This window comes from Bos indicus, chromosome 7, assembly GCF_029378745.1.
Source record: "Bos indicus isolate NIAB-ARS_2022 breed Sahiwal x Tharparkar chromosome 7, NIAB-ARS_B.indTharparkar_mat_pri_1.0, whole genome shotgun sequence".
Classification (NCBI taxonomy): Eukaryota; Metazoa; Chordata; class Mammalia; order Artiodactyla; family Bovidae; genus Bos; species Bos indicus.
Window position 1 is genome coordinate 36,916,401 of NC_091766.1, and position 72,046 is coordinate 36,988,446.

Genomic DNA, 72,046 nt, shown 5'->3' on the forward strand with positions numbered 1-72,046 from the left:
TTTACCACATTTGCAAGTGCGGTGATATTTATTCCTACTGAACTTGAAATTCTCTTGGATGGTAAAAGAGATCTTTAATTATGTATAGACACTGGACAACAGAACAGTGCATCCGTTTGTTTGTTTGTTTGTTTGTTTGTTTTTTAGTATTTCCCTAGCTCAGGAAAATGACAGGTTAAGTGTTCAATGTTCCTGAAGTCTTCATTTTCTTTCCATCAAGTTCTGGAGTAAGTAAAATTTTTATTCTAGCCTTTAAAAAATTCCACTATATGAGGTATATAGATTTACAGTTGGCCTGATGTTTTACCATTGGATTCAAGAGGATACTAGGAACTCACAAGTAAAGATTTCTCCAATTTTCCATGGCATCCAACTTTACATCTGGAATCAGCCAGAAAGGAATCACTGTACATGTGTGAAGTGCTGGTGAGCTTGCCCAAGACAGGTACACAGAGCCTTTCATAACTCTGTGATCCAAGCTCAATTACTCTCTCTCTGGACCCACCCACAAGGATGGAGTTAGCAAAGTCATATAACAACCAGAAAATCAAGGGTTTGAGAGGTGAGGCAATTTGACCAAAGTTTCATGACTCATAAATGGAGAAACTGGGACTAGAATTCACACTTTCCAGCTTGGTCCTTTTTGACTATTCCCACCATCTGGTTCCAATTTTCCAATGGCGTCTGGTGGCCATCGGTCTGTGTGAATGAGAGATTTCTTAACAAAGAACTTCCATGGTGCTGCTAGAGAGTTATTCTTTCAAAGAAGTTCCTTCTGAGAGGCTGAGCGCACCCCCAAGCCCCTTCCTCACCCAGCTTCAAACAGCATGTGCTCCAGTCATACAGGAATTACCTCTGATTTTCCTCTCCCCTGCCAACCCCAGGAGAGCAGTGTGACCACCCAGAGTGCCACATGAAAAAGGCGTCTTTGGACGATTATTTAAGACCAATGAGCAAAAGTGCCAGGTGCACCAACCAGCACACAAGTGCAGGAGATTGGAGTATGACCTGAGAATTAATTTGTGGCTTTGCTTTTCATGGGGTGTCTGTGACCTGAACAGACACATTTTCTGACCAGCCTGGCCCCCAGTCCTGAATACTTAGGCTGCATGTTATTCTAACTTCAGCTGATTGGAACTCCCTTCGGAGTACGAATCCTTTTTATTTTTCTTTTGAAGGAAGGTGGGTGGGGGAGAGAGGGAGCCCACTGTATAAATCGTATTCAACCCTAGAACTCCACCACCTGGAGCAGAATCTTTGTCAGGCCTGGCAGAGGATTCAAACTGGAAGCTGTCACAGCTGATGGACGCCTCCCCACAGAAGTGTTTTCTTGGGCAAGCTCTGAAGTCAGTAGTGCCCGCTACTAGGCAGCTCCACACAGACCACTTGGTCCCCTGTCCAAGACGGGCGCCCCTGCCAGAGGACACCCACCGCTTACCTGCCTGTGTGAGCAGTTGCCTGAGCCTGTTCCCCTGACCTCTTGTCTCACATGCCGAGGACAAGGCTTGAATATATTTTCTGACGAGGGTTGCAACACAGAGTGGCAAGTTTCAGATCCAGAGAAAATGGGCCATCTTCTCTTTGGGGTAACCCAGCCATAGAACGAGAGTGCAAAGGGGCATCTGCTAAGCAAGGCGGGTTACTGAAATACAATAAAAATATACAGACATGACAGTTTTGCTGAAAAGAGAAGAACCACAGTGAGTTTTTAGTCTTGCCAGCACTGCTCATTTGCAAACAAGCTGATCCTTTAGTATCCAACAGCATCAGAAAGGGGAGGTGCTTTTCCCTCTCTCCTCCCCGACCCCCCACGCCCAGCACAAAGGTAAATAGGATTGACAGCGCCATTGGCCAGGCAGGTAGATTTCTCTCCTAATCCCAAAAGCAGGGAGTGCATGACCTGGAGACTAGTTTTCTCCTTTATGGAAATGCTCTCTCCTTTACCTGCTTCCTGAAAAATAGTCTCTTTAGAGCATCCCTGTTCTTCTGCCCCATGCTCCCCGCTACATACACCCCCATCCCCGCATGGAGTTTCTACTGCTTCTGATCTCTTTTTGATTAGCTCATCCCTTTGCATGTTTGGATCTCTTGTCTGTCTACAGTCTTCTTAAATTGATGAAAAGGCAAAGGTAAAGCAATACATTCTTTTATTTTCTTCTCCTGCAGGTGGAAGATGAATTCTAAGTTTATTTTTATAGAAGGGGTTTACTTCCTCCTAGATTTCATTTTCATGATGCTAAGAAGGCAATTGTGCAAGAGTGAGCCTTGCAAGAACTACAATTGCAGCCATGCATCAGATGTGAGCAACTCTCTGGCTGTGTTCAGAGTTGGTGCATTTAACAAAGAGATGTATCTTTTCCTGGGCACCTCTTTTCTTTACTTTAAAATCTGAAACTTCAATAAGAGACAAGATTATTGTTATTTTACTATTAATTTATGTTTGCTTATTTATATCTGCTTTGTTCCAGGATAGATTTAAGGCAGCATCATGTATGAATATATGATCTATTTGCAGGAGAAGTCCCATTTAATTTTCTTATTAAATCCACTTGTTAATGATTGATATGTTAATGATTTGATTAATCCATGGGGTCTGATCCATTTCCATCATCATTTACATTTCATCAAGGCATGTTTTCAAGGAGACACTTGACGTCCTTCTTGAAATGCTCCATTTCTCGGCGTAGGGAACTTTTATTTTCCATAAGCAAAAAAACCCCTGAACCTTGGAAGTCTGACTGATGGGAAACTGAAATCTGAGTGTGATGAGGTTAAGTAATCTCACCAGGCATTCACGAACTCTGGAGGAGCCAACTTTTTCTTATATCTGTGTTTTTGCCATTAGGTACACTTCCCTACATGGGCTTCCCTGATAGCTCAGTTGGTAAAGAATCTGCCTGAAGTGCAGGAGACCCTAGTTTGATTCCTGGGTTGGGAAGATCTGCTGGAGAAGGATAGGCTACCCACTCCAGTATACTTGGGCTTCCCTTGTGGCTCAGCTGGTAAAGAATCCACCCACAATGCAGGAGACCTGGGTTTGATTCCTGAGTTGGGAAGATCCCCTGGAGAAAGGAAAGGCTAGCCACTCTAGTATTCTGGCCTGGAGAATTACATGGACTGTATAGTCCATGGGGTCACAAAGAGTCGGACACAACTGAGCAACTTTCACTTTCACTTTACACTTCTCTACAAGATACATAAGTTTAGACAATTTCTTAAAAAATCATATGATTGAACAATAGCCAAGTACCCCCAGCACACAGAGAAAATGCTCTGAAAGCCTCAGACCCCAGGCAAAGGGCCTGCTCGGCACTGGTGCACTGATGCGCCTGTGCATGTCCTTCTGCTGAACTGCACAGTCAGGACATGACCTGCTGGGCCTTCTTGGTAGGTACAAGTCAAGTTAAATTCATGTGAAATAGAGACGTCGGGCCACAGCTGTTTTATTTGAGATTATTTAACAGACCATCAGAAAATTTGGAATGCATGGTTAGAAAGTTGTTTTTGCTTTCATTTTCAATTCCCTTTCAGTGTTAATAGATTTTGAACCCCGCTTTCGCTCCTGCTAAGCTCCACTGTCACCCAAGAGTCAGCCTCAGGATGAGACTGGGCAAGCAGCAGCAGCCAGCGACAGTCCAGCGATCACGCGCCGCTCCCGCCGCACTGAGATTTACCTTTACCTTCACTTTCTATCAAGTGATGCTAGTGGAACGTGTGAAGTAGTCATACAAAGCTATCTTTAAAAATAAAGGTATTCTGGACTTCCTCGGTGGTCCAGTGGTTATACGACTCCACACTGCCACTGTGGGCGGCATGGGTTTGATTCCTGGTCTGGGAACTAATACCCTGCATGCCAAGAAGAGTGGTCAAAAGAAAAAAAAGTGCATTCAAGCATTTTTTAAATCAATTTAAAGAAAAAATTAATACATAATTCTGTAACTGATACATTAATGATTAAATTTGGGGTAAGAGGGGAAAAAGGGAACGAGCCTTCAGTGAAAGACAAGCAGCTGTTGTCCTGAGAAAAAATGTTGGTGTTCACCCCTGAAGAGCTGAGTCTGAGGCCACAGGAGGTGAGGAACGTGTAGTGACTGGTGTACCCACCGCTCAGCTGGATATGATAAAAATACTAACTTAATTCACAGCTTTTTGGTTAAGGATCAAGTGACAATTGGTAAAGGAAAGCCTGTTACAAATTGTAAAGTACTGTGTGTGTTATCGCTCAGTCGTATCTGACTCTTTGCAACGCTATGGACTGTAGCCTGTCAGGCTCCTCTGTTCATGGAATTCTCCAGGCAAGAATACTGGAGTAGGGTGCCATTCCCTTCTCTGGGGATCTCCCTGGCCCAGGAATCAAACCAGAGTCTCTCACACTGCAGGCAAGATTCTTTACCATTTGAGCCACCAGGGAAGCCCTGTAAAGCATTATCCCCATGTTAAGGGATGATCATAATAAACAAGTGATGAGAGAGGGATAAGAGAGGATAAAAGGAAGTTACATTGAGGGAGACTGGCTCATTAGCAAGAAAGAAAATTCTGCAGTGGCTGGAGCTACATGGGCCTGGTGCTTGGAAAGGCAGGAAGCACCCTGAGTTGTGATTCGTTCTGCACAAGGGTAGGGGAGTCAGGAATTTAAAAAAAAATCAAAACCAAACAAAAATTACTTCAGGAATTCCCTGGTGGTCCAATGGTGAGGACCCCATGCTTTCACTGCCGAGGGCATAGATTCGATCCCTGGTTGGGGAACTAAGATCCGATAAGCCACACACGTTGCAGCCAAAAGGAAACCAAAACAACAAAAATTGCTTCCATGTGAAGATGCACCAGGAGAGAAGAGGAGATAGAACTCAAGTCTGAGTGCAAATGTCCAAAGGGTAAATACGCCACACAAAATAGGCTTTGTGCCCGCTCGCTCCCCGCACGCCTGCTCTGGCCTGTCCACATGTGGTTGCACCTTGATAAGGCCTAGCACCACCAGCAGCCAGGCGGTTTGGGTCAATTCCACATCCAGCTGCCAAGTGAGCAGCTCAAGCTGTCCTAGATGGAAGGGGACAGAACAGCAGGGTGACCCTTGAGGCCACAACACTACTGGCTTCCCTAGGCACTTAGTGTTCAACAGCCAAAATGGTGCCCGACAGAGTGGGTGCCCGCAAACATGCGTTAAGTGAATAAGATGGGACTTTCCTGGAGGTACAGTGGATAAGAATCTGGCCGAAAGTGCAGGGGACCCAGGCTCGATCCCTGGTCCGGGAAGATTCCACATGCCACAGAGCAATTAAGCCCCCACTCCACAACTACTGAAACCCACATGCCTAGAGTCTGCGCTCCTCAATGAGACAAGCCACCGCCACGAGAAGGCTGTGTACCACAGCTAGAGAGTAGCCCTGACTCTCTGCAACCAGGGAAAGCCCGCATGAAACAGTGAAGACTCAGAGCAGTCACAAATTCAAAAATAAATAAAAATATGAGTGAGAGGAAGAGGAAAGGGAGGAGGAAAGGAGAGAGGAGCAGGGAAGGGAAGGGAGATAGGCGTCCAGTTTTCCAGGCAAAGAACTCAAGAGCTCAGGTATTGGAGTCAGGGGCTGAGCATTCCTCCCAGGCCTCCCTCTCCTCTCCCTAAAAGGGACAGCATCCTTTCTTTCACCTCACAGTCCACAGCAACTGAACTTCATTTCACCTTGACCACTGACTAGTGTGTGACACTGAGCACACACTCCCTAACTTCTCCACCTGTTCCCAGCTTCATAGAGTCATCTCCAATACTACATGAAATAAAGTATGTGTACGTGGTGGACAGGCCAGAACTGTAGCTCTCATTATTACTGCTGCTGTTGTTGGGATTACCTAGCCTCTACGAAAAGGCAGAGAAATTATTTTGATTCTGTTAAAAGTGTGACATGATATGAGTCTCCATTTCATAAAGAGATTCGTATACTTTGCTTCCTAATTAGACTGTATCTGCCATGTCTGTAATTTCTGTGTAATTAAATTGAAATTAAATGTCAATTTACTTTGAATTACAGGGTAATTCTATGTATACATGCCATGCAATCTGCATTTTGTTAGAAGATGACAACCAAAAATATCCTGACAGTCCCTCTGTAATTACACAGTGATCTGATTAAGATTAGCCTGACAAAAATACCTGCCAAGACCTGAAGGAGAAAAACAATGAGCAGGTAAAGGGATCGGCAGAGGTGAGGTGCAGGGGGGTATGGGAGAGTATGAGCTCATGCATGACTTCACCATTCCCCAGGGACCCATGAAATCCTGAATCAATGACAATCACTTCTGCAGGCAGTGGAGGTGATCTTTCAAAAGAAAAAAAAAAAATTCTTGATTACAGAACACGCTAACAGATACTGCTTCCTCTTTACTCCAACCCAGCTGTTTTAATTAGGTGGGTATCTGGAAATCTTGAATCCCTCTGCCTCAAAGACAGTGATAAATATAAAGAGAATATTCAAACATCACCCAGGAATTTCATTTTTCTGTCATATACAAAATGGCTTCCATCCTCTGATTTAAAAAAAAAAGACTGTATATTCTATTCTTTTATAATGAACCAGCATGTTGATATTTATGTCATTCCTGAACACCAATGGGAACAAGAAAAGATGAGGGAAGCAGGGCACCAGGGCAGGAGAACCTGGTCAGGAGCATGCAGTGGTGTTCCTGCAAGGGCCCCAGGCTCCAGTCTGCTGAGACGCTCACAGCGTGCAGCACAGAAATGCAAACACAGCCACCTGTGCTCCCCCCACCGGGGTCTCCTTCCCCCAGATCCAGTCCGTGCCCAAAGAAGTCTCATCCGCTCTGCCTCCCTTTCCTTGGCTTTGCCCCTGAATACCATCCTCACCCAGATGTGGCTTATCTCTGACAGTTCACCAAGCTCTACCCTGGCAGTCCTTTGAGATGAGGACTGGGTACTTCCCATTCATTCAGCAAAAGGCTCCTTTTCGACTTGGGAGGCCCCAGACATTCTCCTGGTTGAGTCTGAAGGACCCCTAGCATCAGTCCTCAGATATAGGGTGAGAGATTCATTCTCAGAGCTACAGGCCAGCAGTACCCCAGACAGAAAAGGCAGGTCACAGGACCCCGAGTCACCCCTACCCTGCAGCAGCAGGAACTATAAACAGCATGAAATCCAGAGTCCTGAGTTCCAGAACGGGCTCTACTTCTTACTAGCTATGACCCAGAGCCAAGTCATTTAACACTTATGAGCCTCAGTTCTCCCATATACAAATGGAAATTAACATAAATTGTCCTGACTATCGTAGAGGGTTGTAGGAAGAACAAATTAGCTAATGTAGATGAAAATTTTGGAAAGAGTAAAGACCTGTCCAGGCCTTTACTCCTCAGTCTCAGGCCCAACAGAGTGGCACAGGACTGCTTTAACTCACACTCTCCCAGCTTAAGTTCAGCGGGAAAAAGCACATTCCAGAAGCTCTCCTGCCAGTTCTAGGACTCATTCTGCTTTGGTCAGTTGTATCATGTGTACTCACAAACCACCGTGGCCACGGGGCTCTGGGGCACTGGCTCCAGTCCTGGCACTTCATCATCTGAGCTATAGAGATGGAGCAGGAAGAGGATGGCTCTCAGCGACTGGGAAAGAAAGAATGGAACCTCAGCAGGATGATCACACACACCCACTCAGAAGTCAGGGAACCTGTGGTTAGACAAGAGCTTAGAGCATGAAGTGAGCAGAAAAGCAAATGTGGAGAGCGCCCCAGGTAAGGATGACAGAGCAGGACTGACTGAAAACAGCAGGGAACACAAGGAAATGGATATAAGCCAATGTGTCCTGACTTGGTACCACTTTGCCACTCTGGAACTGGACACTTTTCTTCCAGAAAAAGCAGTAAGAGCAGCCACTGATTGATACAAAGAGTACCCAAGTGGTAGAATGAGCTCCCAAATCCAGGTTTCCTGCATTGCAGGCAGATTCTTTACCACATGAGCTGCCAGGGAAGCCCTTCCAATGTGGGGCTAGGAGTTTTGGAACTCAGCCTCTGGATTTCATGCCATTTGTAGTTCTTGCTGCTGCAAGGTGGGCATGACTCGGGGTCCCGTGACCCACCTTTTCTGTCTGGGGCACTGCTGGCCTGTAGCTCTGAGAATGGATCTCACCCCATTCTCTGCTTTCACATCCAGACACAGGACCCCGTCTCTGTATTGCTAACCCACTCCGAGCACTCGTGCGGCAGCACCATCAGAGTGTTTTTGAGGCCTTCCCATTTGCCACCTGACTCCTAGTAATACATCTCACTTCCCACCATCATGTTCCCTGGCTTCCCTTTAAATCAAACGCTAATGCCCATCCCTTGACTGGCCGTTATAAGGGCGGCATTTAGCCAGCTGTACACCAGCCTGCTGGCCAAGGACATCAGCAATGTGAAACGGATTCTGATACATCTGCCTGCAAACATTTTAAGGTCACTGTGCTTGTCACATGTGCTTCTTGTGTTCTGCATATTTCCGAATTTTGCATAATGGGCAATGTGGAAAAGTCAACATTTTTCTTGTCTGCCAAATTCCATGGAAGGTCTAAAACGTACAACATTTCTGTGGAAAGGAAATTGTTTAAGCTGAATATCTTTTCAAATGAAGCCGAACACTGCTCGAAATGTAAAGTTATCTATCATCTGTGATTGCCTTCTCTGTCTAGTTGGTCGCTTTGGAGTTAGAGAGAACCCAAGTGGATCTCTAGGACTTCAGCTCTGCTTATTATGAGGTTGGCAATTCCTTGAACGCGAATGTGAACTCGGCATGGTTCTCCTCATCCAGAAGGTCAACTCAGCTGTTCACAAATGACTAGAGCTACATATTTGTCCTTGGCTTCATATTTTCCTTTTTGCCTGGCTAATTTCTATCCTGACATGGAAATTTAAAATTCATAGGCTATATAAAGGGATGCATTGCAAAGAAATGACCCCCAAACCTCCTGCCCAGAGTCTGTCACGAGTAAATACATTGGTGCTCTTTCACACACATGAATGTAACATGTGTTACATTCTACACATAACTATACAAACAGCTTATGCACATATTTCACTTTTTCCAGAAAGGCAACATAGAATATCTTTATACTTGCTGTTGTCTGTTGTTCAGTTGCTGAGTTGTGTCTGACTCTTTGAGACCCCATGAACTGCAGCATGCCAGGATTCTCTATCCTCCATTACCTACCGGAAGTGGCTCAAACTCAAATCCGTTGAGTCTCTGATGCCATCTAACCATCTCATCCTCTGCCACCCCCTTCTCCTTTTGCCTTCAATCTTTCCCAGCATCAGGGTCTTTTCAAATGAGTCAGTTCTTCGCATCAGGTGTCCAAGTATTGGAGCTTCAGCTTCAGCATCAGTCCCTCCAATGAACATTCAGGACTGATTTCCTTTAGGATTGACTGGCTCGAACTCCTTACAGTCCAAGGGACTCTCAAGAGTCTTCTCCAACACCACAGTTCAAAAGAATCAATTCTTTGGCTCTCACCTTTCTTTAGAGTCCAACTCTCACATCCATACCTGACCACTGGAAAAACCATAGCTTTGACTATATGGACCTTGGTTGGCAAAGTGATGTCTCTGCTTTTTGACATGCTATCAAGGTTTGTCATAGCTTTTCTTCCAAGGAGCCAGCGTCTTTTAATTTTATGGCTGCAGTCATCACTGTGGTTATTTTGGAGCCCAGGAAAATAAAATCTGTCACTGTTTCCACTTTTTCCCCATCTATTTGCCATGAAGTGATGGGACCAGATGTCACGATCTTCATTTTTTGAATGTTGAGTTTTAAGCCAGCTTTTCTCTCTCCTTTTTCACACTAAAGAGGCTCTTTAGTTCCTCTCGCTTTCTGCCATTAGAGTGCTATCATCTGCATATCGGAGGTTGTTGATATTTCTCTCAGCAATCTTGATTCTAGCTTGTGCTTCATCCAGCCCAACATTCTGCATCATGTACTCTGCATATAAGTTAAATACGCAGGGTGACAATATACAGCCTTGATGTACTCCTTTCCCAATTTTGAACCATTCCATTGTTCCGTGTCCAGTTCTAATTGTTGCTTCTTGACCTGAATACAGTTTTCTCAGGAGACAGGTAAGATGTCTGGTACTCCCATCTCTTTTAAGAATTTTTCACAGTTTGTTGTGATACACTCAAAGTTTTTAGCATAGTCAATGAAGCAGAAGTAGATGTTTTTCTAGAACTCCCTTGCTTCCTCCATGATCCAACATATGTTGGCAATTTGATCTCCAGTTCCTCTGTCTATTCAAAACCCAGCTTGTACATCTGAAGTTCTCAGTTCACATACTGCTGAAGCCTAGCTTGAAGGATTTTGAGCATAACCTTATTAGCATGTGAAATGAGCACAATTGTCCAGTAGTTTGCACATTCTTTGGCATTGCCCTTCTTTGAGATTGAAATGAAAACTGGCCTTTTCCAGTCCTGTGGCCACTGCTGAGTTTTCTAAATTTGCTGACATAGTGAGTGCAGCACTTTAATAGCATCATTATCTTTTAGGATTTGAAATAGCTCAGCTGGAATTCCATCACCTCCACTAGCTTTATTCATAGTAAAGCTTCCTAAGGCTCACTTGACTTCAAACTCCAGATGTCTGGGTCTAGGTGAGTGATCACATCATTGTGGTTTTCTGGGTCATTAAGATCATTCTTGTATAGTTCTTCTGTGTATTCTTGCCACCTCTTCTTAATCTCTTCTTCTTCAGTTAGGTGCTTACTGTTTCTGTCCTTTACCATGTTCCTGCCGGGGCCAGCCCCAGCTGATCCAGGGAGTTTGAAGCGGGGACGGCATCGGCCAGGATCAGGATACAATAGCTTCAATTAGATATTAATTAGAGATATAAAGAATAATAGAATAAGGATAGCTCAGTAGGAAAATTCAGTGGAGAAAAGAGGCTGAGTAGCTTGGTTTACACGGGAGACCAATGAAACTTCAAGACAAGAAGCTTGCACCACTTACGTAGGCCACAGGTGTCCTACCATTCTCCCAAAGGAGGGGAGACACTGAGGCACTGAGGCCTCCCCGGTGGGATCTTAGAAGCCCAGGCATAATTACTAAGTATGGCGGGTTCCGCGCTCCAGATGGAGACTCAGCCAGAGTTTAGGAGAGAGAGCGCATGGGGAGACCAGTATTTCGAGAAACTGATCCCAATTCTGTATTTTCCATGGTCTACTTTTATACACTAAGATGTTATGCAAAAGTCACGCGGGGTCAGCAGTCCTGACTTTTATCAAAGTCAGGTGCTTCATACAAATGTATACAGAGGTCTTAGGGGTGTTACATCATCTTCTGGCCAGGGGGCCTGCTGACAATTTATGACCCTCTCCTTGTGACAGTGGTCAGTCAACCAGACATTTATTTCTCCAGGGATGATTATTCTTAAAACAGATGCCACCCAAATAAAGTTACATTCCTATAGGGTGAGGGTGTAGTGGGTTTTAATTAAGGAAAGAATTTACTTAGCCTAAGGTCTAACGTGATTAATATCAAAGGTTAATACTTATTTCTTCTATATATTCATTAATGTGTGTAAGGGCAGGGGATGTGGAGACTTAGCAACAAACATTGGCTCAACAAATGAAAAACCCTTCACCAATACAATTTCTAATCAGCCCACTATACTTATACTAATGGTTTTCTAACTTTTCTAAGGAACCTGTTTTTAGAAGGTTTAAAGCATCTCGTGCCTCTCACAGTTGGGAGGCTGTGAGCAATCACATGTGGCCGGACAAGCCTGTCAGGCAGGCTAGAGAACCTTCAGAGGAGTTTGTAGGTTAAAACACTCTTGTCACACCTAGGAATTATTATTAACTGGAGCTCTAAGTTAACTCCTTCTCCGAAAGAGGTGGTAGGGGACAGTTCCCCATAAAGTCAGAGGTGTAGGTGAGAGCACAAAGTAGTAAAGTAGGCAGGCTCTGGTTATGGGGGTAGATGCTCGAGGATTTCCAGGGGGACTCCTGAGGCTCGATCCCACCTTTGCGTATGTCAAGCCTCCTTCCTCATGACCTTTGCCACGGGCAGAGTGCCTCACGCCGGCTCCCTGCATTCATCCTTGCATAAAATGCTCCCTTGGTATCTCTAATTTTCTTGAAGCGATCTCTAGCCGTTCCCATTCTATTGGTTTCCTCAATTTCTTTGCATTGTTCACTTAGGAAGGCTTTCTTATATATCCTTGCTATTCTTTGGAACTCTGCATTCAGATAGGTATATATTTCCTTGTCTCCTTTGTCTTTCACTTCTCTTCTTTTCTCAGCTATTTGTAAGGCCTCCTCAGAAAACCACTTTGCCTTCTTGCATTTCTTCTTCTTAGGGCTAATTCTGGTCACTGCCTCCCATACAAAGTTACAAACCTCCACCTGTACATCTTCAGGTACTCTGTCTACGAGATTTAATTTCTACAATCTATTTGTCATCCTCACTGTATAATCATAAAGGATCTGATTTAGGTCAGACCTGAATGTCCTAGTGGTTTTCCCTACTTTTTTCAGTTTAAGACTGAATTTGCAATAAGGAGCTCATGATCTGAGGCACAGTCCACTCCAGGTCTTGTTTTTGCTGAGTGTATAGAGGTTCTCAGGCTTCAACTCCGGGAAATAGTGACGGACAGGGAAGAATGGCATGCTGCAGTTCACAAAGAGCTGCGAAGAGTCAGAAACAACTTAGCAAGTTAACAACAATAGAGCTTCTCCATCTTTGGCTGCAAAGAATATTATCAACTTGATTTTGCATTGACCATGACCATTGGTGATGTCAATGTGTAGAGCTGTCTCTTGGGTTCTTGGAAAAGGGTGTTTGCTATGACCAGTGTGTTCTCTTGACAAAACTCTGTTAGCCTTTGTCCTGCTTCATTTTGCACTCCAAGGCCAAATTTGACTGTTATTCCAGTTATCTCCTGACTTCCTACTGTTGCATTCCAATCCCCTATGATAAAAAAGACATCTTTTTTGGCATTAGTTGTCAATGGTCTTATAGGTCTTCCTAGAACCATTCAACCTCAGCTTCTTTGGCATCAGTGATTGGGTTGCATCAACTTGGATTACAGTAATGTTGAATGATTGGTCTTGAAAATGAACCAAGATTATTCTGTCATTTTTGAGATTGCATCTAAGTATCACATTTTGGACTCTGGTTGACTCTCAGGGCTACTCCATGTCTTCTAAGGGATTCTTTCCCACAGTAGTAGAGATAATGGTCATCTGAATTAAATTCACCCATTGTCATCCATTTTAGTTCAATGATTCCTAAGATGTCCATATTCAATCTTGCCATCTCCTGCTTGACCATATCCAGTTTACCTTGATTCATGGACCTAACATTCCTGGTTCCTATATGATACTGTTCTTTACAGCATCAGCCTTTACTTTTACCATCTGACGCATCCACAGCTGAGCATCATTCTTGCTGTGGCCCAGCCGCCTCATTCTTACTGGAGCTATTAGTAATGTCCCTCTGTTCTTCCCCAGTAGAATAGTGGACACCTTCCAACCTGAAAGGCTCATGTTCTGTGGTCATATCTTTTTTTTTTTTTTTTGTCTTTTCATACTGTCCATGGGGTTCTCCAGGAAATAATACTGGAGTTGGTTGCTGTTTCTTTTTCAGTGGCCCATTTTTTGTCAGAATTCTTCATGATGACCTGTCCATCTTGAATGACCCTGCATGGGATGGCTCATAGCTTCATTGAGTTATGCAAGCCCCATCACCATAGCCTTGTTATGGTGTTAACAAGGCTATGGTCCATGAAAGGGATATTTATATTATCTTATAATATATCTATAACTTGCTTTTGTTTTTTTAAAATTGAACACTATACCTTAGAATGCATTTCATACCACCTCTCATGGGATTCTTTTTTCAAGCTGTTATTAATAAACTGTATTTTGTGATTATAATGATGCTTTTAGATTAATTTCTAGTAGTAGAATTGCTTCATAATCTCCTATGTGCATTTTATTGTATTTTTAAAATTATATTAAATTCTAAAGATTGAATATATTCACACTGTACAAAAATTATATATATATATATATATATATATATATATATATAAAGTAAGTTTCCTGAGTACTAATATTTGAAAGCCATTCAGTTCTCATTCCTGAGGCAAACTCTGTTACCAGCTTCCTTTATATATGCTGAAAAATTCAGTCTTCTGCACGTTCCTTTTATCAACTACAAATTGGCACTTGCCATCTACATCTACAAGGATTAAAGCATGAGCTGCTACAGCTGCTGGTCAACACCCTCTGAAAGGAGTTCAGGGTGGAGAGCAGAAATGAGGCACTCTGGGCTCTGTGAAAACCTTGCAGAACAGGTCTTCAAATAGTTAGATACTATTAGGAACTGATTTTATGAGCCCAATTCTTGTATTTCATCATATCAAGGAAAACACTGAAATCCTTCATGGTAATGTCTGCTCCTCATAACTAACAGAAACCTTCTGCAAAAATCATGTATTTAACTGCACATACCCCACCCCCTTCACCAAAATCATGTTACTAACCTTCCCCCCTACCTCTTTGGAGCAGTTTCTTAGCACTATATGAGATGCTGTCTCCCAGGCTATAGTTCTCATTTTGCCTCAAATAAAATAACTAGCAACTCATGAGGCTGAGCATTTTTTTAAGTTGACATTTTTCTCATCTAACCATATATCTTGGCTATACAACTGTGTACCAGCATGTAGAGAGGCCTCATTCTTTTTTTTACAGTGAGTAGCATTCTCCAGAGCCATGTGTCATAATTTCATCTAGCTAGTCCTTCTGAAGGATTTGTAGATTATTTCCAGTTTTTTGTTAGTTCAAACAATGCTATAATAAATAATCTTCTACACACATCATTTGGCAAAAAAAAAATGTCCAAAGGAGGATATATTTCTAGAAATAAAAATGTTGAGTTAACAGGTAGTTGTATTTTAAAATTCAGTAACAATTGACAAATTGTCCGCTATAGAGGTCATACCGATGTATATTCCCAGCAGAAATTTATAGGAGTGACTATTGCCCCATACTCTCAATTTACCAAAATATACATAATGTATTAAGAAACGTTTTGACCTTTGCCAAACTGAGAAATTAAATGGTATTTCATTATGATATTAACCTAAGTATCACTTCCTAGAATAAGCATTTTTAATATGTTTTAAAAATTTTATGTTTCCTTTTCCATGCTCTAACTTTTTATGTTCTTTGTCTTTTTTTCCTATTGGTTTGGTGTCCTCATCCTTATTAATTTGTAGCAGATTTTTACTTACTAAGGAAAGCAGCTCTTTGTGTGAATTATAAGTTTCTATTTGACATTTGCTGTTGACTTTATTTTCTTGTGTCATGCAGAAAAACTGATTTTTATTTTTATTATTTTTTTAATTTTATTTTATTTTTAAACTTTACAATATTGTATTGGTTTTGCCAAATATTGAAATGAACCCGCCACAGGTATACATGTGTTCCCCATCCTGAACCCTCCTCCCTCCTCCCTCCCCATACCATCCCTCTGGGTCGTCCCAGTGCACCAGCCCCAAGCATCCAGTATCGTGCATCGAACCTGGACTGGCGACTTGTTTCATACATGATATTATACATGTTTCAATGTCATTCTCCCAGATCTTCCCACCCTCTTTTTATAGTTTAATTATCAGTCTAGCATGTTAAGGGTCTCATGTCATTCTTTATAATGTCTTCCCCATGTGGAGATTTTTGTTTTAATTTTTTAATATATTTTTCTGGTATTCAGGTTTTATAGATACTGATAAATTGTCTTGCAAGGGGATTATACCAACCACTGCTCCCAGGGGCACTATATGTTTTCTCTTTGAAGTGTCTGTTTATCTTTTGTAAATTGTCCTAAATCTAACACCTTTGAGAGAAAAGGTTGTCTTCTACTTAATAATGAAAAAGGAAATGGCAAACCACTCCAGTATTCTTGCCTGGGAAATCCCAGAGGAACCTGGCAGGCTATAGTCCATGGTGTCGCAAAAGAATCAGACAGGACTGAGATACTAAATAACAAAACAATTACATAATGTATCATGGTACCAAGCACAGGGCTGTACACGTGAAGGACAATCAATAGGGTTTTCTTTTTTACTGGGAATAATATGTGACCAAGAAAAGATGCTTGTGTCACATCTCTGATCATCTCTTCATGCAAACCAAGTGCTGCTGGAAGGATGGGTCACTGGGCATCTGCAGTGACATTTCTGAAGCGCAAATTAGAATCATGATCTACTGATTTTCAGATTTCAAAAATTTATACATAAAGATTCACAAAGCAAAATAGCAAAAGCCTTTTAATTGCATATTACTAATCTCCCCTATTGAGGTGATAAAAATGCATAAAATTGAGGATACTCCGTAAAGTCCAAAATACTACAAATTAGGAAACTTGAGAAATTTCACTGGTCCCTAAAGATTGGTTTCCTGGGAAAGTGGAGAAAGCAAAGAGAGAGATCACTACCTGCTTAAAAGTATGTTTAATAACCAAATAGGATGTCTATTTTTGTATAATAGAAGACCTGGTGTGTAATATATAGACTATTATTAAAATTATTAAAATTGGACCTAATGGCACAGAGAGGCTCTCAAAAAATAAATCTGTCTCCTGTGGTCTGCTCTCCCTGGGTTTCTATGTAAGCTCAATTTACTCCACTCAAATGTTTTTAAGAAGATAATTAAAATATAATTAAATATGGCACTTTGGCACAAGGTAAAAGCCTTCTGATGACTTGAACTTTCCCATCACAGGCAAAAAACTAGACAAGAAAAAACTAGAATTGCACAAATTGGTAGAAGAATCTGGAGGAAAATCCTATTTACATCTTTCTTAAGCTACAAGATTTCCCCCTTAAAAGAAAAAGCCCTGGCTTAGTCTTCCCTTCCTAAGATTCAGTGACAAAGTCTCTAAGGTGGGAGGGCTCATAGTTAAGGGACTTAGGACCTCATAAGATGTAGTGGACACTCATTTATTGTCCTTTGGCTCCTCAGCATGTTTGTTCTTCTGATAGCTACCTCTCGACATTTCTTGAGGGAATCACCTATCTCCAGTTTCTGCGTGTTTTGGGGATGTGCCTGATCCCAGCCCTAGAGAGATGGGTGTGTTTAGGCATAGCAAATCACTGTACTCTATTCCTTAGCCGTGAAGTTAGGTCAGGACTAGATATGTGATCCAAATTACACTTGCTGAGACTTTTACTGGACCTACTGGGAAACAGAAGTGCTCTTTCTGCTGGGATGGCTAAGTTGGGAGAAATAGTTTCCAGGGCCTCCTTGGGAATGAAATGAACTAAGAGGAAAGTAAGACTGAGTGACATAGGGGAACAGAGCCCTATTAATTAAAGCATGGTATGAATCCCTGGATCTAGCTATGCCAGACACAGGACAACAGATTAATTTCTGGGTTATTATAAGAACAAAAAAAAAAAAAATACATCCCTCCTTTTAAATTTTACTTTGAATTGCTGCTGCTGCTGCTGCTGCTAAGTTGCTTCATTCATGTCAGACTCTGTGCAACCCCATAGATGGCAGCCTACCAGGCTCCCCCGTCCCTGGGATTCTCCAGGCAAGAACACTGGAGTGGGTTGCCATTTCCTTCTCCAATGCATGAAAGTGAAAAGTGAAAGTGAAGTCACTCAGTCGTGTCTGACTCTTAGGGACCCCATGGACTGCAGCCTACCAGGCTCCTCCATCCATGGGATTTTCCAGGCAAGAGTACTGGAGTGGGGTGCCATTCCCTTCTCCATAGTTTGAATTGGGTTTCTATCAATTGCAACCAGTAGAGTTCTAACTAACACAGTGGAAGAATTGGGTGAATGAAAGTCTGATCATGAGGAAATCTATAAAAGAGTTCATAAACATGATCCCACATCAATCAAGCAAAACAACACAGTAAGGCCAAGAATATCTGATGTTTTATAGAATCAAATTTTGCATTAATGAGTAAATGACATTAATTTCCATTTGTAATCTCCCACCAGAAACTTTTTCTGGCTTTTCCTCCCTATAAGTTTCAGTAAGATGCCAATATCTTCATTTTCCCTTAGTGAAAGATAAATATGCATGCTTAGTCACTCCAGTTGTGTCTGACTCTCTGCGACCCCATGGACCATGGCTTGCCAGGCTCCTCTCTCCATAGGATTCTCCAGGTAAGAATACTGGAGTGGGTTGCCGTTTCCTTCTCCAGTGAGAAAGTATGAAGTGAGTGAAGTGCAGTCGCTCAGTCACGTCCAACTCTTTGCGACCCTGTGAACTGTAGCCTACCATGCTCCTCCATCCATGGGATTTCCCAGGCAAGAGTACTGGAGTGGGTTGCCATTTCCTTCTCCAAAATATACATCATAAAGCATTTTCTGTGACTCAAAGTGCAATCCATTCAGTCGAGAAAGAGGTACACAGCCATACATGAATATCCACATATGATAAAATTTTATTTCACATAGCCTCATCTTCACATCTTGGAGAAGGAAATGGCAACCCACTCCAGTGTTCTTGCCTGGAGAATCCCATGGACGGAGAAGCCTGGTAGGCTGCAGTCCATGGGGTCGCATAGAGTTGGACACGACTGAAGCGACTTGGCAGCAGCATCTTCACATAGGTTATAATGAGAGCTTTATGCTTGCTCACCTGAAGCACAGATGATTTAGAAAGACAATTTAAGAAAGGATTTAGTGACAATGAGAAGTACTGGGACTAGACTACTGGAAAAGCTTCCAGACTCACGTACTCTGAATCTGGGAATCTTTACTTTTTGCAGGGCGAGGGGGGTGCCTCACCGCATACAGGATTTTAGTTCCCTGGGTGGGTGAAAGTCGCTCAGTCGTGTCTGACTCTTTGCAACCCTGTGAACTATACAGTCCATGGAATTCTCCAGGCCAGAATACTGGAGTGAGTAGCCTTTCCCATCTCCAGGGGATCTTCCCAACCCAGGGATCGCATCCAGGTCTCCTGCACTGAAGGCAGATTGTTTACCAGCTGAGCCACAAAGGAAGCCCAAGAATACTGGAGTGGGTAGCTTATCCCTTCTCCAGGGGATCTTCTGACCCAGGAATCAAACTGGAGTCTCCTGCATTGCAGGTGGATTCTTTACCAACTGAGTTATCAGGGAAGCCCCCTTAGTTCCCCGACCAGGGATCAAACCCTTACTCCCTGCAGTGGAAGCATGGAGTCTAATCATTGGACCACCAGGCAAGTCCAGAATCTTTACTTTTTAAAACGAACTATGTTTGAAGGCAAGAAAAAATTCTAGACCAATAGTTCTCAAACATGTTGACATGATTTGGCAAACATGTGACATGTTGACACAGAAAACTGTGTGTATATCATCTCTCCCATGATCTTCCCAACCCAGGGATCAAACATTGCAGGCAGATTCTCTATCAACTGAGCCACCAGGAAAGCCCTTACATCCTCACAATCCTATGGCACCCTTAAATCTTCACAATAACCCATGGAGTAGGTTGCTACTAGGCAATGAAGTAGTTACAATTGCCATGTCTCTTACTAAAGATTAAAAATACAAAGAGTTTAAAGACTTTTTCAAGGTCACATAACAAGGCCAATCCAGGATTCCAAACCCAAGACTGTTCTGAATACAGATATGGCATAGATGCATAAAAACAATAACTGAACTTTACTAATAACATCAGTAGAGAACTGGATAGAATAAACTGCTTGCAAAAGGAAGCTGGGTGATGGAAATGGCATTCCTAAAAATAAAGACACGGAACCCCTCAGAAGCCAACTTTAGAAGAAAACAGAAGAGAACTATGGCCCACTTATATTAAAAGTTTACATAGAAGAGACTCTATATTTTCCATTAACAAGAAGACTTGTATCTCAATCTCTTCCTTTAATAGCTAGTTCAAATCCCAACAGACACTCTAGATGCTAATGTCTGGGCCCAGAGAGGAGCAACCTACATCATCAACAGCCATAGGGGTGGAAAGGGAGGGAGTAGATTTTTCCAGTGTATAAATTACATAAACCCTTTGTTTTTCTTCTATTTCCATTAACTCTATAAACAACATCAAAAATATATCTTTTTGGATGTATAGGATACAAAAAGATTAAAAAATCAACTAGAAATAGTAGCAACCTGTAGATTATGAAGAAAAGATTATGGTGAGAAAACAAAATTATAAGTGTTTATAAAAGACAGTTTAAGAAACTTCTCATACATATGTAAGAAAAAAATGACTATACAATCTCAGGGCCCTCCTCAGTTCTGATTTACTTCATCTTCCCTAGGACATGCTTACTGGGGAAGTTTTATTTTTGTCGTGTTAATAAAATCAGGAAAACTTCATGATGTTGCACTGGTTATTTATATCACAATTCTATGCCAGTGTCAGTGCATTTTGTTTAAGCAGATCTTTGGTCTTTCATCTCTGGCCATCAGAACCTCTAATGGGATTGGTAGACTGCCTGAGCATTTTTAATGGCACGCATCTGATACATCACTGGTTGCCAACATCCATATGCTTTTGCAAAATGTCCTGCTGATGGGTACAGAAAACCTAATGGAAAAAAATTGTTCTTTGATAATAAAACATCAATGCTTGACTTTCTGGCTTCATAAAGCTTTTTTTTTTTTCACATTAGGGATGGCAAATGGGACATACCATGTCTCTCACAGAGATATACACAATCGTCCTTCAAAAATTTCTGATAGTGGATTGATGCTTTGGGCAAGTCTTTCACATTTTTGTATTTACATTCCTCCTTATTTATGACAAGGAAGGTCTTTTGGTTCCCTAAAAAAATAGGAGCACTCATTTATTGACCCCTACTGGATGCCAATTACTGTGCACAGAGAATACATCCTGGTCTTCAAGGTTTAATCTAATGAGCAGTGAGGAACAGTAGGCAAAGAACTAAAAACCAGTACGAGCCTAAATAAGCAAATACTGTATACAAATCTGGAAAGAGGACAATGTAACCAACTGCTTTGGAGGCTGGGGGAAGACTTCCCAGAAGAGGCGATATTTTGAACTGCATATTGAAATAAAGGTAAGAGTCACTTGAGAAAACAAGGGGGAAAGACATTCCAAAACAGGGAGTGTGTGCAAAAACAAGACATGTTAAAGAACATGGTATTCCTGGGGTTCGGAAAGTACTTTAGCAAAGCTAAGCAACAAACGCCTGAAAGGGCATGTCAGGAATATATACTGTCAATACAGCCAGTGGTAGATTCCTTGTACTGCATACTGAGGAATTTGAACATGACCTTATAGGCAAGAGGAAGCTGTCTGTGAAAGGGTTTGAATTCAGTTCTAAGCTTAAGTGAGGGTTATGTTCAGTGTTACCTCATCTCATTGAGGTAGAAACAAAATAAAACCTTGGTTACTCTGTGCCATGAGAAACTTCATTGAGGTACAAAGGATTATTTTCCGACAGTAATGTTTGCTCAATATTGGAATGTGTTCCTGAGTGAGGTTGGCATATCACCTCAGGAGGTCTTTAAGAATAGACTAAATTATAATTTGCCTTAGAAGCTTTAGATGTGATTACCCATTAGGGGAAGGCAATTGACTCCAAGTCCCTTCTAGACTTACAGTTCCATTGTTCACAGAATATTGCAGTGAATAGAGCTCTGGGTTGACTAGCAATTTGTATGTGATCCTGTGGTTGCAGGTTGATTACAAGATTACAGAAGCTGAATGTTCGCTTGAGAAATACGCTTCGAATGAATACCATATGCAGAGGAAGCTACTGAGCTAGTCAAGACAGAGCAACCTGGTTTATGAAAGAAGTGAATTTTCCCCTTCCTTTCTCATAGGCTCATGATATAACCTCCGTGTAACTCCATCTGTCAGAAGGCTATCTGAATACAGAAGCAGGTCCCATCAGGGATGAGGAAACACAGTAATGAGCTATAGCAGAAATAAAGGAACTCATCCTAGATTTACTCAGTATGTGCGGGTGTCATGCGTCATTGCCCAGGAAATTAGTTAAAACTAGCTATTATTAAAGGTGCCCTCTGAGACTATTAATAATCCCTAGAAATTTTTTAGTTTTAGAGGTAAGCAAGAATACGCACATCATTATTTTAGCTGTTCTTCCCAAGAAAACCGAGGTAAACAAGGCTTTGCAAATGAGGACACTGAGGCTGAGAGAACTGCAGCAATCTGTCCACTCTACATAGCTACTAAGAAGGAAACCAGGGATTAACCACTCTCAGAAACACTTAATCTGAATCTCAGTTCCTGTAAGTCCTTCCAAAGCAAGGGAAAACAGTTTGGAGGGGATAGGAGAAAGGGAGAAAATGAAAAAACAATCTACATAAAATAATGCTAAATAAAATGATGCCTGAAAACCAGAATTTAGTTTTTTTATAGGCTCATGAATAATATCAAACTATATTATCAACTTGCAAATACCTACTTTTGGTAAACAGCCTTCAGACTAAGAAAAATCTCCTAAAGTACTGGTAAGATAATAGATTATGGATAGGCTAATAATAATAATAGCAAGACCTCTAATAAAGTTTGATGTGACATATCTCACTAGCAAAACAAAATAACACTGGATAGTTTAATTAAACTAGTACAACAACTGAATTTTATAGAAATTAAAATACCATTAATTCTAAGATGCACTATTACCCTCTGTTACTACAGAAGAAAGAAAATTGCCAATTAAACTGCAATATGATGCTCATTTTAAAACATGTTGTGAGTATTGTTCTTCAGCTGCTAAGTCATGTGAGTACCAGGATGCTCTTTGGAGAAAAGTATTCCACATTTTAAAATATACAGAGTATAGCAGTTAAATGTATTACACAGAGGTTTAACAATAACTGGAGACACTGAGGGGCCACATCAATTCAGGTATCAGAGTGATCTGTTCTGAGCTGGAGCTGGATTTTAGATGAATAGAGTATCACTCTCATAGTAATAAAGATGTCATGGTCCAGGGGCTTAGTTTAAGGTCAGAAACATAATCTTTAGAGGTAGAAGGCAGAGGATTTTGCTCTGAAAAAATCTTATACAAAGAGATAATAGTAGAGAAAAGGAAAAAAATATTGATGCAAAACATTCTAGGAACCATGGAGAATGGGTCCATCTAAAGATATATGGGGTAGCAATCTGACCTACAAAGTCAAACTGTAGAGAGAAGCTATCTCCTAAATTGAGTTTTGGACATGAAGAAGCCAAGACCTAGAAGCAGCAGGTGACCAAGGAATCCAGGTGGCCTGTGTATTTACCTAGCCTGTTAGTAAAGAAACTTTAATATAATAAATCCTAGAAGTAGCATTTTTCTGCCAAAATGTACAAATATTTTTAAATGTGATAAATACTACCAGATTGCCTTCCAAACTATAATAGTTTATAAGCATAAAAGTATACACAAATTATTTTCCTATAACCTCACTAACTCGGAATATTATCAGTTATTAGTAGTAGTAGTAATAGTGTTAGTCACTCAGTCATGTCCGATTCTTTGCAATCCCACGGACTGTAGCCTGCCAGGCTCCTCTGTCCATGGGATTCTCCAGGCAAGAATTCTGGCTGCTGCTACTGCTGCTAAGTCGCTTCAGTCGTGTCAGACTCTGTGCGACCCCATAGATGACAGCCCACTAGGCTCCCCTGTCCCTGGGATTCTCCAGGCAAGAACACTGGAGTGGGTTGCCATTTCCTTCTCCAATGCATGAAAGTGAAAAGTGAAAGTGAACAGTGAAAGTGAAGTCGCTCAGTCATGTCCGACTCTTTGTGACCCCATGGACTATAGCCTACCAGGCTGCTCCGTCCATGGGATTCTCCAGGCAAGAGTACTGGATTGGGGTGGAGCGGACTGCTATTCCCTTCTCCAGGATCAAACCTAGGTCTCCTGTGTTGCAGGTAGATTCTTTACCATTTGAGCTACAGGAAAGACCCTATCAGTTATTAAATGATTGCAAATAACAATAGATGAAATATGAAAAACTATCTCATTTTAATTCAAATTTAACGATTGGCAAGGTTTAGAATAGTCCCATTTATTTGTTGATCATCTAAATTAACTCTTCCAAACCATCTATTTATTCATTGGTTTTGTGTGGTTTCCTATTGGTCACTGTCTTTACTTCATTGGTTTATAAAAACTCTATATATATAACTAATGTGATGCTGTATATATGATTATATTATATCCATATGCAGGGCTTCACAGATGGTGGTGGTGATAAAGAACCCACCTGCCAATGCAAGAAACATAAGAGACATGGGTTTGATCCCTGGGTCAGGAAGATCCCTTGGAGGAGGGCATGACAACCAACTCCAGTATTCTTGCCTAGAGAATCCCATGGACAGAGGAGCCTGGAAGCCTACAGTCCAAAGGGTTGCAAAGAGTCAGATATAACTGAAGTAACTTAGCATGCATAAATGCATATGCATATTCATCAAAGAGTAACCTGTGATATATATAATACATTATATTAATAATAATACCTATAGTACTAAATAAGGAAATATATATTCTTTGATCTGTCATTTTTGTTTTTTTAACCATATCAAGATTTCAAAATTTTATTCAGTACTACACCGTAATCTTTTTTTTTATGACTTCTGAGTTCTGTGCCATATTTAAAAGGCCTTAGTTATTAAAGATAATAAAGTACTGTCTGTAGCACTGTTGCAGAGAGGAAGCCCGTTCTGACTCCATTGTTGGAGTTTGTTGGAAACTGTTTCTTTGACTTGCTTTTATTATTATTATAGTCATATTCAGTGGCTTACCTGGAGGACCCTGCCCCTTTGCTTGACTATAAAATAAGTGCCTTTGTTCAGCTCCTGGAGTTAGTTTGTCCCTACCCACCTGTGAATAGAAGAGATTAATACCCTTCCAAAGGCTGGACATTCCCTTGGAGATGTTTTGCAAGACTGAAGACCTTTTCACTTTACTTCCCCACTGCATCTCACTCTCTTTGCTGCCTTTGACTTTAGTTCCCTATTGCTTCTTTCTCTCTGATCTATAACAGAACCTGGCATCCAGACCCCCAGTAAAATGGTTATTTTGAGGCTCTAGCCTGCCATCTTCTCAGTCTGCCGGCTCCCCCATTAAAGTCTCTTCCTTGCCTCAACACCTCGTCTCTCGGATTCTTTGGCCTATCGTGCGGTGAGTAGAGTGAGCTTGGATTCAGTAACAGTGCTTTAATTGTTCCATTTTTTTATGGTCAGATCTTTAATAGAGCTTATTTTATATTTGATGCAGGTAGATATTTAAATTTTTATTTTCAAAGAGATCCAATTGTCCTAACACCGTTTATTATAAAATACACTGCTCATCCATAGATTTCAAATGCAATGTTTTTTTCCTATCTTAATAGACCCCTTTAACTCTTTCACTGATTTATTTGTTCAACATGGACCAATGCAACAATGTTTCAATTACATTATTATAAAATTCCAAACACCTAGAAAGTTAAATCTCTTAAGAAAGTCATTTTCAAAATATTACTGAGTAAAGCTGCACATGCATACGGCCTTTCAGGTAATCATTTTTTAAAAATTAGCGAGTCTCCTTCTACTGACTTCCTACCAAAACCATATTAAGGTTATAGTGAGATTTTCAGAAGCCTGATATATGAACTTGAGAAAGATGATATCTTGACTACATTTGTGTGTGTTAGTTGCTCAGTCATGTCTGACTCTGTGACCTCATGGACTGTAGCCCGCCAGGTTCCTCTGTCCATGGAATTCTCCAAGCAAGAATACTGGAGGGTGTTGCCATTTCCTTCTTCCCAACCCAGGGATCGAACCTGGGTCTCCTGTATTGCAGGCAAATTCTTTACCATCTGAGCCATCAGCTGCTAAGTCACTTCAGTTGTGTCCAACTCTGTGCGACCCCATAGACGTCAGCCCACCAGGCTCCCCTGTCCCTGGGATTCTCCAGGCAAGAACACTGGAGTGGGTTGCCATTTCCTTCTCCAATGCATAAAAGTGAAAAGTGAAAGTGAAGTCGCCCAGTCGTGTCCGACTCCTAGTGACCCCATGGACTGCAGCCCAGCAGGCCCCTCCGTCCATGGGATTTTCCAGGCAAGAGTACTGGAGTGGGGTGCCATTGCCTTTTCCGAGAGCCATCAGGGAAGCCCTTAATAAATGTATTTCCACTAAATTTTTAAAAACTTAATGTTAACTTATTGCTGATTTAACTGAACTATCTTATATATTTCCCTTGCTTTCAAACACTTCTGTGAATTCTATTATGCATTTGAATACAATTTCATTTAGATCTGTTTGACTTTCTATGCATGAGGTCATGTTTTCTATGTATAATGATAATTGCTTTTTCTATAAATAGATGTTATTTATCATATTACTGCATTACTAGAATCTTCAAAAAATGTGAATCAAATGACTATAGCATCTACCTTCTCCCCGAATTTAATGAAAATATATTTATTATTTAATTTATTCTTATTTATGTATCTAACACTGTCTTCCATATTCAGGAATTTGTCAGCTTTTCCTATCTGCTTTTGAGTTCCTACCATGAATAGGTGGTAAATTGATAGGCTGATTTGATAAGACTGGACTATTCTTGTATTCCTTGAATAAATCCCACTGGATTTCACTCTATTGGCTAAAAATAATTTAAAGCATCCTTGCACTCCTAGAATAAATCTCATTTGAGCATGAGAGATTTCTGTGCATCACTCTAAATGTACTGTTTAAGATTTCTGCACCTCTAATCATAAGTAAGACTAATTGTAGTTTGGGCGCCACCCTTGTTGTTGAACCCAGAAGTTCCCCATTCTACCATCGCTGTGGGAATCCATCAGCCTTTGCCCCTCTTAGTGGAGTCTCATGTCATGCATACTCAGCAAAGCCTTAAAGGAAACCCATACAGTTTTAGAGCTTTTGTTTCTCTGTAGGGCTTCACATCTGGAATTCTGCATTACAATTTCTGGTTGCTTCTATCTCCCCAAACTCCAATTTCCATCTCCACAACTCAGCAAGGCTTTGAATGGGTTTCTCCTCCCAGTGCCTATATCTGAAAATTGCCTCCTAGCATTAAGCCAAGAAGATCCACGGGCTTACTTCATCTGTTCCCTTCTCTCACAGACCATGGTGTGCACTGCCTGATGTCCAATAACTAAAAACAGACATTCCATATCTTTTGTACAGCTTTATGGAAGGTTAAAACTGGTTACTGTTCTTCCTCATAGGATGAAAGCAGAATTTCTGGTGACTTTTTGATGGTAGATATTTAAAACTCTCATTTCTTCAGTACTTAATTCTTTGATTTTTGTTTCTGTCATTTTCTCTTGAAGTAATTTGTTTCATTTTCTTACAAAGTGATCTAATTCATCTAGATTCTCAAACTTAAATAATTATTCTCTTCCACTGAAACCACTGCCAGAATCAGCAAATAACAATATGGAACACACAGTTAAACTTGAATTTCAGATAAACAATGAACAATAATGTATTAGGTTATTATATATATTGTATATACATTTTATCTGGAAAGCCTATCCATTAAACATCTTTGTTAAAAGTCTTTTTTTGGTTTTATGATTAAGCCCAGTGGTTTACTAGGTTTTTCGGTAGGCGTTTTTAAATATAGTAATTTCTGCCTCATATTTGTTCATTTCTTGCTCTCCTGCTTTCACTTGTGGTTTGCTATTCTTTTTCTAGTTTCCTAAGTGAAGTGCTTGATTCATTTGTACGAAAATAATTAAAAAGTTTAAAGTCATGAATTTTGCTCTGAATGCAGTTCTATTCACATTCATGGAGATTTCTCAATGACAAGGGCTCATTTGCATTAATTGCTGAAGCATTTATAACCTCAGTGTTTTATTTCCTCTTGATTTAAGAGCCATTTAGAAAAAAATTTTTCCAAATTTTAAGTGGGTTTTTATTATTTTGTTGGGCCACTGAAATCTAATATTTTGGTTTTGGTCAGAGTCTTCTATTTTGGGAAGAAAATGTTAAGAATCTTCACAGGACAAGAACATAATCAAATGTTATACATGCTTTATAAGCATAAGGAGAAAAAATCCTTCTATATAGGTATCTATATATATTCCCTCTTTATTGAGTTTAGAGAAACATAACAAAGTTGGTTAATCATTTCATTTAAATCTTTCAAATTTGTACTTATCTTCCACCCAGTTTACCTTGAATAGGGCAGTTGATAAAGAATCCACCTGCAATGCAGGAGACCCCAGTTCGATTCCTGGGTCAGGAGGATCCCCTGGAGAAGGGAAAGGCTACTCACTTGAGTATTCTGGCCAGGAGAATTCTATGGACTGTATAGTCCATGGGGTCACAAAATGTTGGACATGACTGAGCGGCTTTCACTTTACCTTAATCTTGAACAAGTTCTCAACAAACAGAAACCACACTAAACTTTTGCTCAAGACCTCCAAACACAGCAAGCTTTTCTCTCCATGATTTATGAAGCATTTTTAAACATGGCTGACCATCTATGAGAAAGTGTCCTTTTATAGGTATTAATTAGATACTGTATCATTGAAAGCCAGTTAATCTTCATTCAGAAGATAGTAAAGGCCAAAAACAAGAATGAGATTATGTAAAAAAAAGTGCCTTATACAACTCACTGAAGCCAAACTTGCCCATTCTTTCCCATAAAAAAACATGAGAGTTCACTGTATTCATCAATGGATTATATGAAGGGATATAAAGAAAGCTTACAAGAATTTTTGTAAGATTTTAAATCAACTTCCAAAGTGAAAGCCTGGAAAGGCAAAATCAGAGCTTGACCCTGTCCTAACAAGCTGGGGAGAAAAAACAACAAAGTACTAGAGGTCGGATTTGACTATTGCTAACTAGTCCATCATGAAATGAAAGCAAGGGCCACATCCACAGGTAATTATAAAAACTTCCACAGAGAGTTCAGTTCAGTTCAGTTCAGTTCAGTCACTGAGTCATGTCTGACTCTTTGCGACCCCATGAATCTCAGCACGCCAGGCCTCCCTGTCCATCACCAACTCCCGGAGTTCACCCAAACCCACATCCATCAAGTGAGTGATGCCATCCAGCCATCTCATCCTCTGTCGTCCCCTTTTCCTCCTGCCCCCAATCCCTCCCAACCCATCAAAAATCTTTTTGAAATAAAGAGATTGGAATTTCAAAAGGTGGAGCTGTTTTTAGTCTTTGGAGCTTTCCAGTGGATGGCAACCATCTTTTAGAATATTTCCTGAACTGCCTGGAGGGATATTATTAACACAATTGTATAAACAGAAGGAGGCAGAATTCTGCCATACACGAATGGAGCTTGTGCTTTCTTAACTCTCCAACTGTCTTAGGGAAATCAAACCTACCGTGCATCACTAACCTTCATCAACCCTATCATACAAGGTTCAGGTGTCTTTCCCTAGGAGTACAAGCAGGCCAGATTTTATTGCACTTTGCTTGACAACACAGGTACTGTATTTTTTTCACAGATACTGCATATTTTACAGTTTGAAGGTTTATGGCAGCCCTCCATCAAGCAAGTTTTTCAGCTCTATTTTTCAAAGAGTATTTGCTCACTTTGTGTCTCGGTGTTGCACTTTGGCAATCCTCACAATATTTCAGATTTTTACATGATTAGTATATTTGTTATGGTCATCTGTGATCAGTGATCTTTAATGTTTCTACTAGGACTTGCTGAAGGCATAGATGATGGTTAGCATATTTTAGCAGTTAAGTTTGTTAAACTATGCACATTTTTATACATAATGCTATTGCACACTCAACGGACTCCAATATAATGTAAACATAAGTTTTAAGGCACTGGAAAACCAAAAAATTCACATGACTCTCTACTTGAGAGATTCACTTTATTGCAATCCTCTGGAACCAAACGTATAAAATTTCCAAGGTAGGTCCATATAACATAGTGGTTAAAGCAAAAGCTAAGGAATTAGACCTCCTAGACTCACATTCTAGCTCTGCCACTTCACAGATAAACTAATGTCTCTAAGGCTCAGTTTTGTAATTTTAAAGTCAATAATAATGATCGAGCTTTCTTCCAAGAATTTGATGAAATGTTTCTTTTGAAGCCTTCATCACAAACCTGACAATAAATATTACATATTTTTAGGCAATATTTTGTAAGCATCATATTTTGCTTTAGTTCAATCTTTAAATAGAAATGGTTTTCACATGGCTTCTTTAAAGCCCTTCAACATCCTGGTGTTCAAGTGTTTCAAGAGCAATACTATCTGTGGTGGCCCCAGGACGAAAGAGCTGATGAAACCAAGGAGGGTCTTGGAATATAGGAACAGAAACACCAGACCCTTATCAACCTTCCATCCCATCCCCAATGTTGTTATTATTAATGAATTTCAGGTCCTTCTGACCAGTATAACCTGTCTCCCCTCCAACCCTATAGGGAGAAGGTATTTGCCTTACTCTTCTCCCCACCCAGTATACATGCCTCATCCAATCAGCAAATGACCTGCAAGACCCCTATCCCATTCCTGGTACCCTGGCTATAAAAGTGGACTAAGGACCCCTGTTCAATGTCGGTTCTCCCCTGAGCTGGCCTGCTGTTCTAACAGCATCTCCCACTCTAATAAACTTTATTTCCCTCTTATTCTGTCTCATGTCTGGAAATTCTTTTCCAACCCATGCATGGACCACAACACTATCCATGCCTTTCATAAGAAGCAACCTGGTCAACTATGAAGATGACCAGTGATGCCATGTTCCAATTGCTGCAACTGTATACTCTTTTAGAGAATTGATGAAAGGGCTTTACCTGAACCACTGACAAAGTCAATTCAACAACCTCGAGAATATAATACAAACAACTTTCCAAAATAAGACACTGGCAAAAATCTCTCTTCAACTGATCCCAGAAGAATTTGATAACTCACTGTACACTGGAAAAAGCTCTGCAATTGGACTGCACAGTCCATGAGAGACAGGATTCTGTCTTTTTCTCCATGCTGTATCCAGAAGTTCAAACAATACCTGGTCCATACTAAACATCACTCATACACACACACACACACACACACACACACACACACACAGAAAAAGAGGGAGGGAGGGAAAAAATCAACACATAACATGATATTCGTTGCAGGTGCAAAACATAACGATTTGATATTTGTATATACTGCCAGATGACCACCACAGTAAATCCAGTTTACATCCATCATCCATATATATTTTTAAACAAATTATTGAAAGGGATACTTACAGCGAAATTAAAGGAAACTCAATTTTTAATTCCTTAAAGTTTACAAAGAAATAACATTTTAAGATCATCCTTCAAAGCTAGCCCAGCAGTTGCAAACGGGAACATCAAGTCTGACATTCAGAAATTGTGTTCAGCTTACAGAGGAAGCAAAGGGGACTAGGGAATGTTACGGCGTGATGGAAAGCCCATAAGGTGGACAGCAGAGCACTCGGGTTTCACACTCAGCTTGCTTGCTGGCTGTCACTTCTTCCACCCCAGCCTCAGTTTCCTAGTTTGTAAAGCAAAAGTTGCCATGCATGTGTCACAGACAAGTTCAAATCAGACGATGGATTGAAAGGCTTTGAAACTTAGTACTGCACAGTACAAAGAGTGTTTAAAAATGTAAAGTACAAGACCTGTATTAATTACACCAAACACATAGAGAATAAGATAAATTATAAGGGGAAAATTGCAAGAAATACAAACATTCAGCAAAACTATTTTGCTAAAAAACTGTGTCTAGATAGCTGATGTTTACTGATGGATATTTGAAAAGAGGGTCTAATCATATACGCTGAATTCAATGCTGAGAAAAGCCACTTTGTTTCGTATACTTTTTCTTCTTCATATTTGCACAGGATTAAACTTATTAATTGTCTTTATTTATAGAATAAGAAATAGGTCCATTGCTTACATTGCTCCTTTCCTAACTTCCCAACAGAGCCCAGAAAATGTAGGAAACATGCTGATGAAAGAATTCAACAATCTCTGAAAACACATCTCCTATTCTATGCATAAACATAAAAGACGGCAAAAGCAAGAGGAAGATAAAGAGGACACATACACACTAATTCCTTCTAGCATGTCTCTGCAAAAAGCAACAAGGAAAGAATTTTAGTAAACTTTCACAACTGTTTAAACTGCTGGGCTAGCTAGTGACACGGTTGTTTTGTGAAGAAGTTGGGGTGACACTGAAATGCCAGTTGAAATGCCTTTCTTTCACTAGTTTGTTTGATGGAATGTTCTTTATAGTGATCCCACCACTTAGAAAAATCTTTGGCTTTATGGATAAATACTGAGAAAATAAGCTATGGACAATGTGAGTAAATGTTTAGACCAGGGATAGAATCTCTTGATCACAAATGTCTAAATGTTTTGTTCTTTTATATACATGTACAAACATGGCCATTAAGAAAACACAAGATCCATGATTTATATTTTGGGAAATAATGTTTCTGAGGGGCAGGAAAAAGTATTTTCTTAGTTTTAGACAGTGAAAGTTTTATGTATCATTTCCTTTTGGCTAGTGTCCACCACAGTTGAGCTAACCTTGTTAATTCGGTGTTTTTTTTTTAATCTATATTTTGTTTCCCTTCATTATCTTTCCTGGAATTATTATCTACACTGAATCATTTTCATCAGCACACAAATATCTTCTTGTTTCTTCCATTTCGAAAAGTACATGGACCCCATGAACTCTTCTAGCTATTACCTTATCTCTCTGCCTCTTTCTATGTCAAAACTTCATGAAAGAAGTGTCTATGCTTGGCTATGCTTCCTCACAGTCTCTCCCCAGCCCACTCCAAGATGGATCTGATCTCATCACTACACTGAAACCACTCTTGCAGAAGTCACCAAGAAGCTCCATCTTGCCAAACACCATGTTCAACTTTCAGTCTCATCTTACTTGACCTTTCAGCAATGAACACAACTGCTTGTTCCCTCCCTTTACAAATATGTTCTTCAGCTGGTTTCCAAGAAAACACTCCTGTTTTCTTCCAGTGTGATGAAACACTGCATTTTAGTTTCCTTTGCTGTAGTCTCCTGCTTCAAACACCTAAATATTGGAGTGTCCCAACATTTAAAGTCATCTCCTCTCCTCCCCACTTTTCTATGGTGAATCACTCAGAAGTCTTTTCATCAAATTCCGTGATGTTAATTTCAAATGATTCCCATATCATTCCCACATGTTAGCCCTGACCTCTCACCAATGCTCTAGACTTATACATACAACAGCCTTCTTAACATTTCCACTTTCATGTCTGGTAGATTTCCCAAGTCTAACATTTCCAAAAGAGAACTCTTTAGTTTCCCTCCCATTCCAGATTTTCTCTTCTCTCAGTTTTCTACATGTCAGTAACTGAAAATCCCAGTCACTCAAATGCTCAGGCTTTAAACACAAAAGGCATCCTCAGTAACTCCCATTAACCCAACCTTCAGCGAGTACTTGGAATTGACCTGCATCATGTGTCCTGACCTTGGTCCCTCTTCACTGCCTGCACTACTACAACCCATGTCAAGCAGCCATCATCACTCACCAGTCTTTCCTTCCCAGTGGTCTCTTTATTTTCACTTTTATCTCCTGAGGTCTTTCTTCATCCACTATCCTGAGTTATCTTTTAAAAACAGGAGTCTCATCATATACTCTCTTAATCATAATGTTCCAAACTCATCCTATCACTCAGAGTACAATCCAAATTAATCAGTTTACACTTGTTTAATCCCCTCACTACATTTAAGGTTATCGGTCAAATAACATCTCCTTACAGAGACCTTTCCTAGAAAAAAAAAAAAAAAAGCCATTCTCCTCCAACTTTATCACTATTTATTTTCTTCAGCAGCAAATTTATTTTTCTTTATAGTACTTATCAAATTGCCAACATCCACTGGATCATAGAGAAAGCAAGAGAATTCCAGAAAAACATCTACTCTGCTTCATTGACTATGCTAAAGCCTTTGACTGTGTGGATCACAAAAAACTGTGGAAAATTCTTCAAGAGATGGAAATACCAGACCACATTCCCTGCCTCCTGAGAAACCTGTATGCAGGTCAAGAAGCAAGAGTTAGAACCAGACATGGAACAATGGACTAGTTCTAAATCGGGAAAGGAGTATGTCAAGGCTGTATATTGATTGTCACTCTGTTTATTTAACTTATATGCAGAATATACCATGTGAAATGCCAGGCTGGAAGAAGCACAAGCTGGAATCAAGACTGCCAGGAGAAATATCAACCAACCTCAGATATACAGATGATACCACTCTAACGGCAGAAAGTGAAGAGGAACTAAAGAGCCTCTTAATGAGGGTGAAAGAGGAGAGTTAAAAGGCTGGCTTAAAACTCAACATTTGAAAAACTAAGATTATGAAGTCCTATCAGTTCAGTTCAGTCTCTCAGTCGTGTCCAACTCTTTGCAACCCCATGAACCGCACCACACCAGGCCTCCCTGTCCATCACCAACTCCTGGAATTCACCCACCCATGTCCATCAAGTCGGTGATGCCATCCAACCATCTCATCCTCTGTCATCCCCTTCTCCTCCTGCCCTCAATCTTTCCCAGCATCGGGGTCTTTTCCAATGAGTCAGCTCTTCACATCAGGTGGCCAAAGTATTGGAGTTTCAGCTTCAGCATTAGTCCTTCCAATGAACACCCAGGACTGATCTCCTTTAGGATGGACTGGTTGGAACTCCTTGCAGTCCAAGGGACTCTCAAGAGTCTTCTCCAACACCACAGTTCAAAAGCATCAATTCTTCAGTGCTCAGCTTTCTTTATAGTCCAACTCTCACATCCATACATGACCACTGGAAAAACCATAGCCTTGACTAGATGGACCTTTGTTGGCAAAGTAACATCTCCACTTTTTAATACGCTGTCTAGGTTGGTCATAACTTTCCTTCCACTTTATGGCAAATAGATGGGGAAAAAAAATGGATGCAATGTCAGATTTTATTTTATTGGGCTCCAAAATTACTGTGGACAGTGACTACAACCATGAAATTAAAAGACGCTTGCCCCTTGGAAGAAAAGCTATGACAAACATAGACAGCATATTAAAAAGCAGAGACATCACTTTGCCAACAAAGGTCCATGTAGTCAAAGCTACAGTTTTTCCAGTAAGTCATGTACGGATGTGAGAGTTGGACCATAAAGAAGGCTGAGCACCAAGGAATTGATGCTTTTGAATTGTGTGCGGGAGAAGACTCTTGAGAGTCTGCCAGACAGCAAGGAGATCCAACCAGTCCATCCTAAAGGAGATCAATCCTGAATGTTCACTGGAAGGACTGATGCTGAAGCTGAAACTCCAATACTTTGGCTACCTGATGCAAAGAGCTGACTCATCGGAAAACACCTGGATGCTGTGCAAGATTGAAGGCAGGACGAAAAGGGGGCAACAGTGGATAAGATGATTGGATAACATCATTGACTCAATGGACCTGATTTTGAGTAAACTCCAGGAGATAGTGAAGGACAGGGAAGCCTAGCGTTCTGCAGTCCATGGGGTTGCAAAGAGTCAGACATGACTGAGTGACTGAACAACAATAGTACTTATCATAAGGGGAGGGACTATTTGGGCAAGTAATAATTTGAGTATGTGGCTGTGGTTTAGCCAGTTACTGAGGTTACTGGCACTGCTTTTCATACACCTACATGATGGCTAGATAAGAATAAGAATTGGTAACATTTTCATTTGTCTATGTCCACATGGTCAGAAGCATAGGGGAGTGCTGATTAAAGACTAAAGTAAAATTTATTCCAGTCACCGAAGTTAAATACATGAAAATTTATCATTCTCAATATCCACATTTCCAATGAATATATGAAAAGGTGAAATCTCATTAATAACTTAGAAATGCAAATAAAGCTATAATGAGATTCTACTCCTCAGTCAAAATGGCTAGAACTAAAAAGACCCACAAAACCAAGTGTTTGTAAGGATGGAGAACAAAGGGAAATCTGATACACCGCTGATGAAAGTCTGCTGCTGCTGCTGCTAAGTCACTTCAGTCGTGTCCGACTCTGTACGACCCCATAGACAGCAGCCCACCAGGCTCTGCCATCCCTGGGATTCTCCAGGCAAGAAAACTGGAGCGGGTTGCCATTTCCTTCTCCAATTCATGAAAGGGAAAAGTAAAAGTGAAGTCACTCAGTCGTGTCCGACTCTGTGACCCCATGGACTGCAGCCTACAAGGCTCCTCCGTCCATGGGATTTTCCAGGCAAGAGTACTGGAGTGGGTGGAGGTGAAAGTCTGAATTGGTACAATTAAAATGGGAAACTGCTTAGCAGTGTCAATTAATATTTAAATTGATAAAAATATCTAGGTGCAATGATTCTGAGTTCTAGAACCAAGAGAAATGCAGCTATGTATATATCCAAAGACCAGCATAAGAAATGGTCACAGTACCAATATTTGTAATAGCAAAAAACCCTAGAAACAACCTGAATATTCATTAATAGTAGAAGAGGTAAGTAAATTGTGGTGTATTCATACAACATACTCCATTCACCAGTGTACATGATTAACTACAGCACCATTCAAAATATGAAAGCTGATTAAAAATAATAAAAAGTGCACAACTCTATTTTTATAAAATTTTAAAAACAGGCCATATTAATTCGTATTATTGGCAATCAGGAAAGGAACAGGAAAGGGAATGACTCAGGGCGGTGGGCGAGAGAGCAGCTTCCAGGGGCTAGTGATTATATATTTCTCAATTTCAAATGTAGTTGCACAGACGTGTTTAGTGATAATCCATTGCTATACCCTTAAAATTTATACTTTTTTAATATGTGTATTTATTTACATTAGAAATTTTGTTCAAAAATGGCTGTACACCTGGTTCATCTTTTCATTTTATTAGCCAACATACAACTCAGCATGAGAATTTCCCAAGTAGCTCAGTGGGGAAAAGAACCCACCGGCAATGCAAGAGACACAGATTTGATCCCTGGGTCAGAAAGATCCCCTGGAGAAGGAAATGGCAACCCACTCCAGTATTCTTGCCTGGAGATTCCATGGACAGAGGAGCCTGGCGGGCTACAGTCCATGGGGTTACAAAGAGTCAGACATGACTGAGCAACTACACAACAACAAAACTCAGCACATCCATTTTCCTGACCAAATGAACACAGGCTTAACCCAAAGAAGCATCAGAAGACAACAAACCACAGGAGTCAAATTTACAAGTGGTGGCAGTGTAGCAGTGTAGAAAAATAAAACAAAACTTCTTTAAATTGCATCACAGAAAGTTTTTTTGAATTGAAAAAAATATGCTTCTTCACTGAAAATAAACCTTGACTATTCATCAGGATATAATTAAATTTTAGGTATGCTGACATTTCTCAGTCAAATGTTGTTACTATTTAGTTGGTAGTTTCAATGTGTTTTTTGAAGCATATCTGTAATAAATTAGTATCTTATTTACTGCTTTGTTCCCAAGGCAAATAGTTACTTGGAATGTTATTTTCCTATTTGTGAGATATTGCTATTTTTAACATATATTAGACATCCTACACACCTTGCATATTCAGGTAAGGTGTACAGGAAAAAATAAGGGACAGTTTTCATGAAGTAGCTATGAAGAAATACACACACTATTGAATTTTCACCTGTTGGCAACCTAACTCCTCTGCATTTTCCCTTGTACATCATCAAGTCAAACATGAAAAGCAAATCCTTTTTGATAGAATTCCCTGTCCAATCTGATTATGAAGTACCCAATTTTATATATATTCTGCTATCTACCACATCCATTTAAAAAATTGGCATAGAGTTAACTTTATCCTCTTTAAGTTAGCATTAAAATTTGTTTTATGTATTTGTCAACTACAAATTGGTGCTTGCCATCTACCTCTCCCTTCTGGCTCAAGCTGGTAAAGAATCCACCTGCAATGTGGGAGACCTGGGTTCAATCCCTGAGAAAATTGCCTTGAGAAGGGAAAGGCTACCCACTCCAGTATTCTGGCCTGGAGAATTCCATGGACTGTATAGTCTCTGCTCTCTGCTTTGCTAAGTCGCTTCAGTCGTGTCCGACTCTGTGCGACCCCACAGACAGCAGCCCACCAGGCTCCCCCATCCCTGGGATTCTCCAGGCAAGAACACTGGAGTGGGTTGCCATTTCCTTCTCCAATGCATGAAAGTGAAAAGTGAAAGTGAAGTCGTTCAATCGTATCAGACTCTTAGCGACCCCATGGATTGCAGCCTACCAGGCTCCTCCATCCATGGGATTTTCCAGGCAAGAGTACTGGAGTGGGGTGCCATTGCCTTCTCCGGTCTACTGCTACAAGGATTAAATCATGTGCCTGCTGAGGCTGCTGATTTTCAACACCTCCTAAAAGGAGTTCAGGGTAAAGAGCAGAAGTGAGGCACTCTGTCGTGCTCAGGAGGTGGGTGGGGAACTGGAAGAACAGGTCTTCAGATAGTTAGACATTTTCAGGAGTCCATTTTATGAGTCCAATTCTTATATCTTCTCATATCTAGAAAAGCACTAAAATCCTTTATAGTGATGACTGTTCTTACAACTGGCAGAAACCTCCCGTGAACAAAAAACAAATCTGTGCTTGATTGCATGTACTCTCCCTTCACTAAAAGCATATATACTGACTTTCCCTCCTGCCTCTTTGAAGTAGTTTCTCAGAGCTATCTGAAATGCTGACTCCCAGGCTGTAAGTCTTCATTTTACCAAAATAAAACTTAACTTGCAACTCTCACATTGTGCTTTTTTTTTAAGTTGACATATATAACTTAAATGCCATTATACTTCACATACACCCTTAGGTGAACAAAGAGGGTGTGTGTATGTGTGTGTGTAAAATAAATTGTAGTATATTTACCCAATATAATGCTATTGCCAAGTATAAGTAAATGAACTACCACTATATCCAAAGGCTAGATGAATCTCAAACACAATTAAGTAAACACAGTAAAAGAAACTGACACAGAGTGCACAGTATGTGATTCACTTTTACAACATTTTAAAAACAATATTATTTTATGTTTTCGGTAATCAAGAGAGGAAGAGGAATACAAGGAAATAATATTTATGTTTTTATTCGAAGCAACTAATTCCCCTGATTTTTCTTCAGCCCAATTTGTACTCTTCTCTGTAACTGAAATTGTCTCCTGGCTTGATTGGCAAAGGTTCTCCAGGAATGTGGGACAGAAGAGAATGGGAGTAGAGCATGAACTCAGGCCCAGAGTAGAAAGCGTAGTTCATTCCTGGAGTACTTATTTGCATTCAGCTTAGAGGCCAGGCTGTCAGCATTCCAACAGAAACAATTCCATGCCCCTGCCCCTCCTCCCCCCAAGTCCAGTCTTATCCTGGAATCCTCTCTGAATTACTCCTTTCCCTTCCTGCTGCCCTTACTCTGCACCAGGGAGAGCTGCATAGTTTTGATGGGACAGGTGATTTCATTACTGCATTTAGTTTGTAAAAGGCTTTGCAGTATGTGGGGTTGAAAAGCACTTTGGAAATATATGTGATTATTGTTGCATTAGAAGTAAACCCAGGATAAGAAAAAAATCCATTAACAAGTGTTTCTGCTAAACGTTTTCTCAGGTGGCCATTCAAAATACATTTGAAGATGCAAAACAGAGGAGGCCCAATTACATCTTCCCCATAAGAAACACTTGAAGCATCCAACAAGTGCTAATCACAGAAAGCCATCAGAGAACTGCAATTTCTAACACAAGCCAAAAAGCAAATTCCTTCCTCACAGGCAACAGCCTAAGACTTACTTAAAACACACCATTTTAGAGACTTCCATTTTAGAGACCTTTGCCTGGGTAAATAAGTTGCCTATATTTACCCAAGTAAAGGTCATAATAACCACTTGATCTTACAGTGGGCACCAGCCTAGGAGATTTGAAAAGACTGGAGTTTTATATCACTCTTTTAAACATAACATTAGGTCAAAGGCTTCCCTGGTGGCTCAGACGGTAAAGCGTCTGCCTACAATGCAGGAGACCCGGGTTCGATTCCTGGGTCAGGAAGATCCTCTGGAGAAGGCAATGGCACCCCACTCCAGTACTCTTGCCTGGAAAACCCCATGGACGGAGGAGCCTGGTAGGCTACAGTCTATGGGGTTGCAAAGAGTCGGACACGACTGAGCGACTTTACCTCACTTTTCCCTTTAGGTCAAAGCCCAGGGTTGAGATGATAGTAGAAAATGCGGTGTCCATTTTAACATTAACCAGATTTCTTATTTTGTTAAAAATTCTTTCGATTTTCTAAATAATATATAATCTCAGCCTTTGCATATGGCTGAAGTTTCACTTTTCAGCTAAAAAGTGAGATGACATCTATAAGCCACTTAAGCCACTGAGCACATAATATGCACCCAATGAATGTTACTTTTCTTTCCTTTTCCTTGAGGGCTTATCTTGTTCTCTCAAATTCTTTTAATCCAGTTTGAAAAAGAAAAACAGAAATAACAACAAGAAGTGCCATTCAGTTGGTGTTTAGTGTATATCGTCATCATGGAAACCAATGTACATTACACATGCTCTAATTTGTACAACTCTGTGGCACAGATCCTATGATTATCCTCATGTTACATATGAGCTTAGGGAAATTGCCCACAAATTTAGATAGCAAGTTTTAAAAAGGTGGATTACCTCCTCTCCCAAACTAGTCAAAAAGGAACATCCAGAGATTTCTGTGGACACACTGTAACAAATTTGCAAGACTGAAGACTGATGGTTCTAAACCACACACTCTTTTCTTCAAATTTTTATTTTATATTGAAGTATAGTTGATTTATAATGTTGTATTAGTTTCAGATTACAACAGTGATTCACATATATATTATATATATTCTTTTTCAGCTTCTTTTCCCATGTGTTAAGATTATATAATAATGATATATATTATATAATATATATACATATCCTTTTTCAGATTATTTCCCCATATAGGTTAATATTTCCTGTGGTCATGTATGGATGTGAGAGTTGGACTGTGAAGAAGGCTGAGCACCGAAGAATTGATGCTTTTGAACTGTGGTGTTGGAGAAGACTCTTGGGAGTCCCTTGGACTGCAAGGAGATCCAACCAGCCCATTTTGAAGGAGATCAGCCCTGGGTGTTCTTCGGAAGGAATGATGCTAAAGCTGAAACTCCAGTACTTTGGTCATCTCATGCAGAGTTGACTCATTGGAAAAGACTCTGATGCTGGGAGGGATTGGGGGCAGGAGGAGAAGGGGACGACAGAGGATGAGATGGCTGGATGGCATCACTGACTCGATGGACGTGAGTCTGAGTGAACTCCGGGAGTTGGTGATGGACAGGGAGGTCTGGCGTGCTGGGATTCATGGGGTCGCAAAGAGTCGGACACGACTGAGTGACTGATCTGATCTGATCTGATCTGATTATATAATAATGATTATATAATATATATATACATGTTCTTTTTCAGATTCTTTTCCTGAAAGAAAATAGGTTATCACAGAGTATTGAGTAGAGTTCCCTCCACTATACAGCAGATTCTTGTTGATACCTATTTTATATATACTAATGTTTATATGTCAATCCCACCCTCTTAATTAAAACTGTGCACTGTTTGTGTGCTTTATATAAATTCTAGAAGAGTCAACTTGTTAAAGAAGACTGTTTAGTGTTTCACTGCTTACAGAATTCATCTTTCAGGACTCTGTGTTTGTGGTAGATAGCTAGATGCACAGAGAAAGGGTTTGGAAAACTTCTTATGGCTTTTCAGAGCAAATTGTTTATTCTACTTTCTTAAGGGCAAATGCATAGCCTTAATTTATGTAAGCCTTGAGATGCAGCCATATAAATATGCACCATATGCCTTGGATAGCAGATCATTCGGGACACTGTCGAGGCCAAGTGGAATCATATCAACAAGTCCTTCAGAGTTCAGTTCTTCTCATCCTTGAAAATGAGTTTAAATCACCTTATTAGCGAATACTGCTCTGTGATTCCTGATTGCTCTGCCAAGCAGTGACTACACTGTGTTTCATTAATTACTTCCAGCTATTTATTACATTTTCTTTTAGAGCAAGGTGATTTTATTTGTGGGATCATTTTTCATCATGGAAGAGAATGTCAGTCTCCAAAATAGGTCACATTAATTCTTCACTAATTATACCTTCACTCCTGTTATGGCCCTTGTTGGAAGAGCCATACCCCAATCTGAAAGTGAAATCAAAGTGTTAGTTGCTCAGTCTTGCCGGACTCCTTATGATCCCATTGACTGGGACCACTCAGGCTCCTCTGTGCATTAGGGATTCTCCAAGCAAGAATAGTGGAGTTCAGTTCAGTCACGCAGTCGAGTCTGACTCTTTGTGATCCCATGAACCGCAGCACGCCAGGCCTCTCTGTCCATCACCAACTCCCAGAGTTTACCCAAACTCATGTCCATCGAGTCATTGATGCCATCCAACCACCTCATCCTCTGTTGCCCCCTTCTCCTCCTGCCCTCAATCTTTCCTAGCATCAGGGTCTTTTCCAATAAGTCAGCTCTTTGCATCAGGTGGCCAAAGTATTGGAGTTTCAGCTTGAACATCAGTCCTTCCAATGAATACCCAGGACTGATCTCCTTCAGAATGGACTGGTTGGATCTCCTTTCAGTCTAAGGGACTCTCAAGAGTCTTCTGCAACACCACAGTTCAAAAGCATCAATTCTTCTGAGCTCAGCTGTCTTTATAGTCCAACTCTCACATCCATACATGACCACTGGAAAAACCATAGCCTTGACTACAGGGACCTTTGTTGATAAAGTAATGTCTCTGCTTTTGAATATGCTGTCTAGGTTGGTCATAACTTTCCTTCCAAGGAGTAAGCATCATTTAATTTCATGGCTGCAGTCACCATCTGCAGTGACTTTGAAGCCCAAGAAAATAAATTCTCTTACTATTTCCATTGTTTCCCCATCTATTTCCATGAAGTAATGGGACCAGATGCCATGATCTTCGTTTTCTGAATGTTGAGCTTTAAGCCAACTTTTTCACTCTCCACTTTCACTTTCATCAAGAGGCTCTTTAGTTTTTCTTCACTTTCTGCCATAAGGGTGGTGTCATCTGCATATCTGAGGTTATTGATATTTCTCCCAGCAATCTTGATTCCAGCTTGTATGTCTTGCAATCCAGCGTTTCTCATGATGTACTCTGCATAGAAGTTAAATAAGCACGGTGACAATATACAGCCTTGACGTACTCCTTTTCCTATTTGGAACCAGTCTGTTGTTCCCTGTCCAGTTCTAACTGTTGCTTCCTGACCTGCATATTGGTTTCTCAAGATGCAGGTCAGGTAGTCTGGTATTCCCAGCTCTTTCAGAAATTTTCCACAGTTTACTGTGATCCACACAGTCAAAGACTTTGGCATAGTCAATAAAGAAATAGACGTTTTTCTGAAACTCTCTTGCTTTTTTGATGATACATCGGATGTTGGCAATTTGATCTCTGGTTCCTCTGCCTTTTCTAAAACCAGCTTAAACATCTGGAAGCTCACAGTTCACGTATTGCTGAAGCCTGGCTTGGAGAATTTTGAGCATTACTTTACTAGCATGTGAGATGAGTGCAATTGTGCGGTAGTTTGAGCATTCTTTGGCATTGCCTTTCTTTGGGATTGGAATGAAAATTGACCTTTTCCAGTTCTGTGGCCACTGCTGAGTTTTCCAAATTGGCTGGCATATTGAGTGCAGCACTTTCATAGCATCATCTTTCAGGATTTGAAATAGCTCCACTGGAATTCCACCACCTCCACTAGCTTTGTTCATAGTGATGCTTTCTAAGGCCCACCTAACTTCACATTCCAGGATGTCTGGCTCTATGTGAGTGATCACACCATCATGATTATCTGGGTTGTGAAGATCTTTTTTTGTACAGTTCTGTGTATTCTTGCCACCTCTTCTTAATATCTTCTGCTTCTGTTAGGTCCCTACCATTTCTGTCCTTTACTGAGCCCATCTTTGCATTAAATGTTCCCTTGGTATCTCTGATTTTCTTGAAGAGATCTCTAGTTTTTCCTATTCTATTGTTTTCCTCTATTTCTTTGCATTGATCGCTGAGGAAGGCTTTCTTATCTCTCCTTGCTATTCTTTGGAACTCTGCATTCAAATGGGAATATCTTTCCTTTTCTCCTTTGCTTTTTGCTTCTCTTTTTTCACGGCTATTTGTAAGGCCTCCTCAGGGAGCCATTTGCTTTTTTGCATTTCTTTTTCTTGGGGATGTTCTTGATCTCTATCTCCTGTACAATGTCTCGAACCTCCGTCCACAGTTCATCAGGCAGTCTGTCTATCAGATCTAGTCCCTTAAATCTATTTCTCACTTCCACTGTATAGTCATAAGGAATTTGATTTATCATACCTGAATGGTCTAGTGGTTTTCCCCACTTTCTTCAATTTAAGTCTGAATTTGGCAATAAGGAGTTCATGATCTGAGCCACAGTCAGCTCCCCGTCTTGTTTTTGCTGGAGTGGGTAGCCATTCTCTTTTCCAGGGGATCTTCCTGACCCAGGGACCAAACCCAGGTCTCCTGCATTGTAGGCAGAGCCTTTACCATCTGAGCCACCAGGGCTTCGGAAGTCACCAGGGAAGCCACACCCCAATCTACTTAAATTCTAATCATGGTCCAAGGTCTACTCAGGTTTTGCCTCAGGGCAGCCTTCGCTTGCCTGCTTTCTGGATTACAAACGCCTCACCTTTCGCGTGGCTCCCTCTCGAGGCCTCTGTTGGCCTTCTGGGTACAATGGCTCTGAAAACACTGTTGATGACCTGTCATTAGTGGTCTGTCGTACACAGTCCAGCACTGAGTCATTTGTTGTTTTATACTGTTCACCTCTAAGTCGTAAGTGTTGGTCTGGAATATTTAACTAAATTACTAGTCCCTTGGGTACAAACCATCTTTATGATCTACTAACACACAACTAAAAACGCAGTAAATACTGGGGGAATAGAACCCTTGAATTGTTGAAGGCGCCATTACACACACACACACACACACACAGAGTTATGAAGCCTAAAGAAAATGACTTATGCAAAGTTTGTTAAATAGCAACCTCTTAGCAAAAAAGCACTTACCGAGTGCCCACACATGCTCAATTTTCAGTTAACTAAAGACATCTTAGTTTGAAACACAGCCAAGTGACAAAAATGTAAAAGATGAATCATAGTGTTAGGGAGAGTGTGGGGAGAAGACACTTCCATAAACTATGAAGAATTAAAAAAAAACACAATGTAACCTTTTAGAGGGAAATTTGGCAGTCCAAAGTGAATCTACAGTCATCTTTTCCTTAGATCTTTTAATTTTTTAACTCAAACTGTTTCCATAATAAATAGACCTATATTACTTTCTAACATTTATATTGTTTTTTGCATTTATTAAACATGATGAATCTAATGATCAGAGATAAAATGTCTCAAAAATAAACCCCAATAGTACAAATAGGTCTTACACTAATAAGTAAGGCTTTAGACAAAATAAAAATGGTACAGAGTGGCTGCTGAACTTTTGTACATGGGTTTTCTTTCTTTCTTTTTTTTTTGGCCACACAGCAAGGCAAGTGGAATCTTAGTTCTCTAACCAGTGATCAGACCTGTGCCACCACCCCCGCCCTCCCAGCTCCCTGCAGTGGAAACACAGAGCCCGAACCACTGGATTGCCAGGGGAGTTCCAAAGCGTTTTCTTTCATTGGCCTGCATTAGAGCTCTCATATTGAAAATATTGAGACACTACAGCAGATTAAGAGTACAGATGCTGGAATCAGACTACTTAAGTTCAAGTGGCAGCTGTGTCACTTACCAGCTATATGACCACGGACAGGTGACGTAACCATTCTATGCTTCAATTTCTTATCTGTAAAGTGGAGGAAATAGTAGTAACAACTGAGGACTGTGGTGAGGATTAAATGTGTTCATAAATATACCACTTGGAGTAGTGCTGTGAAGTGTTCTGCAAGGGTTCATTTTATTATTACTATCACTACTTACTGAACTCCCATTAGATGCTTGGGGCTGAGCATGCAGTGGTAAAAAACTCATGAAGCTTTTTCCTAATGGATGAAATTATATAGGTTGTTGAGTAAATGAACAAATACATATATTCTTAAAATCATAACTATCCTAATAGTAAAACTGTGTCTGACATGAGAATTAACAAAGGAGGTCCCAGTTGTACATTACAGATTGGCAGTCATGAAGGATTATCCAAGGACTGGTGGAAAGAAAAATCTTCCAGGCATAAATGACTCAGATATGGAAAGGCACATCCAATAAATGGAAAATACCAGGATGGCCCAAGACCAGTGAGTGATGGAAAGAGTGTCAGATGAAGTTGGAGAGGTTGGCAGAGTCGAACATAGAGCCACATGAACCACGTCAGAGATTTGGGACATTGTCTAAATTCACATGAAAGTCAATGAAGAGTTTTCGGCAGGGAAATGACATGATCAAATTTACATCTTAATAAAAATACTCTTGGCTGGAAAATTATGTTGAGTTCTTGCACATGTGCCCAAAAACATATGTACAAGAAAATTTCTATACTTGGAGTAATTCAACCACACAATCTCTTTTTTATTTATTAGAACACTATGAATTGCATATCACATATGAATGTATGTCATACTATACATGCTTGTATATATTATACATTTGTACAAATGTATGACAGGGCACTTCATGGGAAATAGATGGGGAAACGGTGGAAACAGTGTCAGACTTTATTTTTCTGGGCTCCAAAATCACTGCAGATGGTGACTGCAGCCATGAAATTAAAAGACGCTTACTCCTTGGAAGGAAAGTTATGACCAACCTAGATAGCATATTCAAAAGCAGAGACATTACTTTGCCAACAAAGGTTTGTCTAGTCAAGGCTATGGTTTTTCCTGTGGTCATGTATGGATGTGAGAGTTGGACTGTGAAGAAGGCTGAGCGCCGAAGAATTGATGCTTTTGAACTGTGGTGTTGGAGAAGACTCTTGAGAGTCCCTTGGACTGCAAGGAGATCCAACCAGTCCATTCTCAAGGAGATCAGCCCTGGGATTTCTTTGGAAGGAATGATGCTAAAGCTGAAACTCCAGTACTTTGGCCACCTCATGCAAAGAGTTGACTCATTGGAAAAGACTCTGATGCTGGGAGGGATTGGGGGCAAGAGGAGAAGGGGACGACAGAGGATGAGATGGCTGGATGGCATCACTGACTCGATGGACGTGAGTCTGAGTGAACTCCGGGAGTTGGTGATGGACAGGGAGGCCTGGCGTGCTGCGATTCATGGGGTCACAGAGAGTCGGACACAACTGAGCGACTGATCTGATCTGATCTGATGACAGGGCAGGTTTGTACTGCACATGGTAGAAGCTGTTCTGGACCAAATCCACTGTGGGAACATTTTCCCCACACCTCAAACAGGAAATTCTTGGAAACCAGCATGTGTCAGAGAATCTAACTATTTACCCAAAGATAGCACCAGATTCCACAAGTGAAGAGTTCACACCTACAAGACCGCACCCATCTCCACCACTTCAGACACTGGTCAAACTTCCGGTTTATCTCCTGTCCTTCTGGGTGACCAGCTATAGATGAGTTCCCAATACACCTTTCTTGGGTTCAATTAATTTTGCAGAGCAGCTCACAGAATTCAGAGAAATATGTTACTTACTAGCTTACCTGTTTCTTATAGAAGGATATAATTCAGGAACAGCCAGAAGTAAGAGATGCATGGGGTAATGCATGGGGAGAGGCCCATCCATGCTTTCCATCCAGGTATGCTACTCTCCCCAAACCTCCACATGTTCACCAACCCAGAAAGTCTCTGAACTCTCCCCTTTGTGGGTTTTTAATGAAGGTTTCACTACATAGCCAGCGCTTTCATCAACTGTACCTATTGGCGACCCGTCTCAAACTCTAGCCCCTCTTCCCCCTCCAGAGGTCGGCATTGGGTACTTAAAGTTCTAACTCTCTAAATCACAGGACTGGTTCTCTGGGCAACTAGCCCCCATTCCTAAGTACTTTCTGGAAAGTCAACTCATTAACATAGCAAAAAACCTCTTTAAGGGTCTCCTCAGGTAGGAAATTCCCAGGATTTTAGGAGCTCTGTGCCAGAAACAGGGAGGAAGACTAAATATTTATTATAAATCACATTTGCAACATGTGGTAAACCAACTACTATTACTTAATGAATTTATGTTCATTTCACTTCTAGGGGCCAACACTTTACCTGTTGGCTTCAGAATTAAGAGATGCAACTACACTGTTAAATGATGCTCACTGTGCATTGTTTGTAAAGAAAAAATATATCTATGATTATCCATATTTGGGAGATTGGTAAAACTGTAACTACTAAGCAGCTATAAAATGAATAATGTAGATGTGTATAGACCAAACTGGAATAGTGTTAAAAATATCAAGGGGGGGAAATAAGCTCTAGGAACATAAAATTAGCAATCAGATTTTTGTGAAATAAAAATTATATGTGGATAAATGTATAAAAATATAAACATCTATTTATCCCAATATAAAAGTATACATAGCAAACTAGTAACACCACTTACTCCTTAGGGTTAGGGGACCAGTGAGCACTTATTTTTTACTTTAGATGTTTCTGATTGTTTGAATTCTTTATAATGAATATCTGTCCATTTTCACTCAAAAGAAAGTGATAAAGACATAAAAATTAATAAAATAAAGCTTGATTTTAAATCTTTTGAACAGAAGTAATTTATAGCATAATATAGGACTGAAGTGAGACATAGGTTGTGAAGTGAAAAGACTAATCAAAGCTATTTATAATTTTTCAAATTGTGGCATGTAATTAGGGTATTTCCTGTTAGCTACTGGTAGGCAGAATTAAGGGACTGCAGTCATTATTGATCGCGTAATGTAACGCTGTCCAACTGCTGGATGAGCTGGGGGTAGGGGCTGTGTCCTACAACGGCTGCCTCTCCCTTCTTTTGGTAATCCTCTGCCAGCTTCAACGTGTTTGTTTGTTTGTTTTGAGGGTAAATGGATATTAATAGACTCTGATCAGACTGAATGTAAGAAATGGCAAGTCTACAAAACAGTATTCCTGAGTTGTGTATCCTTTACCTGTTCACAGGTGTCTGAAGAAAATCTTGGAACTTCTTAGCATCTGTTGTAATTAGAGGGAATAGCTAATTATATCTTAGTATCAAGATGGAATCAACAGAGACAAGAAAAGTTAAAGCCATCTAATTCAGCATGATTCATTCCTATGACTTAGCTGAATGATGGGTCCCAAAATACCAGCCTTGCCATTTAACAGTTTGAAGGTATTACTCAGAAATTGTACCAACAAAAAACTTTGGTATCATTTCAATGAATCCACCACATTATAGGCCATTATGCACTCCAGAACACTGATTCTGAGGCTATTTAATAGGTATCACATGTTTTTAAAACGGGTGGGGGTGAGTTGCTGATTAAATAAACTTCAAAAATGCTGAGTAATATGAAGTTAAGGAGATTTTAAACTGCGTTTCTCAGAGCCATTATTACAGTAATGTGAATTATGAACCTTTAAGATATTGATATAACAAGTAGTAATGTCCAATTCCAAATTAATTTTCTAGAAAATCCTTCCATTGGTACTATATTAGGAGCATATTAAGAGACAATTATTGTTTTGGAACCATGGACATAGCCCCATGATCACACCTATATTTGGTGCTTTATGCCGTGAAACAAGTTTGGTTGCCTTCAGGCTTTACTCATTTAAAAGGGTTGTATAACCCATTAAAATGAAACTTTGCCATGTTGTCATTTCCCCTAAAGAACATTTTTCTTTCTTCAATCTATTATAAAGGTACAGAATATATTTAAGTTTAAACTTCAGAGAAAGCCAAGGGATACTGAATTCTTTTGATCTCCCTCCCATTTTTTATCCTGAAGTTTTATGACCAACCTAGACAGCATATTAAAAAGCAAAGACATTACTTTGCCAACCAAGGTCCGTCTAGTCAAGGCTATGGGTTTTCCGTTGGTCGGGTATGGATGTGAGCATTGGACTATAAAGAAAGCTGAGCACCGAAGAATTGATGCTTTTAAACTGTGGTGTTGGAGAAGACTCTTGAGAATCCCTTTGACTGCAAGGAGATCCAACCAGTTATCCTAAAGGAGATCAGTCCTGGGTGTTCATTGGAAGGACTGATGTTGAAGCTGAAACTGCAATACTTTGGCCACTTGATGCAAAGCGCTGACTCATTTGAAAAGACCCTGATGCTGGGAAAGATTGAGGGCAGGAGGAGAAGGGGACGACAGAGGATGAGATGGTTGGATGACATCACCGACTCAATGGACATGGGTTTGGGTGGACTCCGGGAGTTGTTGATGGACAGGGAGGCCTGTCGTGCTGCGGTTCATGGGGTCACAAAGAGTCAGACATGACGGAGCAACTGAACTGAATTTACAATAAAAAATGCACATGCATGAAGCTTGATCTTGGCCACAGCAAATACCGTTAATAACCTGAAGATACAGAAAAACAGGCCTGGGTCTTCAGTTTCAAAGAGGATTAGTATTCCTTAACCATTAATTCATCACTAGCAGATTTCTTAGCTAAAATTTTATTCACTTGTTAAAATATAAACTTACACTAGTATCTGGGTAATGGATGTTGAATTCACAATAAAAATCAAGAAAACACTGTAGAAAACAATTTGGCAACACCTACTCAAAAGTCTTAAAAATGTTTCTTTCCATTCATTTACATTTGAGTCTACTTTTAGAAAACCGGTCACCAATATAGATATAAAGATGGTCATAGACACATTTGGAGAAGGCAATGGCACCCCACTCCAGTACGCTTGCCTGGAAAATCCCATGGGTGGAAGAGCCTGGTAGGCTGCAGTCCATGGGGTCGTGAAGAGTCAGACACGACTGAGCGACTTCACTTTCCCTTTTCACTTTCATGCATTGGAGAAGGAAATGGCAACCCACTCCAGTGTTCTTGCCTGGAGAATCCCAGGGATGGGGGAGCCTGGTGGGCTGCCATCTATGGGGTCGCACAGAGTCGGACACGACTGAAGCAACTTAGCAGCAGCAGTAGCAGCATAGACACATTATTCATAATGGTCACAAAAAATGATACACTCATGCAAGGGAACCATATTTAGAACTTTAAAATGATACCTCTGCACATAACAAAAAAGCATAAATGTCCATTGACAGATGAATGGATAAAGGTGTGGTACATATATACAGTGGAATCTTACTCAGCCATGAAAATAAATGAAATTATGCCATTTGCAGCAATATGGATGGATCTGGAGATTATCACACTAAGTGAAGTCAGACAGGAAGACAAATATCATATAATATCACTTACAAGTGAAATCTAAAAAAAAAAGATATAAATGAACTTACTTACAAAACAGAAATATACTCACATACATATTAATAGAAAACAACTTATGGTTACCAAAGGGAAAAGGAGCAGGAGAGGGATAAATTAGGATTTGGGGATTAACAGCTATACACTACTCCATATAAAACAGATAAACAACAAGGACCTGCTGTATAGCACAGGGAACTATATTCAATATCTTGTAATAATCTATAATGGAAAAGAATCTTAAAAAGAATATATATACATATATATGTGTGTGTGTGTGTGTGTGTATAATCAAATCATTTTGCTATACACCTGAAACATTACAAATCAACTCAGTTAAGTCATTCAGTCATGTCCAACTCTGTGACCCCATGGACTGCAGCACACCAGGCTTCCCTGTCCATCACCAACTCCCGGAGCCTACTCAAACTCATGTCCATCGAGTGGGAGATGCCATCCAACCATCTCATCCTCTGTCATCCCCTTCTCCTCCCGCCTTCAATCTTTCCCAGCATCAGGGTCTTTTCAAATGAGTCAGTTTTACCATCAAGTGGCCAAAGTATTGGAGTTTCAGCTTGAACATCAGTCCTTCCAATGAATATTCAGAACTAATTTCCTTTAGGATGGACTGGTTGGATCTCCTTGCAGTCCAAGGGACTCTCAAGAGTCTTCTCCAACACCACAGTTCAAAAGTATCAATTCTTTGATGCTCAGCTTTCTTTATAGTCCAACTCTCACATCCATACATGACTACTAGAAAAATCATAGCTTTAACTGGTCGGACCTTTGTTGGCAAAGTAATGTCTCTACTTTTTAACATGCTATCTAGATTGGTCATAGCTTTTCTTCCAAGGAGTAAGCATCTTTTAATTTCATGGCTGCAATCACCATCTGGAGTGATTTTGGAGCCCCAAAACATAAAGTCAGCCACTTTTTCCATTGTTTCCCCATCTATTTGTCATGAAGTGATGGGACCAGATGCCATGATCTTAGTTTTCTGAATGCTGAGTTTTAAGCCAGCTTTTTCACTCTCCTCTCTCACTTTCATTAAGGGGCTCTTTAGTTCTTCACTTTCTGTCATAAGGGTGGTGTCATCTGCATATGTGAGGTTACTGATATTTCTCCCGGCAATTTTGATTCCAGCTTGTGCTTGATCCAGCCTGGCATTTTGCATGATGTACTTTGCATATAAGTTAAATAGGCAAGGTGACAATATACAGCCTTGACATACTCCTTTCCCGATTTGGAACCAGTCTGTTGTTCCATGTCCAGTTCTAACTACACTTCTATTAAAAAAAAAAAGTAAAGGATTAAGAAATAAGTCTAATTATATTAAATGTGAAAAAAAATGATGCTATAGAAAACTGTTAACATGGGGAAATGTATGTGTCTCATGCATGCATCTTAAAAAAGCAGAAATATGTACTTAATTACATAGATATATACATACTGGCTTAAACTTGTATTTGCATAGATTATCCTGAATGGTACATAAACTGAAAATGGCAGTTGAGTCTGGGGTGGAGAACTGGGAAACTGAAGGATAAATGAGGACAGAGAATGATCCTTTCTCTCGATCCTTTCTCTCTATCCTTTCTCTCTTTTGTACTGTTTGAATCATTTAGGACAAATAAAGTAAAATAGGTAGGAAGACAGAAGGAAGAGAGAGAGAAATCAAAGAATGGAGGAATGGAGTGATGGGTGCAGGGCCTCTGTGATGGTATAAATTGTGAGACAAATAATATGTCTTATATCCTGAATTGTGTAGCCCCAAGTAACCAACTCATGATCCTAATAGTTGAAGGTCATCAAGCTTGATAATTATTATTCAAATTCACTATAGTTTTATTTTAAACTTTGCTTACTTGATCTGTCAGCTTCTAAACAACATATATTTCACTCCTACTTGCAGTGATTTCTGACTTAGGTAACTTGACTTTGGTGTTCATAAAGTATACTTGTTGTTGGTTTGGACCTTTTTCAACATTATGTACATTGCTTTTCTCTTTAATTAATCTTGACCTTGAATTCTATTTTGTCTAATATTAATATATTACAGTAAGTTTTGTTATCATTATTGGTTTTTATTAGTATTTGCTTAGAATATCTTTACTCATCCATATATTTTCACCAACTAAGGTCACTTCATGTGTCTCATAAGGAACACAGCTGGATCTTCATTTTTCTCACCCATAGTTTTGTTTTTCACAGAGTTACTTAAACCATTTACATTTATTTCTCATACTTTGAATTTGTTCCAATCATTATTTTTGTGTGTATTATATTTATTGTCCATTATTATTTCTTCTTATTTTACTATTTGATAAATTCATTAGGTTGTTTATATTTGTTTTACACATCGTGTTTATTCCATGTTCTTCCTTTAATTATTTAGAAGTGATATTTCCTATCTCTTCTATTTGAGTAGTTTCACTCAAATTTCTACCACGTATATTCAAAATTTATGTAAAACTTACATTTACCTATTGAAGCCTACTTCTAATCCACACTTACAACCTCCTATCCTCTCCCTTTTCCCCTGAGCATCCACATGTAGAAATTATATGAGATTTTAGTTCCAAATTTTATCACACTTTAAATAATTAAGATTCAATTATAAGTTATGCTTTTTTTACTCAGTACTGCTTCCATATTTTTCTTGAGTTTATTTTTAACAATGCTAAAGTATATTCTCTATTATTTCACAATAGTATTCACAAGTAGCATATTTTGAAGTGTTTTGTTGTTTAAAATGCCCTACTTTACCTTCATATTTGAATGACAGGCTGATAGGGTGCAGAATAGTATTTTCACACAGACCTCTGAAAATACTAATTATACATATAATTACATCCCTTCAGATATTCCTTATTTCTAAATGAGATGCCTGTTTTTCATGATGGTCCTCCTTTCATGTGTCATGATTTGGGATTGTGAGGTCATCATCTTATTACCTGTTTCCCATTAGCCTGTCTATAATCACAGCCTCTCTCCAAACCATCATCACCCTAGAGTCCTGGCACAGGGGCCATCATCCTTTGTGGTGTCATCAACCACCCTGGGCATCACCCCACCTCCCAGAGGAGCAGCTATTATGTAAAAGAGGGAAGGAGGCCTCTCACCTCAAAGATTCGTTCACGCCCCTCTTCTCTCCCCACCCACCACCTCTAGCTCCAGCTCCCTCAGGGCCCCTGTCAAGTCCTTCCACACCTTCCCCTGCACCAATTATAAGGAGTGTCCCTGGTGGCTCAGACAGTAAAAAATCTGCTTGTAATTCGGGAGACCTGAGTTGGGAAGATCTCCTGGAGAAGGTAATGGCAACCCACTCCAGTATTCTTGCCTGGAGAGTTCCATGGACAGAGAGGAGCCTGGAGGGCTACAGTTCATGTGGTTGCAAAGAGCTGGACAGTTTGGGGCTGTGGATTCCTTTTTCAATCTGATCTCACCTAAATTCTAACTTTCAGAGATTCCTCATAATTCCTGACCCACTAATACTACCCTTTTTAAACACATTTAAACGTTATATCTGTTCATTCTAAGGGGTGGCATGGAAGAGAATATGAGTCTGCACAATCCATCCCTTTGGCCTAATTCCCACCATTACTAACACTGTTTTAAGTTACACACCCTCCATATCTTCATGCTAAATCTAAATAAATTAGGTCTGTATTGCACACTCTCACAAACAGTAAAGTACACTATTTCAGTGACATGCTTGCATTAGGCAAACTTTCTTAATCTTTCTACCCAAGAAGTAATAATTCCCTGAATTTATTTTTACCTTTTGGAAAGGAGATTTAGATCCCCTGATAAGAAATCGCTGCTTCTTGGTTTGGTGACCCTTTGAGGCATCACTGCTTCTTTCCTTCTCCTGTTCTGTCTTATCAAACTCTACAAGTCTGCACAGGCTGATCGTGGGATTTTGAGGTATGTTTTAAGACTTTTTTCCTTTTCTCAAAATCCAAACCATAGAATTTGCATTAAGATGAAATTACATAGACCCTATGTCAGGGCGCAGAACCACACACCCAGGGTCAGAGAGACCTGACTACACAAATGAAGTCCACTCCATTTGCTGCCACATGCACACAACCAAGACGAGTGTGTGCATCTCACATGTATCAGCCTTTCCGTCTAAGGAACGTTCCTAAGTCACGAAGTTACTAAGAATTCCTCGATTCTGTGCAGAGATCTGGAGACCAGTGCCTAGGCTGAATCTGTTTTGGGTCTCTGTGACATGTTTGTTTGTGACTGCTAAGTACTGACTGCTACATATCTCACCCACTGTAATATGAGTGAACAAACAAAAAATGTTTCAATGAGTGAATACATAGCAAAAGGCAATCTAGTGGATGTGATTAAGAGCTGAGACTCATGTTGAATTCAGAGTTTTCTACTTATCAAATGTGTGGTCTTAGCTAAATTATGTATCCTCTCTGCCTTGGTTTCTGTATCTATAAAATGGAGACAACAACAGTACCAGATTTTGAGTGTGCAAAGCCTAGAATGGTAGTTGGCACACAGCAAGCCCCGTTTAAGTATTTGCTCATATGACTAATATCACCAGCAACTGCTGTTACCATGTTCACTAGAATGGGCTAATCTGTGGCTCTATTTTTGGAAGGAGGGCATCTCTCTTGGCACTTTTCTGATTTCCCACCTGGAGATGATAGGAATGGGCATCTCCGCAGGGCAGACCCTAGAAGGGTCACAAAGTTGACAAGTCACCGTCAAAATATTGGGCTGATGCCCAGGCACCCTCTGGAGAAGTGTGACTCTGTGTCCTTCAGAGCTCTTAAGAAAGTCCAGAACAACTCCCTGCAGCTCAGCAAACTCATCAACCCACATCTGCTTTGGGAGCCAAGTGGCCCAGAAGTGCAGAGCTGCTGCATCTCACATGCTCTCCAGGCACAACTCAAAGAGCCAGTCCCGGGGCTCAGACAGCCGGCTTCTGCCTGATCACATGCAGTGTCAGGTCCTGCAATTTTAGGCTCAGTAAACGGCAATCAGCCATGAGCCCGATCAAGTCATACTTTGCTTTAGACAGAGAGTAATTCTGAATCAGTTTCGGGGGTCCAGGGTGACTAGGAGCACCCTCACTCCAGGCCCTGCCAAGAAGCCCCTTTTCAGGTTCTCGTCTTTGTGCAGTCAGTATCCCCTGGATGCAGAATGCTAGCTTAAGTGCCCAGGAAGGGTGGGGAGGGACTATTAGAAAGGAGTGAAAGAAGGTGCTGTCCTTGGGTCACAGAAAAGAATAGAACCTGCTTATGGTTCTTGGTTAGTTAGAAGTGAATCGAGAGACCAGATGGATGAATCTTTTTTCCTTTCTTCTTCTTTAACTTTTTATTTTACATTGGAGCATAGTTGATTAACAATATCATGTTAGTTTCCGATGTACAGCAAAGTGACCGGTTACGTGTATACGTGTACCTATTCTTTTTCAAATTGTTTTCCCATTTAGGTTGTTACATAATATCGAGCAGAGTATCCTGTGCTATACAGTAGGTCCTTGCTGGTTATCTATTTTACATCTAGCAGTGTGTACTGGTCAATCCCAAACTCCCAATCTATCCCTCTCCCATCGACCCTTGCCCCTGTAACCAGAAGTTTGTTCTCTAAGTCTGTCACAGGCTTCCTTTCTTTTCACACAGACTGGATAGATTATAGTTTGAGCAAGTATATCCGTGGCTTTCCCTCTGCATCTTCCATTGTCACTTCTGTCTCATAGGCTCATAGGAGGATGCATTTGTTTGCATTTCTCATTAATGCAATAGTTCTATTTACTAAATCCTAGAAAGCAATTGTCTAGTTTGAAGACATGGCCCCTGCCTTGCTTTCCTGAAGATGTTCTCTCAAGGCACGGTCTCTCAAGCCTTGTACACACACACACACAGCTCTCTCATTTCTTCATCAGGAAACACGCAGTCCTAACCAAACCAGGTCAGGCAGCAAAAGCAACTATCAGGAAAACGCTTTTTGTCAGAGCATGCCAGTACCAGGTGAAGATATGTGGGTGCCCCAGAGACTAATACTCGGCTTTCTCAGCCCATGCACAGTCATTAAATTATTAACAAAAGCACATCTGCTGAATGGATTAAGAGGAGAGAAGAACGCCCGTGGCTGCTTTCCCCTTCTCCACTGTCCTGAGCAATTCACCTTCCAGCCTCAAACTTGTATTCACAACTTAGCAGAACAGAAGTCCCACAATTAACCAAATCTGTGCTCTTCAGAAGGCAAATTAGTAACTTTAGGACCTGCTGGTGGTCTCAGGTTCATTACCCTTCTCCACACAGAGTGCTACACCAAATTATTTCAACAATTCAATCCAAACAATTCTTCTCCTAAAGAAACTCTGGTCAGTGTGAATTTCCCCCTCTCATTAAACTTCCGAGGATGCTTTAGTGGCTCTATAGATCAACACCCCAGACCACCCTGGGCAGTACAGAATGAGGACCACGTAGAAAACAGGAGCGAAGGTGGGAGGGCCGCTGTGTTCTCAGCCTCAGGACAGGCTAATTGGTAAGAGAGGCAGGACAAGGGGACCCATCCTGTGAGCATGAGGCCATTTTTTTTTTAAACAAAACCTTTAAGAGTCTAGAGAACTAAAGGGACCCAGAATGTACAGTCATGGTGAAGTGGCAGCTTCAGTCATATGGAGCATCATTCAGAATTTATGGGAATTGAGTTTCCGGTTTCCATTCTGATTTTCTCCCTTTGCAAGCTCCTTAATATGACACTTGAATTGGTCTCAGGGAAGAGTCCTGGAAAAGGACTCATTGTAAAAGACCCTGATGCTGGCAAAGATTGAGGGCAGGAGGAGAAGGGGATGACACAGGATGAGATGGTTGGATGGCATCATCGACTCAGTGGAGGGATATGAGCAAGCTCCAGGAGATGGTGAAGGACAGGGAAGCCCGACATGCTGTGGTCCATGGGGTCACAAAGAGTCAGACAAGGCTGAGTAACTGAACAACAGCAACAAAAATGCCTGGACTCCCCCTCCTCAAGAAGTGCTGTCCAAGAGAAACAAGTAAACCACATCATGCACTTTTAAGTCTCCTAATAAGCACATTTTTAAAAGTAAAAAGAACCAGGTGAAATTAAATTTGGTAGCTTAGTAACCCAATATATCCAAAATAGCATCATTTCAACCTATAAACAATATCTATTATTTTTTTCATACTGTATATTGGAAAATGCGGTTATTAAAGCTCCCTGCTTCCAGGGAGTTTTCAGTCTGAAGAGACAGTGAAAGTATGAAGACCATGTATATGTGAGGTGGTTATCTGAAGGTTTATTCCAGAAAAAAAGAGGTGGGATAGTTGAGTGATTTAGGGTCAAGGAGGCTCTGAAGTCAGACACGGAACCTTGGCTCTGCGTCTTAGGGGTGTGACTTAGAACAATTTGCCTAACTTCTCCAAGCTTCAGTTTCTTCACCTCATAGGGTTATTTTGAGGCCTGGCTCTAATTAGCGACAGGAAAAGATCAGCTCCAACGACATAAATTATATAAAATCTTTACTATCATTGATATTTTAATTAAGAATTTGGCATATTCTCTTATCTCTAAATCCTTGAAAAAGATCCAATGGCTGACAAAGTCCTAGGATGAGAGAGAGAGATAACTAACTAGTTATCTCTAACTAACTAAACAAGAGGGGAAAGAGAAGATGGAAATGAGAAACAAGCCCAGCAGAAGGAGAACAGGAATTCTCTGTAGACACAGACCCAGACACCAGATTTGTCGTGTTTTATGTCTAAAATTGGGCTTGGCACTGTAAAGAACCTGCCTGCCGATCCAGGAGACATAAGAGACATGGATTCAATCCCTGGGTCGGGAAGATTCCCTGGAGGAGGGCATGGCAACCCACTCCAGTATTCTTGCTTGGAGAATCCCATGCAGAGGAGCCTGGTGGGCTACAGTCCATGGATCACAAAGAGTCGGACACGACTGAAGCAACTTAGCACACATGTCTCAAGACACTGAAGCAACAAAGAATTCAGGGTTTAACGAATGGAGGTATTTCCTGACTACCATATGGCTGGTACATAGGCAGCAAAATGGCCAGATCAGCTCAGAGCACAATTCCATGGTTTATGGAAACAAAAAGGAAGAAAGGGAACAAGGGGAGCGGAAGTTTGTGGGTACCCCAGAGGGTACTTCACCATCCAAGCCCACCCATCCTAGGGAATCAGAGCAGTTCTCCTAATACATTTCCTCTTCCCTGTCTGGATTTCTGGGCCACAGTCTGTTTTCAATACTAAATGACAAAAAGATGGTATGAATTAGGACATCAATGGAGGGAAACATCCAAGTCTCTGAGGTTGTGGGAACTTAATCTAATCTCCTATCTTATCTCCCCAAGCCTCTTCTATGGTACAAGATCTTTTACTCTGTACTTGGCCGTTTGTCCAGGTAAGCTCTTCCGATGACAAGGCTGCTTACAACTCTACAGTCTAGAGAGGTACCCCCAGTATGGAGCCACAGCATGCCTGTGCTCTGAGCTCCAGGTCACTCTGCCTTTGTTTGTCTTCTGGACATGCGTAATATCACCTCTACAAGCTGATCTTCCAACACACAAAAGTAACCATCACATCTCCCCTTGACTTTTTTTTTTTTTTTTTGATGCCAAACTAAATGACTCTTTTTATTTCCTTCCACTTATTAGTCAAGGTTTCCAGGCCTCTCCTTTGGCCTTCGCAGAATCTGTTACTTTTTTAACAGTTTTCTTTTAAACTACAAGGCACGGCGTGGAGCGCACCCTCCGTACAGTAGACTATTGTTTGCGACACTCGGCCCGGCAGCCCCATTGCTCAACCGCCTGACCGCGCTCCCGGCTGATCAACCCTCCTTCTTCCTCTCCCACAGGACATGCTGTCTAGTCTCCTTCCACGATGGTTCTCACGTCTTCCCCGACCTCACCCGCCCCCTCCTCACCCCTGCCTCAACCCAGGGCCTCATTACCCTCACCTGGATTACTGCAATGCTCTCCGGTGGCTTTACTACCTTTACCCTCTCACCTTTGCAATCCATCTTTCATCCTGTTCACCCTTTCTGATCCATAAACAAGTTCACATCACATGCTTACAGAGACACAACCCTTCTGACTTCAGAATATGTCTTTAACTCTGCGGTCTAGCCTTCAAAGCTCTCAGTGATCTGGCTTTAAGCCATCTGCATTGTCCTCTTCACCCTTCTGGCCATGCCGGGGCCCCTTGCCCTTTTCCTCAGCCTCAAATATTCATATTTCCTCCCTGGTTATACAGAGTTTTTGGTCATCCTTCAAAGTCCAAAGTAAATGTCATTTCTCCACGATTCCTTCCGTGTTCTCCTCCTTAGAAACCCTACAGCACATCAGCTGTACTTCCTGCTGAATCATTCATGTACTATTTCTTTTGCTCTTTTTTGTTCTTTTTAACCAGATAGGGTTCCTGTGCTCCAGGAGGTTCGATCTAACAAGAGAAACAAACAAGCAAAGAGCAAACAGAATCCTGATGTTCTAAAGGGAGACGGTCTGGGGATCTGGGGTGTGAGTTGTTGTTATTTAGTTTCTAAGTCATATCTGACTTTTTGCGACCCCTGAACTGCAGCATGCCAGCTTTCCCTGTCCCAGGGGTTTAACCAAACAGACTTTGGGATCAAGGAATGCTTCACAGAGAAAAAGACATTGAAACTGAGTTGTGACGTAAGTGAGAGCTCCAGGCAGAGGGAGTTATCTGTGAAAAAGCCACATGACAAGTGAGATCATGGGTCATTTAGAAAAGTGAATATTTAACTTTGTGTCTCTTTGTAGCCTGAGGATGGAGTGTGGTAGGGATGAAGCTGAGAAATTGACTGAGGTCAGCTCAGATAGGGCCTTGAAGGTTATATACAGTAGCGTCTGGGAGTCATTTCAAGGTTTAAGCAGGCAGTTGACTTTCAGAGATTCTGAACTTAGAAATACCATTTAGCAAACACATTGGAGAATAGTTCACAGCTAGTTTGGAAGGGAGTCAGAGAGATGCTGGAGAAGTCTCTTTTGAGAGTCCCTTAAACAGCAAGGAGATCAAACCTGTTAATCCTAAAGGAAAACAACCCTGAATATTCACTGGAAGAACTGATGCTGAAGCTCCAATACTCTGGCTCAACCTGATGCAAAGAGCTGACTTATTGTAAAAGACCCTGATGCTGGGAAAGATTGAGGGCAGGAGAAGGGGATGACAGAGGATGAAATGGTTGGATGGCTTCATCAACTCAATGGACAAAAATTTGAGCAAGCTCCAGGAGATGGTGAAGGACAGGGAGACCTGGTGTGCTGTTGTCCATGGGGTCACAAAGAATCAGACATGACTGAGTGACTGAACAACAACAGGGAGACCTATTATGATGATGGAAGAAAACCTAGATATGGCAATGGGCCTAAAGATATGGCAGTGGGTCCAAAGATTGGGCAACAGACTCAACATCTACTAGGCAGAAACTGTACATGGTGGACTTGAATGTGAACAGAAAGGAAGAAGGATAAATGCTGTATCTCTGTTTAGCTCTTATTCTATTTTGTCTTATTTTTTGTATAAACCACTCCCAAAGAGGCATTACTACCCTCAGCAAAGTTTAAAGTCCCTGATAACAGGCTGACCCTGATAAACAGGCACAGTCTTTCAAATCAGCTACAGACACTTCATGCTGCCTCCAGTGGTATCTGCCTGTACCTAAGTACAGTCTAAATTAGCTTTTGCCGAATTTGCCGAAACACCGAATTTTCGGTAGGCAAGCTTAATTTATGATGTCATATAGGACACAACTTTTGCAAAGGAATACTTCTACAGGAAGATCACTTTGAGAAAGACCTACTGTTGGGTCATTCCATGTTCATCCATCCACTTTTCATTTCACAATTGTCTATTGAGTATCTCTCACAAACAGGACAACAAGCTTACTGCCTGAAGCTTATTCTATCAGGGGAGGGAAAAGACATGGAAACAAATAAAATTAAAATATAAATACATATAGGTATAGTTGCCAAGGGGGGGAAAAATGGAGTAAGAAGTGAAAACAATGGACTAAGGAGGAGGTAATAATTAAGCTAAAAACTAGGTGATAAGAAGATGGCAAGATACATGAGAAGAATATTCTAGGCAGAGAGAAGAGTGAAGTGCAGAGAGCCTGTGTATCTGGGACTTAAAGGGGAGGGGGATGGAGCCTGGGGGTGAGTTCAGAAAGGTGGGGAGCTCATGGAGGGACTCCAAAGTCATGAAAGAGAATTTGGATGTTCAGATCAGCATGATCTGACCATGAAGATATTTGTCTCCCCAGAGATGCTATCTAAGCCCGTTCCTCATACCCTGGGAGGAAAGAAGAGCAGTTTTCCATGACTGTGCCTTTCCTGGGAAGGTTCCACAGGGAGCAGGCCACATCATATCTGTGACCTTCATGTAGTAACATTTCACCTGGGCTGTGCTCCAGCAGCTTCGGCAATCGTAGGAATTATTTACCCAGGCACAGGAATGTACATAGCACTTGGTCCACCGGGGGAGCTGAGCCTAAGAACAAAGTCTCTGTTGTGTGCCTGCTTGAGTAGGGAGCCCATTCCTCTGTCCCCTGCCTCTCCCTGGACCCTGAGGACCAGGGACATGATGATGGACCAGAGCAGAGCCAAGGAGCCTGCAGTGACTAAAGCATCACACAGAGATGCTAGAGAAGAAATGGAGGGCAGCGCTCCAGACGTGCCAGATGGCAGCCAAGTGCAAAAGCAATGGTTGTAGATGATGAGCCTGAGGTTGAAAGGTGGAGAAATGATGGCTGAGGAGAAAATCTGGCTTTGAGCCTGTTACAGCGGAACAGTATCACAGCATCAGAATCACAGCTGTGAGACACTGGTCTCTTCTGGTTTCCCCAAGAAGAAACAAGCGATTGTTGGTTTCCCCAAGGAGAAACAAGTGATTATTTCTGAAACTCCAGTGGAAAAAAAAATGAAAGAGTCAAAGACAAGTTCAATGATAAAAGCAAAACTGGGTGTATCAGGCCCCCATTTTCCTCCATCCTGTTTTCACACCAGGTCTTCTCTAAACCTTGAAGAAGCAAGAGAATTTCTTAGAGTAAGAAAAAGAGACAGAATTGGAATTCTTATAAAGAGGGAAAATATCAATGTCAAAAGGGCTCTGGTGAGTAAGATTTGTTTTATTTTCTCTTATAAAGATTAAAAATATAAGAGCATGCAATGGTGTTTTGGTCACTGTCATTCTCCCTCTGTCCTGACCCTCTCCCCATAAACAAAAATATCCCCCATCCTTAGAAGAAGCCTGTTCTCAATTATTTGTAGATTCAGAGATGATGGCTCCTTTCGCTTGTTGTGAATGTGACTGGGACCATACCATCCACGCTGGGGTCTTGAGCTCTTTCGCTCAGTCACCAGAATTTCATCAATGCCCTCACAGTTGACTGGTGCCCACGTGTTGGTGATCTCACAGATACACCATTGTAATGCTTCACTATGGTTTTTCCTTGGAGGAGCAAGTGGGGGTGGGGGTGTCCTGCATAGGTTCCAACATGTACAAAACACTGCTGTCAGAACTGTACCCAGTGTGGTAGCCTGAGCATATCACTGTAATCACAGGGGAACCACATTGGCTCCTGGTCAAATGCTGAAGTGATTTTAAAATTGCTTTGATGACTTATATATTCAGTGCACAGTTTGGGGCCCCTGTTTATCTCTCCATATGAGCCGAGTCGCAGCTTGAGAGCATTTGATGCTTGCTCTATTGGCCATTTGAAAATATAGGTTTAAGTCACATGGAGCATGTGCTTTCAGTTGCTGTCTCACATTTGGAGTTCATTCCTGGCTGGCCTCCAAAGCACTAGATGAATAGATCTCTTTAAGATGAAATTTCAGTTTTATCTTTACACGGAATGCATTTGAGTTAAACATATACATAAGTTGTGCATGATCTTATTTTGGGTTATACAGCACAGGAGAGCTTGAAAGAATAGAAGAGGAAAAGAAAAAAAAACATCACCCAGCCTATTGGTTACATTGGTCACATGTTCCCTGGTTTACCTTCCAAGTTTAGCCAGGTGTTCCAGCCAGCAGGAGGTCTGCCTTTTGCCCAAGTCTCCCACCAGGAAAGAGAAGACAATCTTGCCAATGTAGAGTGAAAATTCAGCATTGGACCAGAAAAATGAGACTTCTGTTCACTGAGGAATTGATTCATAAAAGAAAGGAGGAGGGAACTGAAACAAAAACCCAGAGGAAATCTGAACTGCAGATCTGGGGGACAAGCTAAGCTTTTGTGCTATGTGTTAGATTAGCGAGGATGATAATTACCTGAAATCAGGAAAACGAAAAGCAAGACAGGAATGTGATAGCCTGAAAAACCAGAGTCCCCAGAGTCCTACTTGTCCTGTCATGACTGCCTGATCTTGCACAATTTTTCCCAGGGTGAGTATAACACAGAATTCCGCATGCTTAGGGACATGTTTGATGGATTAAACTAAAATCTAACCTGGGATATCCATTACATTGCAAGATGCATGCTTAATATACATGGAGTTGGGAGGAAAGTGTTTATGATGGGAGGCAGAGATGAGTCAAGCCTACTTTTTAAAATTCATAAGATTAATGCTCATGTTACTCAAGGTCCAAAGAGTTCATGATTTCACTTTCTGATCATGCTTTAGTTCCCATCCCCACTAGAAAGATGTCAGTTGTTTCAATCCTGTCTCCAGAGAACTAAAATATCCTGAAGTCATTTCCAGGGGTGTAAAATGATAGCAAGCAAGCCCTGAATTAGCATTCCTCAACCCTTTCAGGGCTCAGTGTCCCCTGGAAAAGAAGCACAAAGAAAACAATGTTATAGCCAATCCTGGTGATGCTCTATCAATACCACTATTTTGTCTTCCAAAACACGGGGCCTAAATGCTGAATATGACAGAGACAGGTATATTAAAGCTGGATCAGCTGGCTAGGGTATGAAGACAGCTGAAATATTCACATCTCTAAGGTTGCCAATCCAGGTGATAAAGGGTTAAGACCTAAAGTCAAGGAAAATATGATCAGGTGGTCTGGACCAGTCAACACATTTCAGAATAATGGTTTGAAGTCTGAGCATCGAAGATAAATTTCCAGTGGTGCTCAGGACACTTAAGTTTCAGGGCCCCTCATTTTGTACAGATTCTGAGAGGAGCCCTAAGTATGTGTTCCTGTGGCCGTGTGTTTTCATAAAACTTGTAAGATACCTTAATTACCATGGATACAGACTGCCATATCTTTCCACTTTGTCTTGCCCTCCTTCATGTTGGGAGGCCATGTACGTTTTGAGTGTCTGATAATGGGAAGTCAAGTAGGCGATGCCTTGGCTTGGGTTTAGTATGATATACTTACGAGTTTTTCAGTAACTTCTGTGTGTAATTATCACTAATCATCCAGGGTAACAATGACTTCTAATAATGGACATCTCACCCACAGGTCCAATTCATCCAGTTGGGTCCTAAAGGTCCAAAGTCTGAAGTAGTATTGTGATATGAATTAGTTCTACAGTACCAGCACCAAATGGAGAAGGAAATGGCAACCCACTCCAGTACTCTTGCCTGGAGAATCCCATGGACAGAGAAGCCTGGCAGGTTACAGTCCACAGGGTCACAAAGAGTAGGACACAACTGAGCCCACACACACACACCCCAGCACCAGAAGTTTGTGGGTAGCAAAAGAGAAGCAAGTTCTATAATGCATGAAGCCAGAAGCTTTTCTGGCTTCTTTTCTGAATTTGTTGATGTTTGTGGTATCTGACAGCCTTTTGAAATGTCGAAGTTTATTTCTTTTTTGCATTCTACATAAATATTTCGTTTCATATCTACTTTATATTACAGCTGTGTAGAATAATCTTTTTTCCAAAGGAGTTCTAAAGGCTTGGACTTATCCCTGCCAATCATTCAGGGTGGTTTCCAGGAAGTCACCAAAGAGCATCATAGACAGTAGGCAGAGGGTTAGTATAGCAACATTTTTGGAACCTGAGATTTCAGAAGCTGAAAGAGCTATATGATCAACATTGCTAAAGATTCTGGTGTAGCTCTGACTAACCCTGCCTGACCAGTTCTTCACTGGATTCTGAAAAAAGTCTTTCACTTACAAACAGCCTCTTCATAGGAAAAACAAAGCATTTTTAAAGGAGAGCCCGGTTCTCCCAGGGTTATAAATTGCATACCATGTTTTTTTCCTACCAATGCTGTCATGCTCCAAGGGCTGGACAGAGTACCGTGTTGAAGAAACTGTGATAATCCATAACATATATTTGGTTAAAACTTCTATTATCACTGAACCCTAAGTATTGGGTTGGCCAGAAAGTTTGTTTGGGATTTTCTGTAAAATGTGATAGAAAAACCTGAACAAACATTTTGGCCAACCCAAAATGAGGTCTCAAATCCAGCAGCCCCTCCCTCTTGCCTCAAATCCCTGTCTATGCTCTACCAGGATGCCAAGCTCCTCCCACCTTCCAGGATAAAATAAGGACATGAAAACCAAGCTCATTATGATTGACTTAATCACTAGAACACATTCTCTCTTCCATTTCTAACAACCCTGGAGTATTCTTTTGCACAAACACCAGGGTTTGTTTACTGTCCTGACATGTTTTATTAGATCTCAACCTATTTCTTTCATAGTTCATCTATAACCCATACTCCAAAGAATGTTAATTCATAAAAGTAGCTGATGGAATACAGTGTGGTGTCAGGACCTATTAACACACATCTTTCTGCTGTACAAGGCATAATTTGGACATTAAGATCTCAAGCTGTTTAAGTCCAGCCCATGGGTTAAAGTAAGGTATCTTCAGTACAGGCAAGGTATTAAGAATTACAGCAAACTGGCTACAATTTAAGAGAAACAAGACCTAATAACCCAGAAAAAGTGAAGAAGAGGCAAGTTTAATCTCACATATTAAAACTGACCAAAAGTTTCTGAGAATTTAAAGCTACTTTTAGGTATACATGCATTATATGGATACTTTATATCATGAATATTATGCATGTGGCAGCAACCAGTTATAAAGCTACATTCTGAGATATGTTGCTGTCAACTATCAGTTTAAAAAAAATTAATCATATGTTCAAAGTGATCAGAATGAAAGAATAAAACATAGTTCCATCATTTTAAATGACAAGTAAAGACAACACTCAGTATGAACACCACGCAACACCCAGAATACTTCCTCTATCCTTTACCAACACAAAACAGTAAAGTTTTACTGGAAAGGTACCCAAATCATAAACAGCATCTGATGATATCTAGTCTTTAAATGGCCACCAATGATCCCTGCCTCCTAGCATTCACACCCCTGAAGTCTCATCCCACACTGTATTAGATTTGGTCTATATGGCCAGCAGAAAATGGCAGAAGCGATGACACATTACTCTTGAGATTAGGATATGTGAGACTGTGGCTTCTTGGGTACTCTCCTGCTTTTCCTTTAATCCCTGCCTCCCTCCTTCCCTCTCTCCTTCTCTGCCTCTCTTCCTCTCCTTCCCTCTCTCCCTCCCCTGCCCTCTCTCTCTCCTTCTTCCCTTCATCACTTCTGCGGAAACAAGCTGCCATGTTGTAAACAGACCTACGAAAGGTGCCGAAGATAGGGAAACTGAAGCCTCCAGCCAAGAGCCAGGAAGGCACTCAGCAGTGCTTACATTCACCTGAGTGGAATGAGATTTGATGGTACACCCTACCCCCTACACACACCAAGTCACTACTGGCAGAGGACCTACCTCTGTGACCTCCCAGAGATGAGAAAAGCCCAGGTGGAGACTTAAAACTGAGACGGCCACACGCTAAAAACTATCCATCTCCCTTATTCAGCCACACTATAAACAAGTACACTTAGAGGCCAAGAGAATGGGGTAGAAGAAAACAAAACCATCAGTGGTTCTGTTCTGTTTCCAGTTCCAGTTCACACATCTTCCTTTTTTTATTGGAAGATAGTTGCTTTACAAGGTTGGGTTAGTTTCTGCTGTACAATGAAGTGACTCAGCTATATATACATATATATATCCCTTTTCTCTTGGGCCTCCCTCCCACCCCACCCCCCATCCCATCCATCTAGTTCATCACAGAGCATTAAGCTGAGTTTCCTGTGCTGTAGAGAAGATTCCCGCTAGCAATCTCACATGTCTTCTTAATCCAGTAGAAAACTACAAGCTCAAGCCCCACACTTTAGAGGCACATTGAAATCACATCGCACCAGATTTCTTACAGTCAATTTCTTTGAATATGACTTTGCATTTGCTATGCATTTAGAGATTGTTTCTGATAAGTCAATAGCACTTTTCAGAAACTGTTAACTTATGCAATATGTCAAGTAAGATCAGCATTTTTTTAACCTACCAGGGGAACAGAATATGAAACATTCAATTTTGAAAGTTCCCAAGGTAGAGGCACTAGTGGCTAATTCACTGATATTTCTGGTGCTGATTCTATAGACAAGAAATCAATATTTCTAATCCTAAACTTAGGAGAAAAACAGAGTACATTTCTAAGTGATGATACAGATTTTAGGATGCCCTTTCCTTTTTCTTTCTTCCTCCTTCTATGAAAGACTCTCATTGGTGACTTTTTTGCTACTATACTCTGGAATCCCTCTCACACTGCTCATTACAGAGCAAGCATATACAAGACATATCAAATGGTTTGATCTTAATCACGTCCTTTCCAAATCAAACCTAATGAGATCATATGAAAAAGAAAAATAAACAGTAACATTTAAAAACAGTATTATATAAATAACAAAGACAGCAAGAGAAGTAATACAAAGGCACATTGTAATATCTTCTGAGTGAATTCTAACTTGATTCAAAGATGAAATACATGCAGTACGCTGAAGAACTAGAGCTGATATGTAACCAAGAAAGACTGAGAGCCAAAGCAACATATAGTCTTTATTCTACTAAGCTATCAAAGCAAAGGAGAGATTGTTCTGATTCCATAGAAATTACCAGTCTTCACACATTGGAAAAAATGAAAACAAGAGAAGTGCTATACTTTTACAGGTAATAGTGAGTAATTCTTCCCAAGTATGTCCCAAGGCTTTTCCATGGAGCATTCCCTGCTACTCAGTCCTGGAAGTTGTCTCATAAACTCCACACAGAAGTCCACTTCATCTTCCAGGAGATGCTATAAGTCATAAACTTCTCATTCCAAGCAACCAGGAAATAGAACTTTATTTACAAAGTTAAAATAGAAGCTGCAATAAATAATTCTTGTCAGAAACCTAAAAATAATTTTTAACTCCTAATTACTATAAAAATAAGACAGGGCAATGTTGGAGCCCAAGTTTCCAGCACTTCCTGGCTATGCAAATATCAAAGCGTCACTTGGCAACAGCTGGACAAACAACAGAGTTTTGTGTCAACCAAGACAAAGCAACTGGCCATCACTGAGATGCCTTTAGGGGAGGACGGGGTGGGGGTGGGGGACTGGCAGTTCCTTGATGAACAAGATTATTATCTGTAACCCACCCTAGCCATTTCTTTCTTTCTTTCTTTCTTTTTTTTTTTTTTGCTTTCCCCAGAAGTCACTTGTTAATTTCCCATTAGACTGAATCCAAAGGCAACACTCTCAAGTATTGAATCAGCATCTGGCCATAATGCAAAGCAACTGTGTCAGTGAATCAGCACCTTTCTAAAACTGAATTTGACCAATGAAGCAAGCAGTCTGTTAAGAAGTTTTGTGTTCAACAACATCTGTCACTCATGGAGAGATTTCCCACTGCTCTAAATTTCCTATTTGCTAAATAGTTCCCACATCACTGATAAGTTCAGTCTGATTTTGCTCAGCTAATACTCTTCTGTGGAATTAGATGTCAAGTATTGGTGGAATTACCCAGCAGAATAGACTGCCTGGGTTTGAACCTCACTATACCGTATACTAGTTTTGTGTTCCTGGGCAAGTAACTTCATCTGATTTCAGCAGTGGTAAAGAGGAAATAACAATAGAACCCGTTTTAAAAGGTGGCTCTGAGTGTTAAGCGCCAATGAGCATGTCACATGCTGGGCACAATGCCAGGCATTAAGCAAGTGCTCAGGAGGTAGTAATCCTCCTCATTCTTGTTTTTTTCAGTCTTATTTCTATTGTTGTTATTATTACTGGTGCCAAACTATGAGAGTTCATTTCCTAAAATGGATGCCTAGTGTTAAAGTTATTAGCAATGTTAGCAATGTTATTAGAAAGCACACTTATCAAGCCCAAACGTGTACAGGCTTACAGTAAGTAAAGAAGAAATAGGGTATGGGCTTTATACTCTCAGAATTAATCACGGGTACTCTGTTGTTCCATTTGAGTCATGGAGCTGTTTCTCTCAATAATCTGCATGATGATTACTTTACATCTCCTGTTAAAACATATTCCAATCTCTTCTTAAACCCAGACTCATACTCTGCATAATAATTCTCAACTTCTCCAGTGATCGAATCCACAGGATAGATGATGAAAAGAACTTTGAGAAATTCATCTCCACTCCAAAGAACAAAGCCATAGCCAACAGGGAATCTATAATTTACTCATGTTCATATTCAAATTTATATATGAAGGCACCAATAAGGAAAACCCAGGGAAGCTGTAGGCTAAATAACTCATCCACAAGAAAAAAAAGGTGAGGGGCTCTGAAATGATGACTTCTTCATAAAAGCAAAATTCCTGCAGGGCAAGTGACCTGATTGGTTTTTAATGGAGTGCAGAGGTTAATCCAATTATATACTAAATCACACTGAAATCAAGTCAGGATCCCTCTAGCTGATTATAAAAATGAATGAATCTAAGAAGATGCCATTCTATTGCTCTCCTAAAGAACTTACTATTCCCTTCACGCTACGGTCATCATTCCATAACATACAGAGACAACTTGCAGGCAACTCTTTGAGTCAAGATACACATTTAGTCAACTGCCTTTTTGGAAAAATCCTTCTTCTCTTTCTGAGGTTGGGGAATAATGAAATAATTCATTTCAAATAATATAAGGCAATATACTTTGACAAAGGGTTGTGAGTAATAATGCAAAAGTCAACTGACATCTATTTGGAGCTTAGCAAAAATAAGCCAAGTAATTGATGTGTTTGAAGTTCCTACGTAAGTAGAGGACTAACATTTACATCAATGGATGGAACTCATCTTGCCACGGTAAGAAAAAAAGAAAGAAGAAGTAAAGAATAACCATTTGTTGAGAGCCATTATGAGTTGAACAACTGTAATTTATGTAGACTGTCATTTACCTTTCATAACAATTCTATGGTGAAAAGACTTGTCTCCATTTTAGGAATGATGAAAGAAACTGACATCCAAAGAACTTAACTGACTGGCCAGTGCTCCATAGCTACGACAGACTGAGCCACCAGCGAGCAAAACTGTCCATGTTCTTTACACAATGTGTGTGTGTTAGTCACTCAGTCATGTCCGACTCTTTGCGACCCCATAGACTGTAACCCGTCAGGCTCCTCTGCCCATGGATTTCTCCAGGCAAAAATACTGGAGTGGGTAGCCATTTCTTTCTCCAGGAGATCTTCCTCACCCAGGGATGGAACGTCGGTCTCCCACATTGCAGGCAGATTCTTTACTGTTTGAGCCACCAGGGAAGCCCGCTTTACATTTAATGTTAACCTGCAAATAGACCAAGCTATTACATATCCATGGACATTAACTTTGAAATAAGTTTAAAAATTATTAATTTGGGTCTTAAGAATGTACAGTGTGTTTTGATATAGAAGTATCAATGACAGACTGGAAGATCAGTTTGCAAACAATTAATGAAACCAAAATTTCATATAAATGCTTAATCGCTGCTGCATTAATTGTTGGTGATTTTGCTTTTCTTTACTTTCTTGGATTAGGTGTT

At 40.6% G+C, this 72,046-nt stretch overlaps 1 non-coding gene across 1 annotated transcript; it reads left to right on the forward strand.

Moving 5' to 3' along the window:
• The first annotated feature begins 39,815 nt into the window (after positions 1–39,815).
• On the forward strand, positions 39,816–39,888 carry TRNAC-ACA (transfer RNA cysteine (anticodon ACA)). Its single transcript has one exon. It is a non-coding gene; the product is annotated as a tRNA-Cys (tRNA).
• The last annotated feature ends 32,158 nt before the right edge of the window (positions 39,889–72,046 follow it).